General features: G+C 31.7%; 1 pseudogene across 8 annotated transcripts; it reads left to right on the forward strand.

Moving 5' to 3' along the window:
* Positions 1 to 13,967: 13,967 nt before the first annotated feature.
* LOC148603620 (5-hydroxytryptamine receptor pseudogene) lies at positions 13,968 to 47,698 on the forward strand (annotated as a pseudogene). Of its 8 annotated transcripts, none has more exons than XR_015916682.1 (3): positions 13,968 to 14,140; positions 38,798 to 38,851; positions 45,418 to 47,698. The product of XR_015916682.1 is annotated as a 5-hydroxytryptamine receptor pseudogene, transcript variant X4 (transcript). The 8 variants fall into 8 exon arrangements; XR_015916680.1 differs by lacking the exon at positions 13,968 to 14,140 and adding an exon at positions 18,392 to 18,526; XR_015916681.1 differs by lacking the exon at positions 13,968 to 14,140 and adding an exon at positions 25,734 to 25,950.
* Positions 47,699 to 72,089: the final 24,391 nt, after the last annotated feature.

Below are 72,089 nucleotides of genomic sequence, written 5' to 3' on the forward strand. Positions count from 1 at the left end.
TTAACATGTTAATAATTGTGTTAATTGTTCCTTACATAAACTAAGGACTTAATGTAAGGACAAGTTTCAAGTGCTTCGTATTTGATAAAAAATACTTTAAAATGTTACTATTAAATTGAATACATTTACTGCACATTCGTTTTTGCTTTGTACATTGTTAACATTGATGTTAAATTCATTAAAATAAACAATACATATCAGGGTTGAAATGATGACAAGTTTAGTAGATATAAACGACAATCGCAAAATCCATTTGTGGTCACTAATGCACCGTTTATGGACGCAAATTAAACTTATCTGAAACTAAATCGATAAAATGCTCACTGTGAGAGTTGATCAAGAAGTACAAAACATGCTTGAGATATGAAATTAAACAGTTAAAATGATATCTTGAGGTTTAACCAATCATATATATTAGAAAACCGTAAAAAAAAACAAATCGACAAAAAGAAGTGACGTTAACGCATTACATAACCAGAATAAATTATCGAGTCGTTTAATTAGATCTTACTACTTTATATGTTGTATCTAAGGCAAATGTTGTAATACCTAAATATCGATAATAAGTAATGGTGGCAAAATACATGTGAAATGTATTACTCGAGTGCTCGGTCATGATATTCGCTAGTACTCAAGTACTCGGATTAAAAATGTCGATGTTTTTGGGATGCAGTATTATTCATAATACCTCTCATATTAAGTTAAATAAGAGGACATTTTCGCGAAGACAGACATTGGGCCAGAACTCATTTTCCTGGCTGGTGAATCTCACTACATGACAATTGTTTTCACAAATAACCTTTCAAAAGTACATGTACCAAATGAAAGACATGTAAAAAAAATCATCGAAAAGTTTATTAGGTCCAACTTAATAGGTAAGATTTGTATCATGTGTTGATAATTTTGATTGTGACTTTTCCTCCCAGTCCACAACATATTGGAATGAAACTTACGTATATAAAACGAAATTACATCACAAATTATCAAACAACGAATATCTATTTTGTACCAATCACATTGATTTATACTTAAACATAAAATTTTCGCTATAAGCTAATGATCCATGTAAATGTCGATCCGTGAACAAATACCTTTACAAAACTTTACAAAAAGTAACTGTGTGTACGTAGTAAATTGATATTATGTATTACAACAAAGGGGCATTTTGCAAAGGGAACTTTAACAGAGAACTCTATCAAGATATTTTAAAAGAAATTGCGTGTCCGAATAGAAAAATTGTAATAATGTTTATATGCATCAACATGGAATAAAAGAAAAATATGTCAATATCATATTCTTTTAAAAAGAAATTAAACTACATAATTTTGTTGTTCTTTTTCAAGCAGTTTCTTAAAAGATTAGAGCATTCATGTTTCTACTTCAATTTGAAAAAATTCTATTGTAAAAAATCGGCAGTGTTCATGCCACAGTGCATTGCTTAATAAATCGATACTTTATGACTAATAAACTTTTGATGGTAAGACAACTAAATACATTACACATGTTATGAAGAAAAAAAATCATATTTGATTGTTCCCAAATAATCAACCTTAAATACCAACTTGTCGTTTTAGTGTCAGTCTCTGTAAAAATCGGGTAGCGGATGAACATTGTATAAACAAAAACCATCATTTTTATAGTGAAATTCGACTATTTGCACCATCGGAAGGATAATCAAGGAAAAAAAGATAATATTTTCTATATCATTTTTGCTAACGGAGTTACAGTACCTGAACCGTTCCGTGCAATAAAAATTGCGATCGGTCATCGATCACCGATCAGTTTCCGGTCAGTCATCGATCCGTCAAACCGGTCCAATAAACTGGTGATCGGATCACGTGACCACAGAGCAGTCAATGTATTTTACGGTTTTTCTTCTTTTCTTTGTTAATTTTACACATATTTACATAATGTAATAGATTTAAACATCAATTTATACTTTTATTTTATTTTTTTTTATATTTTGAACAGATATTACGTCATTTTATATAACAAAACTGCGATCAGATCGGTCACCGGTAATCGGTCATCGATCCGTAAGCGATCAATCAGTCAACGGTCATCGATCCGTCAAATCGTTGTGCAGATCGGTTCAAGAACTGTATAATGTCATTGAAAGGCACTAAAAATGAACATTTCAAGGCAAATAAATCTGTCAAAAACTTCATTTTTCTAAGATATTATTGATAGCTTATGAGTATAGCCAGTGATGCAGAGATCAAATAATATTTTTTTTAATCTAGAGAAAGTATTCGTGAATGATATTACATTGTCCTATCGGTGGGGATTTGATATGCATGTTTCTGATTGTCCCCATTTCGCCTGCTTCTTACAAATATTTAAACTTGACATCTTATTTGAGATGACTTATCTATTTTTATTGTGTTTACCTTTGGAAAGGTTATTCCTTAATATTGACTATATTATGATATGAAGTTGTCTTACTACTTGACCAGAAAGAGTCCGTTTTCTGTGGACATCTTCAGTAGCGCCCCAGAAATGAACCATGCGAAATGTGATTCATGGTTGGAAAGCTTACATATTTTTTTTTATATTTTGTTTATAATGTTATAGTGAACAGAAATTAACATATATATGTTATTATAATGAGAATGTGACAACTCTATTCACTACTCTGCCTGCTCCATCGGATAAAATTGATACCAGGAAGATATGTATACGTATAGAAGGTCTGAAAAATTCCCAACGATATTAGAACTTTCAAATTTGCGATGCAAATTTTTGGTCGTTCCCTCCGTGGGACTCGAACTCGTACCGCTGTGACATCTTTGGCAACACGGAGGGAACGACCAAAAAAGTTGCATCGCAAATTTGACAGTTCTAGCAGATAACACTTTTTATGACGCTAAAATACAATAGAAACTGTTGGATTTCAGTGTGGGTTTGCAGAAGGACTGGAATGAATAATTATGCACTTCATTATATAGAATTATAAAGCAACTTGATAATAAAAAAAAAATGTGCAGCCTTTTTTGTGGCGTATAACATAATACAGAATTTGCATGATTCTTACATAGACAACTTTAAAAAAGCTAGTCATTGTTTGAACATTAACAAAGAAGTATAAAACAGTTAAAAAGCCTTTAAGATGCTGAATACTAAGTTTGTTTTATATATCCTGATATTCAACCTTCAGTTTTACTGGACAGACTTGATCACGTACACACCGATTCAGTACAGAAAGGTTACTACATTACTTTCATGTCAAGGGTAATGAAAGGAATTCTACCAATACATCTAAATAACACTTGACTTGATTGCACAATTAAATCATTTCAATCGTATATCAAAGGTACATTTATAAAATTGCGAACAAAAACGGCACTGATAAAGATTCAAATTGATTTTAGGTTTCATATTACTCCTCCAACAGGCTGGGTTTTGTTTTACATGGTATATTATTTTGGGGCTTCGGCTGCTGCTGAACGATATCACTTTGGATGGAATATCAATTACTCTAACGTTATAGTGCATACTGATATTAAATATAACGAGGTCAAAAAAGCCTAAAAACAAAACAAAACAAATGGCATGCCGACATAGAGTTTCAGTTTTTGATTCTTTCCTTTTATCACCCTAAATTGTTTTTAATTAAGATTATGTGTCTCTGCGTTTTCAATCAGTCTAGACATGATTTGAATTCATGCGGTTGCATATACAATGGTAAGAGTTATTGCAAAAAGGCATTTGTTCTAATGATATTGTATTTAAAGAATCCAATAATTAATGGAGTGCTTAAAACATTACCCAATGTCATACTGTCACCAACTTCTTAAGCGAAAACAACAGCTAAATATTTGGCAAGCGTTTTCAGCCAGAGGATTTGCATTTATTCTATATAAGTAGAGAAAAAGAAAGAAATATTATGCTACAATGCTCAACACAGACAAAAGGAAGAGAAATCATCACGCATTTGTACTCATCTAGAACGGATAACTTGGATAATTTTCCTCCCATGAAGTTCTTTCTCCATTTACGAAATAATGTTCTTGAATGACACTTTATTTGTAGTTTACGTACGAAGAAGATAGGTTTCGGGAAAAGTTGCATACCACAGACTTGTTCTTTGAAGGCAAATTTACAATGCAGTTCGACGGACAGAGTTTAGTTACATTTTATAGCCAGCATTTTCTTCTTACACGTGCATACTTTTATGATATTTTGATATTTTGTTTAGATTTCCATATATGTGTCTTAGTCTAGCCTTTCTCTGACGTTTGAACACATTGACCTTTTACCGTTATTCATTTAGTTCAATATTCAATAGATAGTGAACTATTTTTTTATTTATTATTTATTCATTTTAATTTTTTGGATATCTTTTAGACTTTCACTGAGCTATTCGCAATTTACATTATTGTTTATTTATATAAGCCTATACAATGTATAGATTATATATTTTCATACAAACAACTTATCTTGGACACATGTGCATCATTGACCACTTTATTGGAATATTCCATTATTCTAGTTAGTAGAAACGTAAAAGGTGATAAATTTGGTACTCAAGTGCTAATAAATCAAGAACAATGGTTATATACAAAAAACGTAGCACAAATCATCAGAATTCTTTCGGTAACGTTGTTGTAAACACGTCATCTATGTTCAAAAAGATTTTGTTATACTTACATTATACTAAGTATTCCCCCTCTTGTATTATAAGTGTTTAAGTATCTTAACACGTGGTTTATGTTGTTATTTAAAAACAGTTAAAGAGTAAAAGTTTGAACAATGTATACTTTTTGGATTTTCACTTCTTTCATATTCCATTCCTCATCATCATAATGAGAGTTAGACATCGTCAAGAGAGTGATCATGGTATATTCTTTCACACTGACCCTCAATCATTGACTTCCAGGACGGCATGCATATTGCTATCGCTCAAGTACCGACTTCTTTTATCTATTAATAACATGTCCTTTTTCGCATTGACCAAGACAAGCATTGCACGTGTACAAAATACCTGTGTACACCTGGTTTTCTGTACATTCTCTGATGTCAAACTTTTAACATCCACGCACATCCGGTAGCAATATCATAGTTCCGTGGAGTCTCCTGAATAGACGTATATTGAATTCTTGCATATTTAATTCAGATCCTAATTACATAATTACTAATATTATTGTTTCATTAATACCTTAACATCTATGGTAACATATATTTTATTGGTGAGGTAACATATAGATATCCAGGAAATGTTTAGAGTCATCAAAGAGATTGGGGTAATAAGGAATCATGGTACAATCTTCGATAATGAAAATGTACGTACATAAATATTCTTTGATACGATCACGTAATGGCAGAGGAAGGCGAGTCTGTTCACAAGAAAAGGTAAAGAGTTTTTGTGGAAGGACGCATTCAACCCAGTATAGGACAGGTTTAACGTGTAAGATGGCAAAGTTATAACCTAAGGAGGAATTGTCGATAATAATGCAACTTGTCGTACGTTTGATGGCTGTGGCCAACTTTGTCGTTAAAATAACTTGTTGCACGTGTTTGAAAAAGACTACAGTTAAAACGTTTATAAACTTTTTTTCATTGAAGGTGCGAAACTAGTCTTTGGCTATACCTAAATTAGGTATTGAAAACCATTATTATTAGTTATTCGATGGTGTCTTCAAGAGCTGAGTTTATTATAAGGACCGATTATTTCGATAATACAGAAATCTGGCAATTATGCATTTTATGCTTGTCGCATAGTTTATAAAATTTATGATCGAACCTTTTAAGGCTTACACAAGTTTTACAAACGTGTCGTACTTGAACGTGCTCTACTATGAAATACAAGAAGGGTGTCTTAAAGTTACATATGAATCGATGGCGATGGCTTTATTAATTTCCTGTCCATTGTTTTATTTCCTTTAACATGATTAAGAAGGACTAGTTTAGAACAGACAATCTAATGAACAAGGACTGACCTCAAATAAACTCCCACATCACCAAAAAGCCATCAATTTCCCTTTAAAGAAAGCTAACAAACATTTAAAGAATTTAATTCAGTTTTTATCAGTCGTCTCCGTATTCTATCGTTTTACTATTCCCTTAATCGGAAGGAAATTTAGTAAATAACAATATGATAATCAATCAAACAGCATGTGTTGGCTTTTGATTTATCAGAATGGTCATCAAAAGGTCATGGTAATGAAGGACAAAGACATCACTAGAGAAGCCACATGTGTTATTATCGTTGCACGTTTGTCTTCAGTAGATTGTTGTAATCAAACAATCTCTTTCTTTTAATTTTATTAGTTACGGTTGCCAAATGAGTATCAGTCTTTTCATTGTTTCAAAATGCCTTCCATTAGATGTCAGAACACCATTTCCTATTATTTTTTTTATGTTTTATATTTTATTGACATGATTGCACTATCAAGTTAGAATTGATTACTGTTAAAGATCTCCACCTTGACACTGCAATACCTCAATATGACTTTCTTATTATATAAAAAAGTCGTATAAGAAATTGCAAACATTCGTTAAAAACACAGTACTAGCTAAAGTAAAATTAAATACAAACGAGTTCTTCATAAACATTCCTTGCGTAGGAGAGGTCCTTAATCCATACACGAAATGAGGTGTGAATAGTTTCTGGAATTCCAAAACAATATCTATTAGCATTATACAAGGTGATGTAACATATCATACCATAACATCCAATAGATATAAACCCATGAACGATATAATCTGTATGAACAGTTTTATGTGTAATATGAACAATGGCATTATACCCCTGAGCAGAATAAATCTGTGTAACACATCGAAAATCAAAGTTATCAGTTCCTGTTTCTTCACTTCTTTAATGTACCAAACATTTGATAGCGTTGTTTGCAATGGGCCTCAACATACAACAATAATCATGATTTCCCATGAGTCCAATGAAAGAGAAAAATGTTTTTATACAGACTGATAGCCTTATATTATACGAGCGAGATATATATCAAAGGGAATAATTTATTAGCTTGGTGTGCACGTCTTTGTACTCTTGTTACAAACAATATATTAAAATATCTTAATGGTAACGCATATTCCTCTTAAGGAAGAATGTTAAATGTAAAGCAAGCCCTTTTATCAATCAGATCAACCGTTATTCTACAAACATGTAACAATCTAAATAAAACACTTTGCAATATGATGATAATACTGATGATGAGAGTACTAATGGTGTAATCCTTACCCCCATTTTGTGTCATTGTTGAAGTAAGTGTTTAGCTGAAAACAAAAAATCAAACAAATCGAATCGAAACAACAGGTGCACAACAACATAGTAAGGAGTACAATCCCCATCTAATGAGAACACTTCCCATCAAGTTTTATCGAAAACCACCGCACTGTAAGGGTGGAGTTTTAGATAGAAATCGGTAACCTGTTTCCCATACTCGATTTTTTTTATCGAGTCAAGTCTTTTTGATCCGAAACGCAAATAGAGAACACACATATTTGTTCTTGAATCAACATGTACAAACACTGAAACCCGTTAAAGTTTTCATGACATAATTTTACAAATGTATAAAGCTGGCAGCAAGACTTTCTTTTCATCGGAAAACATTTAATTACATACAATATACGGCATGTAAGTCTCGTTATGTGACCCCGTGGTTGCACGAGAATGGGTCCTAATCTACCATTCAAATGCATGAAAACTTCGTCATTTGCAGAGCGTTGAATTCAGAATTAAAAGTAAAACATCTTTCTGTGTAATAATATAGATACAAATACCAAATATATATTTCTATATGATAAAAGTGTTAAGAAAAGCAATACATAGAAGATTTTGTATTGTGATGCAGCGTTCTGAGATCCCGGAAATAAACGATAAAATGCAGATCGGTCTTTGGATTTCAATACGTTTTATATCGAAAATCACTGGAAGGAAAATGAAGCTAGAGCGAGACTTACAAACCCTATTGAGACGTTGGTAATAATTTGTGCATTATGTCCTTATCCAGATTTAGGTTTAAAAGATCAAATGTATGAATACATATATACATAAGGAATGCACAACTGAGTATGGAAATTAAATATGTATTAGAGAGTGAAATATTAGGTCAAATTCAATTAAAGTGCTCGACAAATGCCATCTCACAAAAACCTCCAAGGTAAGCTCGTATAATTTGTTCTTATCAAATACAAAACAAAACAAAACAATAAAACATAACAAGAAAGCAAATAAAAAAAGTCTTTTAAGTCTTATTATCTTGATATGTTTCGACACTGGAACAAACTTTCATTTTCACGTCAAATTTGAAATTAAACTTAGATTCATTCGGTTGACAGCGAGTAGAAGAAGTAGCTTTTCTTGTATGGACGATACACCTTAAACACATTTTTTCACGATTGGTTCACGAACTATGCACGTTGCCTTGTCCACAAATTGATGTATTCGAATCAATTCTTTTGTATCATGAAGTTTGATATCTATGAATTCAACTTGTGACGTGACCTCTTAAATATTGATTCAGAGTGCAGATAGGTCAACTCGTCTTTGTCATGGAGGATTGTCTGTAGTTGACTCGTACGCTGTTCCGAAAGAAAACAAGTACTCTCTTTAAAAAGAAAGATTGACGACGCATTAAAATTTGTTCCTTTTACTCATACTTTTCTACATTTCATTCAGGAAATAACATATGGCACGCAATTTTAATTTTCGATACAGTTTTTTTCGAAGTTATCAGTATTTGGCCCATCGGGACACAGAATTGCGATCAGGTGACTGCGCTTCCATGGAAGAGCGTCTTTCAGGTCAAAGAGTAAAAAGCGAAACTATACCGACTGCGTCGGAAAAAAAATGATATTAACAAACCATTGAAATTCTTGGTATGTCTGTTCTGTGTAATTTAAGTAAGAAATGGGTGAAATCTAGGCTACATTAGATCAGTTTATTCAATACATATATAAATAGATACAGAGGTGCGCTGTGTTTATTTATCATTTGTAAAATATGAGTTGTTGACAAGGTTGAAGAAATACCAGATTGATAAACATCTGTCTTACAGCTGTTTTAAGAATTTATTTAAGAATATTTTCGGAAAGTGAATCACACTGTTTCGAATGATTGAAGCTTTTTTCAACATCACACAATGAAACAAAAATATTTTGTAATTCTTCTGACACTTGTTATGACATATTGTGTGTATTTTGAGATATGACATTGAAGAGTTAAACAAATAATTCTTACAAATTGATGTATACAAATAACATCTAAATTTAAAGAAAATATGCAATAAAAAAAGTATTGTGTTAATAAAAAGAAGTATGTTCGACCGTTAAACGGCAAAAATTATCAACCTAGAAATAATGATAAAAAATAAGTATATATTTATGTGGAAAACCTGGTGTTTGGAAATTTACATTTGAATTCAAAACAAAGAATGAAGAAAAAGTTGATGAAAAGCAAATGTAATGGTTATAATCCAAGATGTACTCCTTCTTGACTGCCTTTGGCAATCAATGTAGCTTTGCTCTTTTCGTCGTAAACTAAATTATGAAAATAAACAGAATACAAAAAATCTCGTACAAGTGTTATTTCATTGTCTGTGATTTTCTAATTATGGTCCAATTTTCCCGAAGTAATCTAACATGGCAATCAGAGGGAATAAATCTTAGACAGTTCAAAAATCACCACGTCATATTACCTATATTGGCTTTTCAGTTTATACAGTTTTAGCCATAGACAAATTAAAACGCTATAAAATCACTTTGTTGTTTTCCCTTTGAAATAAGACGTATGTTTGTCATAAATGCTAGGTATCACAGGTGTCATAAGTTGACATAAAAGTATTTTGACATTTTATTTGACATACACGCATCTCCCTTATGGATAATCTAATTCAACATGACAATTCCCCTTAAAGTTGTCTTTGTTCGACTCGGATTTTAGGTACATAAATGATAAAAATGACATGGTTTCTAATTGTAAGCCAAGCTTGAAGTATTCTTATAGCTTTATTCTATTGCATTCAGTTTATAAAGGGTGAGTTGAAGGCTAAATCATATCATTTGCATTAAAAACTGCGGTGTCCTTTATGCATTGACTCGCTAGTAATACACTACACGAATAACCTCACTCAAATTCATTAATTTTAAAATGTTGTGTACGTTTACTTAAATGAAATCATTCAATTCACTAAATCAAACGAATTGAATCAATTCTAGATGTTAGTTTTAAAGTTTTCATCTTGTAAATTCCTGAGAGTTTCCTTGTAAAACGCTATTTTTAAAATTATTTTTTTCATATGCTGAGCTTAAAACGAAATGTACCATTTTCTCTAACTGAACTGTTCAAAACAATTTTAAACTTTTGAATCATTTTTTTGAATTTTTTACTAAACTGCTTCTTTTTTCAGTTTTTGCTAAAAATGTCAAATTTTGAACCGGACTGAAGTTTGAGTACAGTTCACTATTCACTATTCACTATTGAATTATGAATAGTGAACTGTACTCCAACTTCAGTCCGGTAAATTTTGAGAAATAAAAACTGAATTTCTTCGTCAAAGTTTCATCTACACAAATTTTATCTATGGATTCCACTAACGCAATATCAAATTTCAGTTAATTTGAGTTGTTATTTTAATAGATGTATCCAACTGAATCTTATATTCCAGAGATATAAAGATTGACGAGTTTCTTTTTTGTCGAAAATATTTAATTACATATACTTAATTATGCTTCCCCTGATTACTCTTTAAAATAAACTTGCTACATATTATATACATTATTTACATGTCCTTTCATTGTCCAAAACAGTTTCCAGGACATTTGTCAGCAAAACTTTTTTTTTACATGAAAAGCGTATTGGTGGAGACCGACATACAGTTTAAGAAAGGTAATCATTTCCATCATGAAATTTCGTCGATGATTATTTATTTTGAATCCCAATTTACGAGTCTGGAAATACGTATAAAGTAGAAATCAACATCCAAACTCAGTCTGTCCGTTCCAAATCATACTTCCTGTTTCATGTTCGCTCAACCTAAACTCAATGTTTTAGAAATGCAAGTCGGTATGGTCATATACATCAATATAAAAAAAAATTTAGCTTTTTCTTTTACGTCTAACAATGTAAATTTTGTTTGGTATTTTGTGATAATCACTGGAATTTATAGAACGAGCTAAACATGATTTCGCTTGAAATGCAAAGGCTTTAAAATATCACAGGGTAGTATGAATTCTTTGTTACCTCTCAGGAAAAGGTATAGGAACGCTTTTAATGTGAAAATACCAAATAATACCAAATAGTCGTTAAACTGTCAAGTAGTTATTAATATTCTAATTCTTGCCCAATATTAACAGCTACTGTTTCGCCGTTTTATGATATTGACCTTTAAAATCTCCATGAGAAGTGTATTCATTTCTTTCATGTGCATGAATAATTTACTATATTCCTCTTTAATCGACATTTGTACGACATTAAGTGTAAAAAGGTCGCCAGCGTCAATACCATGTCTGACAAATTGATGCATTACGTATTACATAATGCAACTAACAACGAAATATCGTTTTACGCTTACTAGCAGTGCCATGTGAAAGGCTGAGATAAGCAAATACTTCGCAACTGAACGAATGGTGCTCAATAAAACATTAATGGCAAAATTGTATTGATATTACTACAATATGTAAGACTTAAAAGCAATGCATGTTACAAGTATTACGTAATTAAACGGATGAAATAGATCTTTAATTGTCAACCGCTGATAGGACAATTGTAAATCGTATCAATAACTCATTTTTGCTACGCATGCTTATTATACGGGTTTGATTATTGTACTCTTTGGTATTAGTTTTCATCAATTTAAGATCCATGTGAGCGTTAGATATTAATTAGCTCAGAAACTCCATTTGCCAAGTATCTTTTTCAAACCGATTTGATCAGTTTTCAAACTGTGTATACCAATGATTAAGGTACAAACTATAGTTAATTTCTGAAACAAAGCAATGATGCCTGGGATAGGACAGTTGGCGTAGAGCAGGCCACAAAACACTAAAAAGTACACAATGATAAGTGAAAACTATAGACTTAACCTAAAACCGTGGGTGAACTCATTTGGTCGGGAAAATTCTTGTGTTTGAAAGATACCCACTGCGCTGATCATAAAAGATCATTTGAAGTGAAAGGGGCAGAATATATGACAGCTGGATGCCAACAATAGGTTTAACAGCCAAAGTCAAGCCAGTTTCTGATAATTATTTCACATAAAGTTATTGTAATTTTCTCAGATCTAGAGGATGCTATGCCTTAAAATTCGTCAAGATACAGAGTTGTTTGTAGCCAGAGGGGGATTTGTGCTGAATTTTGGGCCATATTTGTCGAAAAGTAATGATGAACCTTAAAATATAGTTGAATGTTGGCAATCAACAATTTAGTTTTTTTTTTGGAATAAGAAATATAAGGAAAAAACAGGTTAGGTGATATTATATGTAGGCGGATCCACACGTGGGTATGCTGTTATCGTCGGTCGACCCTCTTATCCTTAAAAAGTTATTTGTTTATATTAGAACAGAAATGAGAAGATCAGTGACGGTAGTCCCTTAAGCCAGTCAGTGTTACTCCTCTTCAAAATTTCTAGATCTGCAACTGAATATTATAACAAAATGACATCTTTTTTCTTTCCAATTTTTTGTTCAAGTTGAACAAATCCAGGGGTACAAGTGAAATTTATTTTTTATAGTTTAGAATTTATAAAGAAAACCAACAACAAGAAGTAAACTAGATGGGAAAAATAATCAATCTTGTTAAATATATACAAGACGCAGTCGGTACAAAAATTGCCACCAAAGATTGTGCATCGACCGGATTGGTACTACATCACCGCTTACGCAGTTGTATGACTTCATGGATGTCATTTGATTTGTTTCTTAGATAAATAAATCTTCATCTGTCAGGTTATTGATATACCATGCCATAGTTAGAAATCCGTTCTGTTATATTTAAATTTCAATGAAAATAACATATACATTACTTGTATAGGTAAAATTTCCATTTTTGGGTATTTTGGGGATTAGGAAAAGGGAAGAGTAATCACGGGAAACAAGATTCTAGCCAAAATAAGGATGATAGAGTTAATGAACAAGGATTGTGTAAAGGGGATAGGGGAAAGGCTGTTTTGAATGGGAAGATGGAGAAAAAAAGTTTTTTATAGTTTTAAGTTTTAAATGTATATCTAATGCAATTGATTTTTTTTTAAATTTTGAAGTATTTCAAAGTATACAATATCATTTGTCACTGTAAATATTTAAAAATGAAACATGCAAAGGGGATTGTATGAAGGGATGAGGATTTGTCGTTTGGGAATCGGGATAGGGAAAACTTGGAAAGGGGAATGAAGGATGGTATAAGGTGGAGATGAAGAGTTTATACCATTCAAGAGCTGTAAAAAATATTGTAAGTATTAAATGTTGAGAAATAAAGTTTAAAAAAACGTAATTTAGATTTTCAAAAAAAAAAAAAAAACAAAAAAAAACTAAATAATTAAAATAACATTACTTCATTCTGAAAAAAAAAAACCGTTTCGAATGCAAGTAACAAAACAGTGCACTTTGCACAAAACATTAAACAAAGCAGTTTCCGTATACCGTACTAATTGCCTCGGTTTGTTTTTGATGTAGGTTATTTTAATTGTTTTCATATGCTGTTTAAATAATGCTTTTATAATGACACAAAACCACACAGAAAAAACAAAACAAAACAAAAAAATAGTAATAATAATTAAAAAAAACAAAAAAACAACAACAACAACAAAAGTACATGCTATGTGATTTCTATATCTTTGCTACTACACTCTTAAAAAAAAAACAATCTGTCTGCATAATTACTATAAGCAACTTATTAAAGGAGCAGGTAATCGCATTTATGTATGAAAAAACCATGCTGCCGTGCGTAATCACTAAATGTAACTTCCTATTTCCAAACAAATTATCGATCTAACAATCAATGAACTTATCGGTTCAATGCTGAACATGCTAAGGAAACAGATTGTATTCAAATTCAGACTGCATGTTCTATTGTTTTAGTGATAATGTCAAATGCGTGAAGTCTACATGCTTTTTATGTGTACCATTTCACTTTGGCTTTGTAGTTATTGGTAGCTATTGAAACATGGAATGAATGGGATTCTAGAAAAAGGTTAGTTTTGCATGACAAAAACAAAATTATGATAATAATAATAATGATTTATTTACCCTTGTTTAATTTAGGTTTATTTAATCCAGCGATAAAACATTCAATATGCAGTGATTATATTGAAAAATAAAACAGGAAGCGATATGACATTTATTCATGTTCTTGAAAAGGAATGATTTACTAAAAAAAATAGATCATGCTTATTGGTGTATACAAATGGTATTTAAATGACTGGTACAAAAGGAGCACGAATCAATTACATAGAAGAACATGCTATTTTATATACCCTGTTTTGGGCTATACAGCAGCATCATTCAGATGCAAGGTTATTATGTACATTCTTCTTCTAAGCAAGTTGTGGTATATATTTCCGATCGAGGAGAATCTTTAAACACACTGGAACTTGTTAAAAATAAAGGATTTGTTTTTCGAGTGCTTTGCTTTTTTCGAAATAACAGAGACATGCCTTATTTTAAAATAGCTCGTGTTACCTTTAAACAAAAATGATTAATATTGTTTACTACCACCATATCAATCGTTCATTGGATTTGATATGGTCCACTCGATTGGCGATATCTTAAAAAGGAACGTTCATTACAAACAAAGCTATAGCCAAAGTTAGGTTTAAACAGAAGTCCTATTTATCGCTGTTTTTATTGTCGATGTAATTGCCTTTCGAAGATTGTACTTATCAGCTCAATTTGGGTCATTTGCATTCTTTGTCCATTCGATATTAAAAAAATATCAACAATTAGAAAAAAAGGAAAATCACGACAGAATTTAATAATTTTTCTTTATTCTTAAGATGAAGTTTAGATGCAAAACTGAGCTTTTTTGCCATCTACAAAAATGAACCATTGGCTCTAGTGTTGAATATATTTTCCTTTTTATAATTGTATGTATGCGTCCCATATTTTGACTTACAAAAAAGAATACAGGAAATCGCTATGTTTATATTGTTAAAGATATAGGAAGTGAATGGAATAGATTTAACGTCAAAGTTATCAGATTTTATCATGCAAGCTGTCGTGGAGAAAACACTTGTTATTAAGGACTAATACAATATATAGCAAATCTCAATTGTATCTTGAACTAAAGTCTAATGTAAACAATGTTTAAAAAAATTAGGACAACTCCCTCTTTATCGTTAGATCATCTATGTATTCCTTATCTGGCGTAAACGGTCAAGCGTGTGTCTTATCTTTAAACTAATATTTACAAAGACAATAAAAGATTCATAAGACAAACATACTTTCTCATAAAAATCTAAGACAAATAGTTATGAAAGAGATGCGTATTTTTCTTAAGGTTTCAATAACATAAATGAATTAATATGTTTGAGATAATGTAAGAGTTTTTAATATCGTTATGACATTACAATGAATTACTCAAGATTGTTCATTATCAGTGATATATATATATATATATATATTATATTATATAGTAGTTTTTGTATATGAACAACCAAAAAACTTAATATGATTTTTTGGTATATTGAGGTTGTATTAGTTTGCAATCAATTCATTCCTTATATATTCATGTTCTGTGTATTAGAATGATAATAACATAAGTTATTAAGAAAAAAAAAAACCAAAAAAAAAAAAAAAAAACCAAAAAGTTCCATTTTAGATACCCGACGCAGTAAAATCTTGTTATTTATACTTATGGTTTTCTACATTTCATTCAGAAAAAAAATTATATTTTCGCTGCGTATTTTTCCGAACGCCATTTAGTTATCTATGTTTGGCCAATCGGGAAACATAATTACGATCACGTGACTTGCCTTCCCGTAGAAGAGCGTCAAAGAGTAAAAATAAAACTATACCGACTGCGTCGAAAAAAAAATGTTATTAACAAACATGTTAACAAATGATAGGTTTAAGAGTACTCATTCAGAGTATCCGTCTATAGTAGTTCCGAAAGATAAATTCCGCCAAAAACGTTCGTCAAATACATGCAGTAAATACAGAAAAAATAGACGAGAACTTTAAGTTGAATGGGTACTCTTCAACCTTTAATTTGTTAACATGTGCTATGCGTGCCTGTTTATATAGAATTTGGGCATAAGCACTATTGCTACTGTCTTGTAAAAAAATGTTATTGAGTTAGCAAAGTATAACATATGAACATTAAAATTTCTGTTCAATGCAATGAACTTATTCAATCACGATGGTACTGAATTAAATTGTCATTTTTTCGATCGATGGATTTACTTCAACAGTACGTATTGGAAATGTTGATCTTTCCTTACCAGCAGCATTTTCTAATTTTCTAATTTTCTCTACATCAACTGTCGACCACCATAATACAGCTGTCAAAGAATACATCACATGTAGAGATGCCAGCAATCGTTATTCTCATTAACTCATTAATTGTAAAATGCTAATGAGCTGTAGAATTGAAGTGAAGCATTAAAAAGATATATATGTAGACAGATATCTTTTTACTTGAAAATAAACCGACCTTACAAACCATTCTGTTTTGGTCTCATGTTTACATTACTATAGCCCTATCGGTATACAGGTAAGTATACAAGCGGCTCTCTCTTAAAGCATGGAAATCAAGAGTAATTCTTGCAAACTGTCACTTTCCTATACCATCCCTACAAATCTCCTTTTTGAAAGTGGATATCGAAATGACAAATCAAGAATCGTAATTTGGTGTGTAACAGATTTTGGATTAGAGATTAAAATGAAGTATGTGCGCGTGGATTTCGAATACGCATGCATAACTCCTTGTCCTTTATAAACAAAGACATATTGATAAACAGGCAGACCAACATTTCAAACACGAGAATAAACCGTAGGGAAATCAAGGATATTATTACCCGATTAGACATGATAATTGTGCTGAATAATACATTTCAAAGCAGCATGACAAAATATTTGCTGTATCATCGTACAATTATCCACTATACAAGCGAGAAACAGTTTTCAAAAGAAAAAATCAAGTATAATGATTTTACACAAGAGAGATATGGTTCAATAACAAACTATAGCAAGTAACCGGGGCAAAGGAAACTTTATACTGTATCGTATCCCGTTAAGTTGTATTCAGACGCTAATCGTGACAGAGTATTGAAAGTGAAATTATTTCTAAGCTTGTAAAATTATGTAATAAAGACTTTATTGATATAATCCCAAGAAAGATTAGTTCATTTGTACTGAATATTTTAATAATTAATTTGGTTAAAATCAAACTAACACAAAAGAAAAATAAATTACAAAAAAAAAAAAAAAACAAACACAAAAAAACCACAAAAAAAACAACACAAAAACAAAAACAAAAACGTTATGCCTGTATGCCTGATTATGAGTAATTATGCTGTATGAACTATCAACTTACTACCAATTAAACTTAATCCTCTGTTTTTGTAGATACATCAAATGAGGTTGATGTGCAATGGTTTTGATATATGAAAATTGGTAAAAACTACCTTAAGCTTACTAAAATTCTTAAAACTTAAAATATTCCCATTATATTAAATGCAGACTTTTGTAAAATGCAGCTGTTTGCAAATACTAGTATCTCAAAAACCGTTAGGTTTTGACAAACTTTTACATCGGATAAAAGTGACTTATGCTTTGAAATTTTTTTGAAGTGAGTTCGTGGAAATTAATATGAAATTAAAATGATATTTGTCAAAATAAAAGTGTTTCAATAATTTTGTTAATTGTGTGGTTCTAATGCTGCTGATAAGATGTTACTTCTAGTAACACATGAACAGAATATCAAACTTTGCAATATCTATATAATTGGTATGTTTGTATTTGATCATGCATATTAAACTAACTTTCGGTAAAATGCGTTGTTTTGAATTTCTAACCCCTGAAATTAATTTTACATTTATATTCTTTGAATAAAGCATCAAAGTCAAATCTTATATATGCCAAAAACTTATTAATCAGCTAGAATGTGCTAATAACTTCCTTCTATTTTATCTTAGAACGTCAATGTGTATTTTTCATATTTATTTCTATTCTTTTTATTAAAATCTGTTTTAAATCGATATTAGTTCAAAGGCGCAGGTAATAACATTAATGCATGCAGAAAACATAAACCGTATGTAATCACCAGACGTTACTTGTAATATTTAAACGAGGTATTGATTTAGAAACTGTGGGTCTTACTGGGTCATTGCTAATTTAGAACTAAACATGTTGTTTTTAAATTGATTGAACATGTAAAGTAAAAACGATATATTTAAAATCATATGTAACACAATTATACACATAATTACTGTATATCAATGAAAGGGAATGTAATAAATGTAACTAGAACACTGTTTTGTAAAATATTTTTTATCGTTCTGATTTTCGATTAATTGTAATATTGTGATTAGGGTTAACTAATGAAACACAAAGACAAAAAGGGGAGATCGTTGAAAAGGTACGTATATAGTAATTCAGTTTGGATTTATATTTGTATTAGGTTAGTCGATACATTCCAGATATATTTTATTACTTTTTTTCTGCTTTTCATATATCGTAAAACCTTTTAAAACTGAACCTTAATATTTGTCAGGTTTAAACAGATTTCGATTGACACAAAATCTTTTAAATTGATATTAAATTATATTAAAGCGACTTTTTAAAGTTGTGTATGTCTATTTTCCATGTCTGGTCTTTGTCCCTGGATTACATTCGTTTGATTACCGCTATAACCTTGGTTCCCTTGATTACTCTTTGATTACCGCTATAACCTTGGTTCCCTTGATTACTCTTTGATTACCGCTATAATCTTGGTTTCCTTGATTACTCTTTCTATTCTGTCTATCAGAAAGCTTCGTGAAAGTTTCCAAAAATTGTTACTCAAGTATGACTTAGTAAACAGTTAAAAACTATATAATTATCTATCGAATCAACTTCAAACTAAGATGTCTTTTTATCATCTTTATTTAGTTTAAGGTAACTCTTATCAGGGTTTGCAGGCCAATCGATGTTGTGACATTACAGTACCAAAAAAATCGATATAAAATAACAAAAGTTGTTAAAGTGAACTAACATTACATAAGAATATTTGTAAAAACATATATCATGAACGATCAAATTTTCAATAATGATATATACATAGGTTTTTAAAATGAGTCTCAAGCTTGGTTGTAATACACTACGATTTCTGTATAAAGATTCAGTTTTAAAACGTACAAATTACAATGTTGCCAAATCAGAAATGAATATCACTAATAGTTTTTTAAGATCTCACAATCTAAAGACCTTATCTGTAGTTAAACAAATTCTATTACTCTTTGAATTTACCTTGCATTAAGTGGATAGATATTAAAGTTCACAGAATAATAGCTTGCTTAGCCCTCCTTGTGTAAAGATTTATAAGGTCAAGGTTCAATGCGTAGTAGGTCTTTTTCAGTAGTTATTTATCCTGTGTCCCTTTTTGAGAAGAAAAATGAAATAAAACATACATACTTACCTTTAAGCACGTAGAAGACAATGAGATGATTTAGGTCTTTGAGGGTTATTGTTGTTTTCCTTTTCCATGTATGATATAAACAAGGTACTCATACAACACCTAGTTGCTAATACTGTATAAACAATAAGGTTAATATCAATTTGTAGGTGTTTTTGTTTTGTTTTCATCTATCGTTATCGGCAATTCAACGGAAGAATTTACTAGGGAGTGAAGTACTTGGTTTCAAGTATCTAAGTGACTTAATGGTCAATTCAAGTTTTGTTAAGGTGTCTCTTTCCGCTGCCATTGTTTCAATGCAGAAAAGTTATCTTAAATGTAAAATATGGTTTTATAACAATTTCACTGCATTTATAAATAGCGGACATTATTACATATATAATTTGTATGTAAGTATGTAAATTGTTACATAACTTATGAAACAAGATCATCAGAAAATATTTGGTATGATAAATCATTGATTTTGACTTCAAGAACCAGAAGCTATGTTTACATTAATGATCATTTTAGGTAATCGATTTAGTATATATATATATATATATATATATATATATATATATATATACTTTTATTCAATGTTAAGACATTCATAGTTTATATGAACTGGATAACCTGTAACGACTTAAAATTATAATTAAAAATAAAGGTGTAATATTCAAACCTAAAGCATTTTTCATGTTAAGCAATTTGTTGTAATGAAATATTTTACCTCGACATTAAAGTTTCACCAATACACATTCGACGTTTTCGCTACTGTTTGTGAATTTAAAAAAAAAATGGTCAAGCAATTGAATACGCAAATGTTACACGGCGAAAACATCCGAAGAATTTTGATGAATTTGTCAAATTGGTGTTATATAATCTTTCTTCAATTGAATTTTTATAAATGGTACATCATGATTCTTTAACAAATCCATGAAGGATTGTATGGTCTAACATATATTGTAACACTTTGTAACTTACAGACAGTCCTCTTACTGATCCATGAAAGTAAGCAAAGAATGCATGCACACCGTTCGCACACATATTATATAGTACGTTTATCTTTGTATATTACTATTTAATTCTCGAGGGTAACGTTTTGTCATATCAGTTTTAAGAAATGACTTGAAAGTAGACTTTTCATTTATCTGCTCCTGGTTTCTTTAGGTTATTTCTGCCATCATGATACCAATAGTCGATTACTAGGCCATTGTCACATTATAAGTTATCACTAGACTGACGAAAGCAATTAAAATTCAGTTATTGAGTATACCCTTACCCATTTTAGTGAAGTCTGTTTTTTGTGAAAAACTATAACGGCCCTTTTGTTCTGATATTTCCACACTGACAAGTGTATTATCTGAATGTATTGTGAAACATCAACACGATTTTGCCATGAGCAGAGGACGCTTACCCTAACGGTGCACTTGGTCCATGGTCAAAGTATTTACTGGAGTCCGAGTTGATAATTTTCTTTTGTCACTTTGTATGAATTATTTTGGTTATTTTATGTTCTTTGTTGTGTTTGTGTGTCTGTTTGCCATGTCTGTTCTTTGTCCCTGGATTACATTCGTTTAATTTCTGTTAGAATCTTGGTTTCTTGATTACTCTTCCAATAGGGAATGGACAAGTGTAATATCATTTTATGTTATCAATGTACCATAAATGCATATCGTAAATACTATACCGCAACTACATAGTACTGTTCTGCATATATAGTTAACATAATATTCAAACAAGTAAACATAACCAATAATTTGTTTCCCACATAAGTGACATCCTGTTGGATGTTTTTGAAACGATATTTGATTTCTTTAAATTTTTAATTGAGTTTCTGAATCCACAATATTTTCTTCTAACATACTTATATGAACATATACGTACATGGTTATTCGAAATTTCTGTTTAAACGAATTTAAAACTGATTCATGGCCTCTTATCTGATTGGCAAAGCTCGAATATGATGTAACTTATGAACGAATCATTATTTGTATGGCTTGAGAGAACAGGTAAATGCTGCTCAACACTTAAACGGAATATTACATATATTAAGACATAGTGGTTTGTCAAGAATTTAAAATTGCCACCTAACTCATGTTGCAAGTGCGTCAAGATTTTATTATGTTCGAGGACTCACAAAAATGTCAAAAATGCTTGGTGTATTACAATTTCGTGACAACGTTGTATCAATATTATGTAACAATGTTGTTTTTAGATAAGTGGATGTTATCATACCGATCGCGCTTGATAGCACAGCATGTAAATCAAGCTCTCCATTCCTTTTAGGCCCTGTAGTGTTGGATGTTTTAGTGTAAAACTGAATGATTTGTTTCTACATAACTAACATCATTTGGTTGGATAATATAAAACCATTTATTATGATCATAATACTTTCCATGTTAATCGTAAAATGCAACGACAAACTTTTAATCCGTTATGTAAGCAAATGCACTGGCCAGCTAGTTGTATTTAAATTTCATACATTTGTGATATTTATATTTTATGATATGTTACACGTTTGAGGTAGTCCTTTATGAATAGTTTTGCTTTATGATCTTTTGCTTATGATGTTAAGCATATGGCACAGCCTAATTTCTTCGGTTTATGGAATTATTGTTTAAGCCCATTTCAACAAGTTAAATAAAGTATTTCTATTAATACTTGACGCTATTTCTTACTAATGGCCAATAGGACGAGTTAATTATTATAATTATTAGGAAAGGGTGATGCTTAGAGTTTACAGAATAATAGAATGGTCAAGTAATCAAGTAAAATTCGCCTGTAGGAGAAAATGGAGTAATTTGATGTGGTCATATGATCTTGGCATATAAAAGCATGTGAGTAGCATTGAATGTTGAAACTCTGGCTAAGACCACCTAACAGTAAGGTCTTTTGATAGACATTATTGTGAATTTGAAATTATTTGCATAGTTTTGACTTTATAAATTGAATAGAAATATTTGTTCGGAAGCAACGCCAAAACGACAATTAGGCATAAACTGCTGCATGGTTTGCGGAGACCACTTCTGCAGTGCATGTAGTCGGTGACAATAGTTAGGATTTTAGGACTCTTAAAAGGGTTTGCGGCGACCACATTTCACAGTGCGGCAGTGCAACTTGCTGGACATACATTTCTTGTAATATATACTGATGTTGGAAATATTCATAGGATTATGTAGAATATACAGCGGTTTGCGGCGAATTCATATCGCACTGCACCAGTGTGACTTGCCATATCGCGTATCATAGTCACGTTCATAGTCACGTTCATTTTTATATAGGTTTTAATTTGGTTAGTTTTGTTTTTACATGGATGGTCATGCAATTGCTATTACGCCCCATTCCAAACAAATGCAGTTCAACTGGTACGAACCTAGTTTATATATCATGTGTATACGCCTTCACTCGATACATGTTACAGAATTATCATTTTGTTTCCACTATACCTCTTCAATGTCCCTGAACAAAAACCAAACTTTTAAAAGCATGACCATTTCTGTGTGTAAGGGACGGGGGCTGGGGGTGGGACGATTTGGAGGCTGGCTATTTTTTTGTATCTGAACTGGAAGCTGTACGACTATACTAAAAGTTTTTAAAGCATGGTTATGTATTTCAAATAAGTCATTGACAGCATTAGATAATTGGTCATGTTAAATAACAAATATAACACAATACAAAAACACACACCACTAAACATAATGCTACTCCGTATCCATCTGTTGCGGAGCAAAAAACAATACAATGTTTTTATTCATTTGCAAGGCAGAAGTATCGTGTCTTAGTTGGTTAATAAATCATTTATACATTAAAGAAGATCTTGTTCAAAACATGAAAGATATTAAATAAATAGTTCATAGGTAGGTTAATTTTTCGATAATCAAATTTAACATGACTAACATTATATGTTAAAGATGTTAGAGAATTGTCCACCTATTTATATCATTATCAATACCTAGATATACTGATTTATTTATTTCAGTTAATATCGAAAAAAAATATTTATCTTAAACGACGTTTCTAATTGATTTTTCAAAGAATCAAAAACATCTGTTCATTTCAGAAACTTACAATTTGTAAATAATTGTATTTTGATATTGCAGTTTTCAATAAAGCTAATACCTTGATACAGTAAAATATCTCCAATCTTTTAATAAAGATCCGAAAAAAAACATAAAAGGAAAATATCTGCTCAAATAAAAACTCACTTTCAATTAAAGTCGACTTCAATGTAAAAAGGAAAAAAAATAAGTATAGTTCTATCTAAAAGCCAGGCAGGGGGATTCATAATGTCTCCAGATGATCAAAGTGACTTTTCAATTACATTTGTTACGTCCTTGAACAACTCTCCCTATGTTCATTCCCTTGGATCTGTTACATATATCGGGAAATATTTTTGACCGGTTTTAGTGTAAAAAGTCAGGAAGTATTCCCGCACTTTTCTGAAGTAAAACTGAATTTCAAGTATTAATATCCCCAGTTGTCAACTTTTATTTGCACTTTTATTTCTAAATACTGTTTTTAGGAAGTCTACTGAAAGATTTCCAATCAAAGGATATTTAGGCTAAAGAAATACATGAATACTTAATTATAAGCTTTTACCAGGGTTTATGGCAGAGCTGTAATTAAATAGAAAAAAAAGACAATGCTTTGTATGTTTAATAATTTTTGTAACATAATGCATAATTAACTCTTTAAATACCATTCTTGTAATGTTTGCAGTTGTCGAATTTGAGACACAACTGAATTATCTAGTCCTTGTCAATATATTATAATCGACCTGAATAATTTTCCTTGGTTGATTTTTGACATCTTGTCAAAGTTTCCTGAATAGTTGTTCTCGATTGTTTTTAATGTCCTGAAGCTTAACCTTTTTGTACTGGTATTTTAATGGCTTCATCACCTTCACCTTTTAAAATAGTTGCAACATTTGCTTCAATAGCAAATGACAATGTCCCGTATGTTTAATTGAGTAAAACAACATTGTTGTCATTAATATTATCAAACAAATAAGTTATCTATATACAAAATTGAATCCAGTGAGGCACGTAATCAGTTGAAATTTACAGACACATTCCGTAGACACATAACAAATATCATGGGACCAATAGGAAACAGTAATGCATAACTCATTAATAGGCTATGCATACGGAAGTCAAAACAAAATACAGATTGACATGGTTCTAGTTCATAGCAATGATGGAAACCAACGAACTGTTGAATGTGAATTAGGTTATTGGAAGTCAGCAATACTTGAGTGTTAACGTCCCTGTGAAATATGCGGTACATGTACCAAACGCACCAAAGTACAATGGATATTTACTGTCCTGAACAAAGCAAATCGACTACACAGAAAAAAAAAGTAGATAGGATTTTCGAATTTTGTGTCTTTTCCGGGAGTTGTGCAATTGCGCATTTTAAATTGAGGTGTAGGTTTACTTGGTGTTCGAAAGGAAACATGTACATCTTATGGAAATCCATTGCTCGTATACCTATGTAATCGGTGCGAGCAAGTAACATGTTAATAGTCAAATTTTACAAAGTACATTTCTGTCAACGGCAAGCATTTGGTGTCATATCAAGTAGAGACGAGCACACATTATTTCGACTTTTCATTTTGATGACGTTCATTAACCCAAGATGGACATTCTATATCAAACATGCTAAATGCAAACGATTTGTACGTTGTACAAAAGAATCGTCTGGGGGACAATACACACTCAATTATTCATTAATGCAAATAAAAATGAAGTAAAAATATTTTTATCGAGGAAACACTGCGCAATTTAAGTATTCGCAGTTTTTGTATTTGACAAATATGCGCAAAAATTGTACCCACGAAATTGATTTTAAAAAAAAACACCAGGACAAATTTAACAAATTTCAATTCCGCAATAAGATGATTACCCGGATATATTTATTCAACACTATTTAGAAAAATAGAAGACCGTAAATTAAAATATGATTACGGGAGATTATGAAAACTTAACAACATTTGGCAGGAGTCAACGTTTATATTGATGTTTAATTATGACAGTGATATGAATAACTATATTCCTGTTTTAACAATTATTGTAGAATACGTAATAATGTACGTTATCATTAGAATAAAAAAAAATATATGTACAAAGTAATACTAGTCATTAGGTAGTGAGTTTTCCTAACCATTTGTTTCTCAGAAAAAGGTACTTAGATAATTAGGTGTAATTATAAGACGTAACATACCGTTATGGACGATTTAATCGATTGCGCGATCGATGGCCTTACTGGGTCATATCTTAACCTGTAGCGGAAACCGATTGTATAATAACTGAATAAGCATTTGTTTGTATTAGTGGTGGGTTGATATTCATTCAACGCTTGATGCATATGACGAAGATAATTAATTGTGTTACATTCCGATTTTCAAAGTAAGTTATTCATGTTTTATTTTATTTAATCTTTAATTATATATATATATATAGATAGAATCATATTTTACAGTACAGTAGTATCATGATTTGTACCCAGATGCCTCTTTATGATGTATTCTACAACTAGCCTCTTTCTATTTCCCTGTCAAAATACTAACAAAAACTTAATGCTTCCTGCCTAATTTGCTAAGAAATGTTTCTTTTTAAAAGAACGTATGTCGTTTCCGAAATTTGAACAAAATAATTCAATGTAACTCAAGTGTATCACTTGTTTTTCGACGGTATTAAGATGTTGTGTCTTTATCTTATGCGACAGTGGAAAAAACAAGAACAAAGGTTTACGATTTATTATATGTAAATAGATAAATAAATCTTAAATTTATTTAAGATACATTTTGATAAGTAATGAATTAAGCATGACTTATTTTAAAGATAAATCTTTTGAGTTGAAAATTTATTTTGTAAGCTTTTGTAAGAACAAAGCAAAAGCATAACGATACGATGTTTTACTACTATATTAGTATGCTTTTTATATTAGTTAGTAAAAAATGTGGTAATACTACATTTTGCCAATAGATATAATGAAACTTTGAGTTGATAAATGATCCTTAAGAGCAATTCGACGGGCGTTTCCAGAAAAGCAGAGGACGCTTACCCTACCTGTGCACCTGGTCCATGCTCCCAGTTTTTAGTGGAGTCCGAGTTGCTCATTTGCTTTTTTTACTTTGTTTGTATGTTTTTAGTTACTTTATGTTCTTTGTTGGGTATGTCTGTTACCGTGTCTGGTCTTTGTTCCTGGATAACATTCTTTTGATTACCGCTATAACCTTGGTTCCCTTGATTACTCTTTAAGCATGTATCTTATTATTTTCACATTGACATTTTTCTGTTAGACACTTCTAATGATGAAACAAACCAAACATCGCCATAATTTCTCAGTTTGAATATAGAATCGAAGTAAAGCACAACAACGACATTTATCTGCTTTAATGCACCTGGGGACAACACAAACGTCATAAAACAACTCCAGCAAAATCACAAAGAGATAAAGATATGAATGTGAAAATCACAGCCACTAGCAGTCAATTTAACGAAAAATATTCGTGTCAAAATTATCATTTCAGTTGTGTTTCATAGAATGATTCTCAAGAGAAATATGGTTACTTTTAGGACAAAAGAACCTTTGGTTTCTTTGGAAATTGGTTCTTTTTATTTGAAATAGAAAACAAAGATAAATCCTCTATGTAATAAGACATTGGGTAAGATGTTAAAAGTGTGACGATAACAAATTTACAAAATATCCGGATTTTATTCCAAATAATACTTGTTTAAATAGTACTTGTTTCAAGGAATAAATTACACGAATGAGCTGTTAAATAGCAGTTCTTCTAATATTCCAGAAGTATTTAAACTGAGTAAACATCAAATATTTGTTTCGTATTTTACGTATAGCTTTTGACACGTTACTGATAAATATACATTGACTGTATTTATTTTAAAATTATCTCGCTGTAAAAGCAAATGCTATTGCGCCCAATATATTTGTTTTATTTTTTTTGCAACAGAGATGAATTACTTGACACATAAGGTAAGTTCTATACTCTGAAGCATTTTCAAAATTGAGAATGAAAATATGCAATATTTCAATTCATAAATCAAAGCTGTTTGATTCTTATGTGTGTAGCTATACGCTCATTAACATGTAAAAATACGACAGTTGGCACCCGGCATCATTAAACTTAACAAACCTAGTTCAGTGACCGAAAATATAGCAGCATTTATTTTGTTGTTAAACAATCGCAGAAACCTTGAACAGAATGTTGATTTTCTATAGATATAATGAACCATTTTTCGTTTACCTAATTACGAGAGTAATCTATCACGTAAAACAACCCTTGAGATAAGAGCTTACAGAAGCACGTGTAGTAGACTGAGTGTTATCAGATCTATAATTAACCACTTAATTAAAAATTGGCAATTAACTTCTGAACGGTAGTTTAACGTTGATTGGATTCGTTCTAGATAGATAAATTATTACTTCAAATTTGACCTTACTATTTTATTTATTTTTTTTGGGGGGGGGAGGGGGGTGTAAAATACGCTTGAACTGTAGCAATGGACACTCGTTCATTCTTCAATAAGTATCAGTTAAATAATGATGATAAGTTGAAAATGTTTTCGCCAGTTCAATAGTTTCGTTTTTATTTTACAGGAAGCATTTCAGCCTTGTTTACAATAAATCCAAATTACAATGTAATTGAATAATATATGTATTTCATGCCATATTGAGTAAATTTCACGTAAAATATGTGGTTTGTACGTACTTTGTGTGTGTGACCTAAACGTTCTGAGGATAAAATTATTAACTATTAAAGCTTAATTACCAAAAACAAAGACTGATTCAGGGGCGGATCCAGGGCTTGAGTTTAGGAGGGTGAGTTAATTGAATTAAATGCCGTGCAAAGCAAGGCAAAAAATATTATGGGGTGAAACTAGTGGTGAAAGTTTTTTTCTTACCGATTTGGGGGGGGGGGGGGTGCGTACGCCCGGTACGCCAGTCCTTGGATCCGCGCCTGTGATTTGATACACTTTATAGTTAATAATAAAAACATTATATTATTTGAGCTATCTGTTATACGAAATCATTTGAGTATATGTTCTATTACATCTAAACAATAAAAAACTGTAAATAATAATAAAAATAAAATGATAATTACAACAGTGTTTTCCGCAAACGAGTAATTAATTGCAAATATTTAGGTGTACATGCTTTTGTAAATGTTCCTTTGATATATGTAGAAACCTGCTTTAAATAGATCTAGAAATTCGATTATAATATTGACATTAATATTGATTCCCTATCACCATCTGTTGTGTTTATTTAATTCAATTATAATTTATACAATAATTAAAAAAGAAAATAATAATTATTAATCGATAATATTCCCCGTAGATGATTTGTGAGAAGTTATTAAATGATTGCCATATTTTTTACATTCGGTGAATGAAACAGAAAATTGTCGACTAAAACTGATTTCATTTTTTAATACTCATCAATGGATCTAGTTTTACCCACTGGACTGTGCTGAAAAAGTATGATAGAATGACAGAAAATTACCATTTAACGAATATACAATTGTCAAAATGGATCATGAAATCCATTTTTAAGCTTTTGTGTTATGTACATATCTCTTTTAGTCATCATGACTAATCTAGCACTAATTATGTAAATTTGACTTTGACTGGAAATAATAATTCTATATAATTATTAGATTATCGTTCCAAAGTTAACAAGGGTAGCATATGTTGTTTGAGTTTACAAATACTATTATTTTTTTTAGTTTTATAGTTACAACACCTGTGTAAAAATCAGTACTCAGCCTTGACATGTATGTTTGGATGTAAAGTACATATATAAGCCTAGGTTGAACAATTACAGTAAGAAATATAGTACTATGATATCTTAAGTAGTGAGTTTATGAACAACTTTTATTCGTTTAATCTGTAATAAAAAAAAAATACAGAGGTATTGAGAATAATGTTGATGTGGGGACAAACTATAATGCAAACGATCATTCATTTGGTCTGAGTGTCAGCAACTTCTTATATATGTAGACTATGAAGTGCTAAACATATTTTGACGGAAGTGACGAAATTTGTCGACATGGAAGTAGACGTGTGGAGGTGCTTTTTAGAAAATTGAGCTCCGTCCATCATAGGCATGGCCTAAATCATTTTATTGTGCATTAATAAAACCCGTGCTCACATTGTCCCTCTTAACTGGTGTAACTGGTATACTTGTGTATACAATGTACTAAGTACAATGTATAAAGAGCAGTTGCCCCATGCTTTCAACACTGGTAACATGCATTCCTATCAGAGATACTCCGTCTTTAGGACATGTTTTATTGTTTCGTAATTTCTGAATATTGAAACTTTATACAGAAATTGCAATCGTACGTGACTTTCAATCTCTTAATGATATTTTTTCGAACTAAAATTTATAATTGTATTATATTTCCCCATCCCCATCAAAATTCGATCTCCAACAAAATGTAAACTGAAGAATGTAAAGTACAAAGTATTCAAAGAACATGGAGTTCTGGGAGAGGTTAAATTACCTGTTTGTACTATCATAATTGGTATAGATTAACATTGTAAAAATGTAACTCTAACAACTCAAATAAACGATTACCGATAAATCAATAGTGAGTTAAAGAATTACACGGCCAGAGATATTGTATGGAGAAAATAAATTATTTATAACTTGAGAAATTTAGTTAATCACTGGAAAATCGTTCATTAAACTGACGCTCTCATGTTTTACCGTTGTAGGTAATTATTATTTATTTTTGAACATTTCCTCGCCAACCTGTGTACCAACAACAAAATTTGCACTCGATAATTAAGTATCAAAGTATGTGATTGTGGAAAATGTCTCTCTTTATTGACTGAGAAAAAACAGATTTATTCTGAAAATTGTCTTTGCAATAAAGTAGAGTTTTTATTAACTGATACGTGCATTTTTTCCGTTTTGAAAATAAATACTTTATTGCTTTGTTTAACCCGAAAACTAAAGAAGACAAACCGATGGATAATTTTGGTAGAGTAACAAAAGCAATATGAAAGAAGCAATACAGCTTTTTTAAAACCTACCGCCATTACAGCGATTATTAAGACACGACGGTTTTTGTCTGAAACAAAATATCAATTGCATATATAGTTTATACATCTACTACTACAAGTAATTATAAAAAAAACATAATCATAAAAATATATATAATACATAGTCACAAATATTTTTGGAATGGTTTACAATCATCGTCTTTACAAAAACAAAGGCTCAATAGGGTATGTAAGTCTCGTCATGTGATCCTGTGGTTTTACGAGAATGGATCCTAGTCTACCATTCAAAAGCATGGGGTTTTGCCATTTAGAAAGTATCGAGTTCTTTGTTAAGGGCAAAACATCTTTTTGTGTAAAAAATACCGATAAAAAAATGACAAAAATCTATTTCTACATGATAAAGGTATTAAGGAAAAACAGAAAATAGAAGATTTTGTAATGTTATACAGCGTTTCGAGTACCCGGAAGTAAACAATAAAATGCAGGTCAGTCTTCGGTTTTCAAAACGTTCTGCATCGGAAATTCCGGTAAAGAAAATGAAACTAGAACGAGACGTGCATACCCTATAGCAAGAAGTTGAGCTAGGTTTTAAAATTACATGTATTTTGCTCTTCATTTCTCTATGAGTAAAAAATCAGAGAATCTTTGTAGTTCAGATACCTCGTTAATGAGGGTTAATTACGGAGCTGATATGCGAATCTTCGAAACATTGTAATAATTCCGTTTTGTTGTTTCTTATTTCTGTTGGGTACAGAACGTTTGGCAGCTTATCCTTACACTATGATGATTACAGCACGAGTATGATACAAGAGCTATAAGTGCAAATTGAAAAAATATGACAAATAGTTATTACACAGACAAATCTATGAGTGTCTGAAAAAAATGGATCATAAAACTCTCCCAATGATAGAATATTGCAATCTCAACATTTTCCTGCCCGCAAAGAAATTGTCTTATTAAGCAATAAAAGGAAAACGATGTCATTAGATAAATATTAATGGAATATCAACAAATGGGTCATTGTGATCCGTATTATTTAGAAACGACGATGGAAATATCTTAATCGATAGTGTAAATATTTGTACTCACCTTATTTACTTCTACCATCAATTTAACCTGATAGCTATGGTCAATTATCATTTGCTGTTGTAAACTTTAAGCCTTCATTGTTATCCTTTGCCATGAGGGAATTGTATATACGTCTTAGAATGTGACGATTCTATTCGCTACACTGCTCCATCGGATCGAATTGATACAGGGAAGATATGTAAACGTACAGAAAGGTCTGAAAAATTCCCAACGATGTTAGAACTGTCAAATTTGCGATGCAAATTTTTGGTCGTTCCCTCTGCGGGACTCGAACTCATACCGCTGTGACATCTATGGCAACACCGCCTGCACAAAGTCCAGCACCATAGACCACTCGGCCAGCTATGCTATATAAAATATAGCTTTCGCTGGCCGGGTAATTCCTCCTCGTAGGATTAATCTAGGGCTGTAACTTAGTACACGATGTACGGTAGTACGGGACAGTTGTTTATATAGTCTAGCTGGCCGAGTGTTCTAGGTATATATATACTGTCTTGGCTGTTTCTGGAATTGTTAGGTTCTGGCAATGTTATTTAATTGAACCATAGTGCTTTATTTTACTTGGATTTTATAGAATAATAATATCACTCACCACTCCCACGATGTGAAAAAAAAGTGCAAAAAATCATCATTTTCTAACATAAGTGACCCATCTGGGGACCTATGACCTTCTTCTTACGACTGTAATAAACCCTATTGAGGCTTAAATGACCATCAAAGGGTATAAGAGTAATCAAGGGAACCATTGTTATAGCGGTAATCAAAAGAATGTAATCCAGAATCAAAGGCCGGACAAGGAAAGCAGACATACACAACAAAGAACACAAAGTAACTAAAATCATACATACAAAGTAACAAAAGCAAATGAGCAACTCGGACTCCACTAAAAACTGGAAACATGGACCGGGTGCACCGTTAGGGTAAGCGTCCTCTGCTTTTCTAGAAAAACCACCGAGTTCATAAAAAGTCAAGTCCGGGGTAGACGAAAGAGGAAAGGAAAACTATGACACGTCGAACAAATCAGTTTTCATGGCGCATATGGATACACCGTAATGATCCACGAATTCATGACGTCGACCATATAACTTTTGAAGTGATGACATCAATCTTGTAGCAACATTAATCTGCTCCAGAAGCCTATTTGTTAGAATTCTAGCGCGATACAAAAAGTTTGCGTAATCTCGGCAAGCTCTTCATAACGTATGAGTGATATGAACACTCCATATGCAGGTGTTGAAGGGATGAAAGGAAAGTTGACAATTTGAATAAAAAGTCATCATGTTTGTCGTTAAGTTTGGTCGATAATTTTCCTTTACCATCGATTTTTATGTGCAGGTCAAGATATGAGGTTGACTTCACAGTGTCTGTAGTATCCTTTACAAGAATTGAGAAATTTGCAGTTTGGACCTTGTCTTACCCAAGGTGAGCCCCACATCCGGCTATAAATGACAACAACAAAAAAAAAAAAAAACGCCAAAAATGACCATTTTTAGGCAACGGCCCCTTTTCCCCGCGTATGAACACTCACCCTTGTGATACCTCTGATGATATATAAATACCTGTTACACGAAATCTGTTCTAAGTACGAGTTTATAGCCATGAATATTCTAAAGCAAAACAGTGTTGAATTTCTTCTGGGAAACATAAAAAACACTGTTTGATCAGTTTGTACATGAAAGATATCATTCTAAATGGGTTGTGTTCATTTAAAAATTGTCATCATTGTTTTACACGTCACCTAGCAATTTTTACGTTACTGAAAGCTGCACTAGATGTAAAAGTATTGGATGACATCTTGTTAACTGATATCTTGGCTTTATTATGTTTGTCTAGTTATTATGATAATAAGTTTCACACTTGTTTGAAATAAGAGGGATGTAATGCATGAAGGAAATATACAAATATGCACATAAATGGATTTTTGACAAAACAATAATAAATAATAAAAAAAAATAAAGGCTATTCAATTAACTGGATAACGCAATTATTTCGTTATTTATAGACAATAACTAAAATAGAGGCCGCTATTTAGATTTTAATTTTGTCGTTCGTTTGACAAAAGGGTCATTTTATCAATAGATGGTTTTTTTTTATTTTGAATCTATAGGTCTCAGTATCGTATTAATTTTCCCATAGACCTCTATAGTGAAGTGCATATTTTTAGGATTTTTTAAAAAATATGTAAATTGATTCAATAAAACTTTCACTTATGTAGCATTTCTAAGGACATGTGAAAAAATAATTTCCCGCAAAGAAAATAGGGTGAGTCCACGAAGATTGGACAGAAAAGTAGTCTTGAACTATAAATAGCCATTTTCCCTACTTTCACTTTCGTTTTGCACTCACCAAACCAACCTTTTCAGTGGAACATTTTTATGATATTATGTTAGATTTTCTTTTAAAAAAGTTCTTCATCTTACAGTGTGATGTTTGCTCTATTTTTTAAGTCATTGTTCATGTCTTTTGACAAAACATTAGTTTGTAGAGAGGCAAAAAGAAAATGCACTATATTTTTATGGCATCCATGTTTTGACGTACACCCGCTCAGGGATATGCAATACGATACTGGTACCTATAAGCTACACATGTACAAGACAATCACGTTACAATCCTTGACCTAAGAAGAACAACGACTGTTAAAAGGAGATGTCATACATCATAAATTGCAAATCCATGTTTTCATAGCAAATGTTTTCAATGTAAATTAATGACAGTTTGCTTATCTCATAAATTATAATTGAATAGCATCTAACCACGCTTTCCTGTTATTCCAAGGGAGATAATTCCGATCAATGTTAAGATGTTAACACAAAACAATTTGTATTGCATTATAATGGTTTTATATTAACATGTAATAGTTCTAAGATTTAAAAATGAATAAATTCTCTTACAAAAAGGTTTGCAAATTTTCGAACAGAATTTTCCATCCAATCGGAAAAACTCAGAAATAAAAAAAATATATACATACAAAATGTAAATACATATAAACAAGAAAAAAGATTCTTGTACAACAGGAAATTCTTACTAACCGTGATTTATCATTATAATTGTGCGTACCTTACCAATATTTGGATATTTATTTTGAAAGCAAAATTTATACTTTGTCAAATCATATTGTAATATACATGAGGTCTCCTACTTACGGTAAACGTGATAATTATATTCTTAAATTTTGGAATGATTCAAGATCATTCAACATGCTTTAAGCACATGTTCAAAAGCACCATTTGTGGTGTAACTCTTTTTAATAGGATTCTGAGTTAACAAGAGTCATATTGAAAGCGAAAAACATTGCTTCTGAAGAGTACTGACAAGTTTGATTAATTATCCAAACGTCATATAAGATAATAGTATAAAACTAACTAAACAGCATGACACCGTTTTCAATATTTATTAATAACGGCATTTACGTTTACTTTCACTTCCGGGTTTTGGATGATGAAATTTCATAAGTTTTCATAGGTTTTAGTCATATGTTGATCTTGATATTGTTTAATGTAAATGGCACCTAGAAAGATAGCAGTTTCAATATTTATTCCGATATTTCAAACCTTTTGAAGTTACGGCTATGGACTTTTTGTAGTGAGTTTCTCACTACGACATAGCTACATCGTCAATGGAAACACTAGCCGATTAATTTGAGTTTTATAGTAAAACAAAAAGTTCATGGAAGAGAACAACAGGGATCTTTACGTTTGCTTACGAGTAATCATTATCATGAGCCGTGTATGAATAATTTTGAAGGTATAAACACGGAGCAAGTTTGCCGAGCATGACAGATGTAGGATAACCACTAGAAGAATCAAAACCTGACTTTGAATTGAGTGAATACAAGCGGTATTTATGGCAGATAAGAAATAAGAACGGACATTATGATACATGGTTAATATTATGTAGGATCGTTTGATGTGGAAAAGGAATGAACACTTAACTTTAGTTGGTGTATACAAGTGCTGAAAGCCATAAGAAACTGCTATCACTTAGGGTTAATGTATCATTCTGGTATATATCACGCTGAATAGAAAACACATTTATTGTAGTAATTTTGTCGTTCATTTTAAGTTGGTTTGTTCTAGATGTAAATGTCTACAGTATACACAGGAACGTATTATTTAAAACCGAGGGCCAATTTATCCAACGGACCCCGTTTAAAAATATATCCATATCACGTTTGACGTTAGTATTTAAGTTTTTGTGTGGTAATTCTTTGGAAGATTATCACTTTTAGCTAGAAGTAAATATCGACATTATTGATATCTGAACCAAAATACAAATGTCGGAATTTTATACCTTTGTGTAGGTTAATCAGTTGATTAAGGTTTAATTTATTTTGTCAAATATCACATTCAATTCATGTACGAAAATGTTTTTTTTTTTCAATCACACTCATCCATATTTGTGCTAGTCTAAGACACTGAACCTGACTTTTATTGTGCTAACTCACAGAAGTAGCATTATTTATATAGGCTTGCCACATTTATAGGCATGTCACACGCATGACCTCCCAAACACGAGGCGAGCAGGCTACACAAAGTTCATCGAGGTGGTCCTTGGAAAGATATATGATAATAAATGAATCAAACCTTTTCACTATATGCATTTTCTAACAGTTAGATAAAGCATGTTAATAAGACCTAATTCATTTACAAAATCTGTACACTTCATTATTCAAATCATCTCTTACATTGTAAACATGCTTTATTGTATATCCTGATTAACTGCCATGAAGGTTAAACTAACAGAATGTCAATGCAAGGATTGCTTCATTATTTTTTTTTTAATTTCCGACAAATGCTATCTTCCATTAGCACAATGTACTTATTACAGCAACATTAATTTTGCATCTTGTATTTGTTTTATAAACTATTATGATAAACAATACGTTTAACTTAAAATTCAGCTTTAAACTAAAATACGAAAATATTCAATCACGTTACATAATTTATTAATCTTTCATTTCGAAGATGTATTGTATAAATTATAATTAAGGCTTGTTTGCAATTGTTATCCAAATAATGGAAAAAAACAACATAACCAAACTCCATTTAAATAATATTATATTTCGACTCAGTTGAATTGCTGATTGGGGACCAATCGACGTGAATTGTGTCACAATACAAAGACAGGTAATAAACTACAGAAAGTAACCAACCAATCAGTATGCCTCTTATATAACAAATCTCTTTTTGATATAACTATTTCAAAATTCACGTTGCCAGAAAGGATGGCATTGTTACTCATCTCAATTAAATTTCAGACATAGTAATACGACAAAGTGCTCCGCTTTTTTGCGGGGAAAACTTCATGTCGCAATAAACTTTTAAAAGGGTTTTATGCGTTTATAGAAGTTTCCGGTCCAGACATTCATATAACATGTTAGCTGACCCACGAAAACGTTTTTTTTCTTACATATCTTGTGTTAGAATGTTGAATAGATCTGTGGCAACATTCAGTCAGCACCTGCGTTTTGAGTTCTTATCATATTACTCTTACGTTGCGCCAGAGCTTGCCAAAGGTACACATTGACCTTTTGAGTGATACTAGACGCCTTAATATTCGGCTCCATGAACATGGCCATTTTGCCACAAGTTCAAAGTCATCCCTATTAACGTTTTATAGTCATCATTATGAATTCCTTGATCATTATGATGTATCCACCTGCATCATGAAAACTAATGAACCCGAATCTTTATCCCCTTGTTTAATCTAAATCCAAATTTCATAGTTTTTCTTTCCTCTTTCTTCCACCTCGAACATTACATTCTATGAGCAACTCGGCGACTGTTTTCCTGAAAACGAGAACGCTTGCCCTTCCGGTGCGCTTTTTCAATGTTCCAAATTTTTTTTGTAAAGTCTGGGTTGCTCATGTACGATTGTTGCTGTGTACGTGCTATTTTGGTTACTTAATATATTTGTGTTGATATTCCAAGTATTTTTCCTTTGAATGTAGTTTTTCGATTACGGCGTAAATCTGGGTTCCTAATCACTATGGACAAAATATATTTACGAGCAGTTTTTACATGTTAAGGTCAAAGTGACGTTTTAAAATTTTGTGTCAATACAATTTTCATTCATTTCTTACAAGATAATATTTTGTCAAAAGCTATCTTGATGCAAAAGCTTTTTTTCAAATGGCAATATTTATGCTGTCATAGCATCTGAATAATTCCTCCAGCAAAGAAAAATGTTACAAAATCATGTTTTGCCAATTTGGAAGAATTTACATATTTTGGCTCACTTTTGTACTGAGACTTTTATGTTACGAGCAACGATCAACTGCAAAATAAGTTTTGTTTAAAAGGTAAGCACACATTATACTTACTGTTATGCAATATCCATATTGATGTGCCTAACTTTATTTTCAGAGTAGACATTTACATGAACCAAACATTTTCCTTTGAAACTGATCCCCTTTTTTCCGAGCAATGAAATGTAGTTTTATGTTTTACATGCGATAACAAGCATACAGATCTTTACTTCAAATTTGTATTTTTGCAAATTAGCCATGAATTATACATGGTGTAGCTTTGTCCATTTACGGATTACATTTTTCGTGTTTCTCGCAGATGTTGTGTACCTTTATACTGCCTGTTCTTTTTTATTGACTTTTCACGTCCTATGATTTCCGAAATATGTAATAATGACAAACAATGATTCATTTTAAAACTGTTTGATATCATTAACTACAAGTTCATGATAGGGTGTAAAAACTAATTCTGTATTGTACAATAAAATATCCCTCACGTACCCATTTGAATACAACTAACTCTTTAGATTTGTGCGTTGACCAAAGGAATTTCAGATAACCAAACAGATATAAAATTGATAAATATCTTTACATCAAAGGTATACAACTTGTCCTTTTTAATATTGCTATTACACAGCATTTACCCCGCCTCCACTGTGAAAGCGAATAGCTTCTCGTAACCATCAGATAACATTGCATATATTAATTGTATTCACGGGCTATATATTGATAAACACAATGAACTAGACTGGGACAATGTTGTACTCGTAATTAAGACAAAAGTTGATCAATAATTATAGAAGCGATAGAATTCCCTCTCCTTGAACAAGTTGCTGGTGATGGATACAGCTGTATAAAGTATCGATACGCTTTTCGTTTCAGTTAAAGGTTGCGATTGTGAACCACCGGGATTAGTATTGGATAATGGCTTACGAGGTAGGGAGTAATTAAAATTTTCATTTAATAAATTGAGTTCTTTTAATGAAATTTGTTGTGAAATGCTTGAACATATGTAACTTTATTTCATTTAACACGCACATTTTTTAATTGTATTTAAATAGTAACTACGAATGTTTAACAGGATGATTATAAAAACCTCATTTTATTTTTGTTTTATTTCTACTAAAGGAACAGAAAATAAAATTGACTGCGGGACGATTTAAAGGCGAAATATACAAGTACGATACAGCTAACATGCATTTTATATTATATATCAGTAAAAATCATTATTAAACCATAATGTTTAGAACTGTTTTGAGATTATGAAAAACTTAAAATGGTTTATCATGAAGTCATTCATATCGGAAAAAAATAGTTTAGTAAAATCATTTTAAATCATAAACGTTGTACGCCATGCTATTTTCAGCACCAGTGTATATGTTTTGTACTTTATATTAAACCAATCTGATTTGAAAACTATAAACTCAAACAAGGGATGATTTGATTTGGATAAGATATGTTCAAACAAAATCCTGGAAGTACAAAAGTCCTTCTTTTGAAAAAAAAAAAGATTTAAAATTTTAAAGCAATCGGTGTGTTTCTCGTCGTGGTAAGTTTCATATTGGTTTCTGGGTAAGCATAAAAGTGCTAACCAATATGATGGACTTTGTTTCTGTGTTTAACGTCTTATTCCTGTCAAAGTATATGAATATATTTAATCAGTACTTACCTGACGAACAATTTAATTTTACTTTTTATTCTATAAAAATTACGAAAAAAAGGCGACGGTTGAAAATTCCCTATTACAGATTAAATGGCCAGCCGGTAGTTAAAATGGCAGAAATACTTCATAATACGCTCAGAATAGATATAAAATGTGTTATACATCAGAGTAAACTTTGAAAGGTATTCGCATGTTTTGAAAATATTTTCACAGGCAAAAGCTTGTGTATAAGGAAGAAACGAAACTAGATTTATACCTATGTCATTTTAACCAGTCAGATACCAGTCATCCACTTCAATTCACCTATGTTTAGTTCATTGTGGTAAATGGCATATCATATACATCAAATTTCGTTCTACGTTTTTATGGTACGTTTTGGACAAAAATAATTCCTGCTTGAGTTCATCCTGTCAAAGGCCCTGAACATGTATATCATGCGTTTATCATCAGTGAACACGCATTATGAAACTGCTGAATGTAGGAACTACTTCAGACCTACAACAGCTTGGTCATGCACTTAAAAAAATAAAATTCCATCATCAGAAAAAAAATAATGCATCATTTTCACACTTACATCTACATGCAATTTTATATCTAAACCATAACATCAAACGGTTTTTTTATTTTGTTATGGAGTTATTTGTTAACCTATTGATCTTGTTAATGTTGTACATTAGATTTTATTACTATTTAACATGCATTATTTTCTGATATGATTCAGTCACAGTAAGTCACATATGTATGAATAAAAATCATTCAGAAGTGAATAAATACAAAATTCAAAAATATGGATATGTATCAATAGCAGAAAAAAGTTATGTATAAATAAAAAGCAATGTTGAAGTGCAACGAGGAGTATTCGTGAAAAAAAATCGAAAAGACATTTAGTTTTCTAAAGTTGCACCTACATAAAAGTACCAAATACCGTGTCAGTGTCATAATTTAAATCCCGCGACAAGGTTTACTATTATGTGGTCATTATACGTGCGTCAAAGTGTAGAATTCACATGTTTATGGTTTGATATACAATGTATTACACATGTATGTAAATACAGCTACTTTTTAAAGCCACCAAGTTAAAAAATTCAAACAAATGCGGTTTGATACATAAATTCGTACAATTATACTTTGTTGTAGAATTTGAAAATTCCCTTAATGTCATTAAAGAGATGTTTCCCTCCAAAGTTAACTTAGGATGTTTATTTTCGGATGAAACGATATGTGTGTTCCATAGATGGCCTAGTAGCAACTTACCCGATTTTAAAGAAAAGGGCAGACCTTTTAATAGCGAGACAATGCTTTCATCACACATGGTAGAACTTCGCTTCAGTGCGTTTGGTGACGAAATGTTGTACTTATTTTTGAAGCTCAATCTTCCCATGTAATTATTAATAATGCTGTTGATGAAAAGTTACTCCTTTAAAAAGGGTAGAGGCATACCGAAATTAACACAATTTTTGTTAAGTTACTTTCGTAATTATAAACAAAAGATTAGTTTGGTCTATATTTCTGTTATATTTTTTGTTCTAGAACAAGTCTTTAATACGCCACTTTACTTGCTTGATCGTACTCAGATTGGAGGTCATTTTTAAGATTATCTCCACGTTATACGTGTCTCTCTTGACAATCATAGTAATTGCTATGACTATAATCGCATTGTATCCCGGGAAATAACCAATATATATATATTACTTGATATCGAAATTCATTTGATGCATTATCTCTCCATATACTTTAAAATTAGCATGCATTACACAGGTGGGTCATTTTGTTTCTTAAATGACGTTCGATATGTGGATAAATAATTGAAGAAGTAAAATTGCAAATACATGTACGTCATTGCACTTTCAACAATACTACACTCAAAGTAAAGTAAAGTTAATGCAAAGGAAAGAAGACAAAGTCGCTTCAAAATATATTGATTATAAACAAAAACAAAAATACTTGAACAAAAGCGGAATTTGTGTTCCTTCAAATTCCGAACTAGTTGCAAAAGGAGGAAATGCTGATCATTTCAGAGCACCTCTGAATTTGCCTCCTGTCGAAGTAGGGTTCGTTTTTAAATACTGTACATTGTGTTCGCTGTAAATGTTGATGTTGCTAAGGGATTTCTTTACTTTACACCTCAGTCAATCTTCTTTATACCATTTCATTCATGCATATTTATTTATGAACTCCTGTTCTTTGATGATTCTATTGCTCGCCTCGAGCCAAATATGAACGCTGTTTCACATTTGAATGTCAAGAGATATATTTACAAGGTTTGCCCTTCTGAACTCAAAATCTACCAACAAGTAACTAACGAATCATTACTCCATGTGATTTATTGCAAAGAAGATATTTTGTTTTGGTTTATATAAATAAGAAAGGTTGGGCCTATCAAATCCATTCGCATATTGACAACTTTATGACGTTTTTCATGTACATTGTAATTACCAAGCAGATACTATTTCGCTCGGGCAATGTCCACGAGAGACTAAAATATATTGATATGATGAAACAACCTTCACAAAAGGCATTTGTTGTTTATAAACTTATATATATTCACAGTGTTTCTTCAACGCGTTAAAACAAGATAGCTGTATACAGTTATATCATATGACTTAACAGGAGAACATTGCAATGTCACTTAAAAGATATCTATATATTAAGATCCTTCTTGGGAACTTGTCGATTATTATAAAATCACAAAGATTGAATCGTAGAAAGTAAAATCCTTTGCCAAATTTAAAACACAGCAATCTGATATAACATATGTCGTGCGTTTACAATTGTCTTCCCAGAGTATAGTGTAGTTATTTTTTAGTGAACTAACGTTTGTATATCTACAATAATGACCATTGTATTGAAAGTCAAACATCGAATCTTATGCATAATATATAATTATATACTGTAAGCCGGGAAATTTTGGCGCCGTCTTTTTTTGTGATTTCTGCTAAATATCTGCGTTTGCTTTTTTTTACAGTTTTAAATTTGCGATTGTGTTGTAATGCTCTTCGAAGAAAATAATCGCGATTGTTAAATTTTCGCGTTACGAATCTTGTCGCGCAAATAGCGAAAATAAAACTGCCTCGAAAATTTCACGGTTTACAATTGTCATCACATGTAACAATATAACGCAAAAGATACATGTTACTAGAAGAGTACCATACAGAAATATTACCTATTTGACTTGACCTTCAACGAGTAGCAAGGCAGAAATAGTAACTGATTCCCATATCGGGGCAGCCAAGTACACCAACTATGTTAGTGCCTTCTTTGCGTTTAATTTTATAGCTAAAATTTTTATTTTTTTCTCGTCCGGCAAATGTGCTTGAGTTGCGTAACTAATAAACACATCAATTTCTACAGATGCATACATAAAATGTGTAGTTAAAAACAATTTTTTTACGAGTCTGAATTGTTTGTTAATTTTAGGTATTTTAGTAAATGTCTGTGTATCAATATCTGTTCAATGGACTGTTTTCATTTGTATTCAGTTCATCTTTATGCTTTACGTTCCAATATGTACCGAACGTTTAGTGGAGCTTGTTTTTCTGTATGTCCATTTGTTTGTTCTTATGCGTTTGCTCTTTGTATGTTTCCGGTATTGTTTTGTCAAAATATCCTTTCCACTTTCATTTTATAATTTGTCCACTCGCAATGGGATATGCAGGTGACTTATATCAATTCTGGGTGTAATATTATTATTAGAGATAATTCAATATAACTATATTATTGTGTTTAATAATTTAGTGAATACAAATAGGTTGCTGAAGTTCTAAGCAATGTTTTGTGGTTTGGAATTGGCGATGTTATGACAAGTGAAATGATTCAAAAGAAATTGCGAAACAACTTCTTACTCCGTGTCAAATATACAACCTTTGCGTACCCTTATAAACATGGATTAATTTAATAAATGTCATTGACATTGTATTGTCGTATCGCAGTTCTATATTAGAGGCAGTAAATCAAAGTCTTTGTCTCCGATCCTCTACAGAAAGACAGTACTTCAATTTATTATCTTCTGCATGTAACTGTATTTATTCATATGGCTTGTTCACTGATACAAATAATTGATGCTTTCTTCCATGTATTTATTCAGATTGTGATATAATTGTTAAGGGACGGTATAATCTTTATAATGTTCTATGCCATTATGGAAAAGGCTGTAATGGTAGACATATTTGTAATAAACTACTCATGTCGTAAGACTTATAATGTTGTAAAATGTATTTGGTGCTTCGTATTGACTCGATGTTTTTTCTTTGATCAGATTTGATATATAAAGATCAAAAGTTTGTTTACGCCTTTAAAGCTGAATTGAACTATAAGAGGTTATTACGAACGATATATATATGTATTTCAACTTAAAGCAAAATAAATTCCAATTTGATTTATTTATTATAACATAAGGAATTGCGTACTTTAAACATTAAAAATGTTTAGATACTTTCCATACTAGCTATTACTGTGACTTGTATGTTTGTTTCGGCTTGGATATCAATCTGACTAATTTGAAGGCAGGTCAAAAGGTCAATGACAACGATAACAAAATAGAAACAATTGATTTGACTGCATAGGTATCAATGATTTTTTTTTCGCACAGAAAATATATTTATCTAACGTAAATACCTATAGGGAATAACAATATCTCATCAAAATAATTGATAACTGGCGGAAAGACAAAGAAGATTTATGAGTATAACTTCGCCAAATTATCATTGACGAAGGACATGCTTCTTCCTGATATCATAACAGCACAATTCAGTAATAAGGTTTAAGTGAAACAATCTTCTCAGAGCTCCAATATTAGTAACCGCTGTGTTATTTAACAAATATAGCATTCCGCTAGCTTAAATGTTCATTGAAAAGTTTGACATCCTGATTAAGAGAACTTAAAAAATAATTATAATACTACTCATTACAAATTAATGAAGTGGTAGAGGTGTTAGAACTTTGGAATCGTCAATATATCTTTGGTTTAGCAGATTTGTGGTAAATTCCACATCAGTTATGTGTACCTATATCTGGGTTTGGGAAATACAGAATCAATGATCTACATTTCTAATTTTTCATTTAAACTTCGCTTATATAATGACAATGTAATATTTTCATTATGTACGATTTCGAATTATTAAATTGGCTGCATAAACTATGTAATTTAAAGAGCAAACACAGAATGAAATACAAGTAAATGGTCAACATATATAATATCCCACACTGAGGGCATGCTCATCTTCAGTGTTAGTGCTCAGCCCGAAGTTGGTGCTCAGCTTCAGTATTGATACTCAGCCTCGATGTTGGTGCACATGCTCAATGCTGGTGCTAACCTTCAGCTTTAGTAACCGAATTAAAAGCCCTGATAGAAAGAAAAAAAAACTAGTTTTGAAACGATGTAATAAGTACAAAAATATCATTTTTTCAGCAATGGTTGTCGAAATTCTTTGCTTAATCGTTTTTTTTTTCATAATAATTTGTTTTTTGTATGTTAGTTTTCGACTATTCAGTACTATTTTACATACTATTTTTTCTTGTTTAACAATTTTATTTTTTTTTCAAATACACATATTTAACCGATCAAATTAGGTATAACTTTTTCCAAGAGTTGAAGTTTGCATTTACTCCTTATTTGAGATGTCTGTTTGCATGTTTAGTAATGGAACCTTTTGTTGAACCCATCATCAAAGTTGTTATCAGTCTTACACCAATATGGTATTATTAATGTAATATTAAATTTACACAGAATTTGCAAGTAGAATTAATACCACTGAGTAAAACCAATGAAGTTAAATAGTACTGTAATTAGACGTTGTAGCTATTTAATTCCAATTTGACCTTTCCTTGTTTTGTTTTACAGAATATGGACGACTATGATGCTGATGTAGTACCCGGATGTCAATAAACAACAACTCACTGTCGTCTCTTGATCAAGGTACCAATTTAGCCAAACCGAATTATTGGCAATTCCTGAGATGGCGTTGCGTTGGTGTGTAAATCATGGAATCTGAATGACAAATATTCCTTATATAACCAACAACAGTGACACATTTTGCAACAAGTATCAGAATGACAAATATTGTTAATATTTCTGAAGGAATGTATGAAATTGAAAACTTGACAAACCGATTGAGCACTTACGCTCCTTCTCCTGAAAGTACTTTAGACTGGAACACAACGGAAGTAACAATACAAACATATGTGTATGTCCCTCGTTACGACATTGGGTCTATGATTGTTATCATTATAGTTCTTGGATGTATAGTACTATCCACTATACTGGGAAACGTTTTTGTGATTGCAGCCATAGTTTTGGAGAAAAGTTTACAAGGCGTTTCAAACTATTTGATATTATCACTTGCGGTGACTGACTTGATGGTCGCTGTCTTAGTTATGCCTATTAGCGTTGTAAACCAAGTCAGTGTATTCTGGTACCTCGGAGCCGAACTCTGTGATATGTGGATCTCATTTGATGTGCTTTGTTGTACAGCATCCATTTTGCATCTTGTTGCAATATCTCTAGATCGTTATTGGGCTGTATCAAACATTGACTATATACGAAGACGTTGTGCAAGACAAATCATAATCATGATTGTGATTGTTTGGATTGTATCTGTTTTGATTTCAATAACTCCATTATTTGGATGGAAAGAAAAGGAAAACAATCCAGAATCAATAGGATATTGTATAATAAGTCAAGATCGCGTTTATACTGTATTTTCTACAGTTGGGGCGTTTTATTTTCCAATGGCACTTATGTTGATATTAAATTACAAAATTTACACAGCAGCGCGCTCTCGAATTAGAAAGAAACATTTTAGTAGTAATAATGCAAGAGCACTTCCATGTCAGACAATTACAAACGCAGACGTAACTACCCATCATCACTCCTCTGGAAGTGACGTAAGCCAAGATGGATTCACTGTATACAACGGGTCATGTGCGAACGGTCCAGAGTTTGAACATAATGACGATGCTGTTCCCGAGGACTACCAATTAAACAATGGGACAACAGTGAGTGATTCTCAGTTGAAATATTTGTCAGTGCCGTCAAATGTTTATTCGTTTAACAAACAATTAAATCCAAAGACGTCGTCAGAAAACAATAACTGTAAACTTTTAAAATCAAAAGAGAACAAAGAAAAAATGAGGAAAGCAAAATTAGAAATGAAACGAGAGCGAAAAGCTGCTCGTGTTCTTGGAATTATAACAGGAGCGTTTGTCGCATGTTGGCTTCCATTTTTTATTCTGGCGTTTACCTCACCATTCTGTGGTAGAAACTGTAATATTCCAGATGCAGTGTGGAGTTTGTTTTTATGGCTTGGTTATTTCAATTCATTGTTAAACCCAATAATATACACAATATTTAACCCATCATTCCGAAATGCATTTAATAAATTATTTTTCAAAAGAAGACGACGGTTACGTTAACGTTACCATGTATTTATGTAATGCCTTATTTTACATTTGTTTAATGTATATACTATATTAAACACTCGATATATGTTTGATGGGAAGTTTGAATAATAATTTTAAAATTATTTTTCAATACTTTGATTTTCCGGTTTGGTATGCATTTATGTATACAAATTAAATAGTATATCGTGGTATCACGTCTATTTCGGGCTAATGATTTTACTGCTTTAACGATATTCGTTAAAACAATGAAGAGATTCGCTTCTTTAATAACAAAAATCTTCGAATGATTCACTTTACTCATACGAACTTCACCAAATTATCATTGATTCGGCTGAGCACACACCATTCTTACTTTTGGCAAATATGGTTCAGTATAAACAAAAGTGAATCATTTGAAAAGTGATTTACATTATTATCTGTGAGTTATTATTATTAATGAGTAATTATTAGTGATTTTGGTTCATGTTACAATCCAGTGTTAAGAACTGTTTTACTCTAGTAAAGACAGTTTTTAGTAATCTAAAATGGCTGAGCACACAAAATATTACGAAATCTAAACGCTTTACGAGAGTAAAATAGAACTATATTTTTCTATCATGAAAAATGAAAAATCAAATATTAAATTTCGCAAGAAATCAAAATCATTTTGTTAGCAAATTTATATCACTGTGTATAACGCAGATATTACAATGTGTTAAAATGCACTCAAAGTGAATAAAATACTTAACAATGTATTTGTTTGTCATTATTGGGTTATAGAAAGCTTCCGATCCAAACGACTTTTGATATTTGCGTTCATACCGGGTTGTCTCGTTTTCTTATGTTTGATCATTGGGGAAAGTCAAGTCTGACTGTTCTGTCACGTTACATCATTATACTTCCAAATTCATGAATATCATAAACTGTTTATTCCATTAAAAAATGATATTCTGATGCATGCAGAAGTGTACATTTTAAAATAACGTTATCATTGATGGCAGCAGTGTTCTTTCTACATAAAAGACGAGAAAATAATAAAATGAAAATAAAACACAAATACAAACTGCAAAATTACTACCAAAAACCCATCCAAAAACTTTTAAAGCCAAACTAAAATTAAAGCTTTCATTAAAATTTTACGGCGATATTTTCCGTAATTCTTTGTGGATACGGTTTTGCAAATAAAATATTATTCACTTTCTTAATTACTAGTGTCGTCATAAAGTTTTTAATTGCATTTTAACACTCAAATAACATGTGATAAATTATTGTATAAAAAATAACAGTTCACACATAAGAAAATACAGAAGGACCATGACAACAACTGAGGAATTACTATCAGGAAAATAAAAAAAGAAAAAAGAAATATTTCACTAGGTAAAACAGAATCTATTCTACCACTTCTGCTTTCATTTTTCGGAATATAGCATTTTAGTTGTCATTGAACGTTCCTTTTATATATAATATGGATTATACCTTTTTTCGGGGACTTTTGGAATAAGTATCAAGATCGAAACAGTAGTTAAATGTCGCTCTCTTTGTTGCTGATGTCGTCTGTATTTCAGCAGTAATCTATTAACGACACCCACTAGATAAATACAATCTGTATTTAAATATGATATTCTAAACGGAAAAAATATTTCCTGTAGCATTGTAGGTGCTCACAGCTGTGTTTTGGAAACTAATTTCTCAGGCAATAAATTTCTGTTTCCTTTGGCCACGTGAACTGAATGACTGCTGGGATTTGAGTGTTTGTATCACCGGTAAAGACAAATGTGTCAATACCCGTAACTAGCAAAAATGACAACAAATGAATATACGTTGACAAATTAGGATTTACTTTGACTTTGAGACGTCAGATCGCATTTCAAGCCTTGAACTGTCTTCAATAAAAATATATGCAAAGAGCGTAACATATAGAAATCACAACCATAATAACAGTTATTATACCCGACCGCATGAATTGGCGAGGTATGCCTAAAAGTTGCTTGTACGTCCGTCCGTCTGTCAGCTCCCCACGATTCCTAGGTGATAACGGATTAATGCACTTTCTTACAACTTGTCATATTCTTAGTACTAGAAAGAAAACTGCTTCAGTTTATTTTTCAGCGAAATCCAAATTGAAGGTTTCGAGACAAGCCATTTTGAATATTTTGCCATCCCCTTTCTTATCATTACGTGGCGGTGTATCACTTAATGTTGCTTTATGCCCTTTTAATCACGAAAATATTATCCGCTGAAAAACACATAAGCTAAGAAAAACGCCTTAATTTATGTCTTTCCTAATACTAGTCAAACAAACTTTTGCAAGAAAGCTATTCGAAATGCATTGTTATTCATGATAACACGTTACAAATTTAAAGTTTAATATATGAAACATTGTGTCGATTTTTCGAAGTCTGAAAAGTGTGACGTTGCTTGAAAACTGCTGTTATATAGTTTGCTCTACTGCGGGGTTGAATTTCCTAACATGTATTCTGTAGTCTATATAGTATTTATAGTTTCACACAATCGAAAAAAAAAAGTTTTATATAATAAATCAATTAGTAGGGTAAGAAAACATCAGACATGATTAAAAAATTCACCTCCATCATGACAAAAGGTAGACACGTTGTACCACAGGTTGGGTACAAACAAGTACTACCTTAATTTATGATATTGATTTTGTAAATCAGATTTCTCCAGAAATCAGTTAAAAAAGTAGTTGAGAAAAAAGTACTGAGAAATAAAATTTATGAGGCATACACTTTTCTTCTACTTTTGCCTTTTAATGCGAGTGTAACTTTACTGAAGAGCAATGGTGCAATTTTATGATACAAATTGTAATTACTTTTTCCACTTGTGACGCTAATCGGCTCTAAGAGAGTTTATTACGCATTAATGGCACGATTTCTTCAAAGAAGCAAATGTTACGTTCTTGGAGATGGTACATGGAACGAGAAATGCACTGGAATAGCATGATCTAGAGATTGGATACCGCAGTGAAAATGATAAAAACCGAAATGTCAGAGAAGCCGTTGGTTGCTTAAATGAGGAGGGATAAATAAAGAATTAAATAATGATTTAGAACATTAACTTCAATGTACTCAATTTCGGAACAATACTCTAAATAATGAAAAGTGTTTCTCGACTATTACAACTTTCTTACTACAATGGGTCGGGGCCTTTTGCAGTTGTCACCAGAATATTGCTGTTTGTTCATAAGTATGGTTTAAAGCATTAAGTTTTAGTTACTGTAAGAATCAGGCAGTCGTTAAAGCATGGTATGAAAAACCTACCGTTTTGAAAATGTAATTTGTCTATTTATAAAAGTAAATTTGTATCAAGGTAAAAAAGTTTTTTTTCATATCATTTTGGTAAATTAAGTTATAATTTAACTGCAATGCATATAACATGAATATTTCAAGGGCAGGAAACTCTTTCAAAAATCTATTTTTTTTAACATTCTATCAAAACAAAATTGAACAAATATAGTAATATAGGGATCAAATAGTAATATGTCTAAATAGAGAAATAGATTTGCTTTCATTTGTTGTTCAGAGACAGCAACAGTAAACATTGCTTTTATACAGTTGTTGCTCTTTTTCGATTATATCTATGTGGATAGTACTTGAAGGTGGCACTTTGAAAGAGTAATATCATTCTTCATTTAACTGATTTAATCGGGAGGAGATACAGATGAAACATACAGATCTGTATGCATAAATGACTATAATTACACAATTATATGGCGTTCATTTAAATAAAAAAGCAATACTTATTCTGTGGGTTTTCTTCACCACGAATCGTCTGTACATCTGTACCATTGTCAGTGCCTGTACTTTACATGGATTGGTACTTGGATGCTGAAGTAGCACAAAAGCTGAAACTCGTGCAAAATGTGATTCATGGGTAAAAAGCCTACATATTTTTATTTTTGATATTTTTTTTGAATTGCCATTGTAGATAGATATTAACACTGGGATTTCATACAACCCTTGTTCTTAGGAGATAAAAATTGTATAGGATGCACTGTAGATTTCAAAATTAAGGGAGATGACTCTGTAAATGACACTCAAATACAACAGAATCTATTGGATTTTCAATGTTGATTATCTTCTCAGAGCAGACAGATTGGAATGAATAATCACAAGTTTCATAATATAGATCCATAAAGCAACTTAACTGTCCTCTTTCGACTACCCTGACTTGACTTTTTATGAGCAACTCGGCGGTTTTTTTCTAGAAACGGAGAGGACGCTTACTCGATCGGTGCACCTGGTCCATGCGCCCAGTGGAGTCCGAGTTGTTCATTTGCTTTTGATACTTTGTATGTATTATTTTCGTTACTTTATGTTCTTTGTAGTGTATGTCTGTTTTCCGTGTCTGGTCTTTGTCCCTGGATTACTTTATTTTGATTACAGCTAAATCCTTGGTTCCTTGATTACACTTACAAAAATATGTAGCCTTTTTGGGGTGTATCGCATTTTTCAGATTTTGCATGATTCTTACAGTCTTACAAAGACTACTACTTAATAACAATATTAGAATAGACGATAAAGAAACAAGGGGAATGGTAAATTAATGCTAAAAACTTATGAGCATCTGGAACTTGTACACCATAGGCGAATCAAAAGCAATCATTAATTGATTGACAAAGTATTTAAAAAAATAGAACTGTGTTACAATATTTTACATGCCTTCAGACATATGCACCATATTGTAGGAGAGTAATGGGGTACTTTAGTTTAGTTTGATGCGTCAGTACGTCTGTATCATCGTACAAACGATTACGATATTGCTTACAGCATAACTGATGCATACAGAAAAATGATCAAATATCTAAAAATTGAAGAATGGTAACAGTTATTGTTAAGAATACAAAACGCATTTCTTTAAAGCCGTTATATACGTAAATAGTACCGTTATATCAGTTACATCTTGCACAGTCGTGTAGTATCAAAAATGATATAGATTAATCAAGGGAACCAAGGCTATAGCGGTAATCAAAAGAATGCAATCCAGGGACAAAGACCAGACATGGAAAACAGACATACCCAACAAAGAACATAAAGTAACTAAAATCATACATACAAAGTAACAAAAGCAAATGAGCAACTCATACTCCACTAAAACCTGGGAGCATGGACCAGGTGCAAATACATAAATAAACATGTAAAACCACTCTTTGGAGCATAACTTATTCCGAGTTTGGAAACTGGGACATTTGTAAAATGTAAATGTACATATTTATAGAAGGTATTGTTGTTTATAAAACATGTGGAAATCAATTATCATTGTTTGGTTAGTTTTGGTTTTGTTTTATTTTAATTTAACTTAGTCTGTGTTTGTGTGTATATTTCAAACACACAGAAAATTTAATTATCTTTAATAATTTTGTTTGTTTTTGTCCGCTAGCATTGCTTTTATTGATTCATGTTGTTTATTTCTAATCAAGGAAACTACGAATTAAGTGGTAATTAAAAGAATATATTTCAAGAAAAACATATATCACTATGCCTTATTGTTTTTTAATCGTTGACGGAAATATGTAAAAGAGACAACAACCCCACCGGGATGAAAAATGACAGTTCAAGGCTTTTCATGTGTCTTCAGTGAATAATGAGGAAGCCCTCACACTACCGGACAGATTGTAGCTGACCCAAAACAACATTATTCACAAGTAAAGCGAAATATTTTTCCCAAATACTCCAGTAACACAAAATTTGAATTGAAACAAAACAATACACACAGAAGCCAGAAATTCTTGACTTTGAACAGGCAAAAAAAAACTGAGGCTGAGTTAAAGAACTCTGGCGTGACCACAACTTCTGTCCAGTGTGGAAAAAATATAATACAATTAAACGCACCTACAAATAATTTCAAAAAAGTCCGAGTCCCTTGTTTCAACTCCATACAAATGTGATACATGGTTTGGTAGCCTACATATTTTGTTTTTGATATATTTTTTAAAATACTATTCAGATTTTCATAGAACCCATGTTCATAAGAGATATATATCATATAGAATGTACTGTAGAATTCAAAATAAAGGATGACATCTCTGTAACGACACTAAGATACAATAAAACCATTGGATTTTCATTGTGAATTATCTCCTAACAAATTGGAATGAATGATTATATATTTCATCATGCAGACAAATAAAACAAATTAATAACAAAAATAAAAATGTGTAACCTTTTGGGGCATAGTACATATTACAGAAAATGCACGATTCTTACAAAGACTGATACATAAAACAGGAGTAAAATCAAATTGCTTGTTTGTTCCTTTTACAATACGTTTTAAGACATTTTCCAGCAACAGAAGTCGAATGTACGTTTCTTTAACGTGATACCAAATCAGACTTGACTAATGGTCTGATAGAATAAGCGTCAAATTAATGGTCATTTAGTCGATTTAGGACATAAAATGGGACTAATGAACTAGTGTATATAGTTAATAATACAACTAGACGAATAAAGGATTTTGGTTTGTAGCCTCATCAACACGACACGGCAGATCAAGAGCTAGAACTGTCCAAAAATCAATCAATTAGTTTTAAGTCTTTTACGATCCAAACTTACAGTGTTGGATCTTTTATTCATCTTTTATACATTGTATTTGATATGATAACTTGAACGTAATTGTAATTTTATAGGTTAGCATTGTGCATCAATGGCGTCAAGGCGTCAAAATTCGTTATATGAAAAGTTCCTAAAATACTAGAATTATAAAATATTCAAAATGTAGGAAAAAAGGAAGGATATTGCGACAAGCATCAATAAGCAGCTTTCTAAAACTAAAACAAAAGACATATGTTTAAAACATGCTATATATATTTACATGAGTATACTGTTCGGTAATTGTATTTCAGCTATTCCCAGGAGATGAACCTGAAATGGATGATAAAATGAACATAAAATGATAATGAAATGACAAATGGGATATGACAGAAGGATAAATAGGGCGGACGGGTTTCTATTGCCACTGTAAATAGGGAGAGGTATGTAGGATGGTTCTTTAATGTGCAAGGAACGTTGCATCTTTCCCAACACATTGCACTAATATTATTTGCGGTCAGGTTTTCTGTATAATGGCATGACGACCCCAGCATGTAGCATGACAGTGGTACCCCATTCCACCACCTGGGGCACACAACCCAGTTACTCTGTGGGCAGAGCGCCCTGGCCCCCATCCAGGGTCCTGAGCACTATTTAGTCTCCTTTTGAGACAAGCTTAGCGTTGCTCCGGGCTTCTTCTTTTGATGCCTGGACCCGCACGGGGCCAGGAATAAACTGAATGGGACAATGTTTTCTTATTGAACTGTTGTTTGTATCAGATATACGGCTTGATATATTGTCTTATAAAATAATTTTTGACATGTAGACTTATTATATTTAATTGCACATTTTGTTTATGCCGAACATTACTTAGAACTATATATTATTAGAGATATTTTTTTGCAAAATAATAGAAAGAAACAGGAGCACATAGTATCAAAATAGTAGAAATCTGCTATAAACGCTAAAAAGACGACAGAAAAAAACAGAAACTGGGAAAATAAGCACAAAAAAAATGCTCAGGAGAAGTAAGCAGTTATAGTTTCTCACAAGACACCTCCATTGCTTCATATTGAAGATCTTGTTAGTTAGAATATTGAGGGCTGTCCTATCGTTGGAAACTAACACGTTATATTTTTCTCTCAAATATGGTGACAAACAATTACGAATACACAAAATTCATTGGTAACTTCCTTTACCTAAAATATTTTGTAATCTACGTATTCTGTCCTTGTACAGTAAGTTTTTAAAAGATTGTTCATACTAGTACTTTTGTTAGCAAAAATCGGAACTCCTCAACTTTCTCGTTATACAAAAGAAAATAAAGAAATAACTCGAGGGTACTAGGCGGAAGACTTTGTCCGGAATTTGACCAATCTGATTTTAAAATTTAAATAGTTAAAATTACAGTTATTTTAGCCCATCGCTTCGCGTCACAATTCTTGAAAAGGATATTGTTCTTTATTTCTAGTGATATCTAGCATATTATTTTTTCGCCATCTGGTGAATAGATCTATTTTGATTGGTGTATGACTTCAATTCTCTTTTCTGCAGCCGAGTTTATGTTTTAGTGAATCGAAAATGGCCGAAAAGTTCCAATTGCTTTCATTACCTTATTTCACCATTTTCTAATCCACCATATACTATAACACGTAACTATAAACCATAAACCAAAAACCAAGTCTGAACCTCGTCGTATATTTTCATATTTACTATTTATGCTTAAAGTTTCTTTGATCATAAAACAAATCTCTTACCACAGAAATTGATATTTCCAAATGACTAGTTTGTTCTTCCTAAATGTGTACTTGCATGTGGAATCTGTAGGTTTGTTGTCATATTTTGTCATTTGATAGTCAACACTGTGTCATTCTAGACATAGTACGTACAAACTAGAATTAAACGATATTGAGAAGGAACTAATGTAGTATTTAGCATAGACATTTGGTTCGTGAACCAGAGAAGCTGGTGTGTTTGTTTTGATAGTTTAAAGAACAATTTCTTTTTACAGTATTATTTTATGGGTGGCCTTGAGCAGTCATTTTTCATCCCAGTGGGGTTACTGTCTCTTTGACATATTCACCATATAAATTCAAGTTATTTTATTTTTTTTTATTGTTTTGTAAACAAAAAAAAAATATTTCTTAAAACTGTAATGTATTTTGAATTCTTCAAGACACCTAAGTTTATTTTACAATGGTTGTCATCAGAAAAGGTTTCTTCCGATCAGTATATTACAGAACATTATTAGACAAAAATAAAAAAAATAAAAAAAAATAAAAAATAAAAATAAGTTTCATTTGCTTTTGTTACTTTGTATGTATTATTTTAGCTACTTTATTTTCTTTGTTGTGTGTCTTTTTCCATGTCTGGTCTTTGTCCCTGGATTGCATTCTTTTGATTACCGCTATAACCTTGGTTCACTTGATTACTCTCTCTAAAACAAGTAGTATGGAATAGATTCAACGGTTTTGTAAATACCTCTGATTTTAGACAAAAACCGCCGTGTAATTTATCACGTCAAGGGTAGACGGTGAAACAATAGGTTATCACAATCGGAACTCCTCAGCTTTTATCGTTACACAAAAGAAAAACCTCGGAGGCACTAGACGGAAGAATCTGTTCAAAATTCGACCGACCAGACTCTATAAATATAATGACTGAATTATTTATAATTATTTTTTGTTCTTAGCTCCTCGCTTCGCGCCAAGATTCTTGGAAGTGTTATAGCTCTCTATTTCTAGTAATATTTACATTAATGTTTAGTGCTACCTGAAGAAGAAATTATCCTGTCTGCAGTCGAGGTTATTTTTAAGTGCAGCGGAAACGACCGAGTATTTCCGATAATAGGTTCTCTTGTGCAGATAGATACACTACAAGGATCAAAGAGTTCGTGATGACAACAATTTAACCTCTTTATTACATGAACAGTTTTTTTTCTGTTTTCTGACAACTACAAAGTCATGCTAAATCTTGTCAGTGGTTCAATTTTGCTCAATACGATTACTCATTTCCGCTTGAACGGTTACGCTAAAAAATAGATCAACAGCGGTCATGCGGAAATAGCGTAGGGTTTTCACCTAAATATAGAATTCGAAAGTAGTCTCAAAGCGCATTAATTCATGTAATAAGACAATTATTGACTTTGATATTAGTCGCTTTCATGAGTTATCAACCCTAAAAAATGTTATATTTATCTCGCCTACGGCTTGGTGAATATAGCATTTTCTGGGGTTGGTAAATCAAAATAGCGACTTATATGAAAGTCGTTAATTGTATATAATATTAATCATGAAGCATTATTACACAATACTTCGAATGAAACAAGAAATATAATTTAAACTTGTATGAGCATACGGAAATATACTTTAAAAAAAAATAATGTTAATACAAATATGAAGAATGGGACATTTAACACAAGAAACACTTCAAATATATATTTATATGTTGTATTAATTATATAAAAGTATATATATATTATATTAGAAGTTATTCAAATTGGGAGCGAGCTACCGGACAATTTTGTTGACAAAATAATACATTGTTGTTTCATTGCGCTGTGTATGTAGATTGTCACTGTTTCCGGTTTTCATGGCTCAACCATGTATTTGGATATTGATATTCTTTTTTGTTTGAGGCTGCAATATATTTGCCGATACTATGTCCATTGTTTACAGTGTAAACTCCATTTATTTCACGAGAATGGGTCCATTTAAAGCATTGGGAGTGCTTATTTATGAAGGACAGACCGTAGTCTTGTCATCCAAAACCATATATGTAAAACTATAATACAAATATGACGCTTAGCTATAATTACCTTCGTAATATCACAAAATAAAAAAAAATCCAACAACTACACTTATAACCAATGTACACCATGCAAGTGGCAAATTTCATACAAATCAATCTTTTGTTTTTACATCTTTCAAAAGTGGAAGCATCGGAACAATCATCAATCGAGAACGAGGCTCATAATCCTTTTTTTACTGTAATATACTATAAACAATCCGACTAAACAAATACCGCCAGCTCAAGTAAACCGTTACAAAAATATTATAGCAGCCCGGTTTGCTCGACTATTTTCTCAAAATACTGACAAAAGGTCAATCAATCCACTGGAAGTTCATCGGAAACAAAATTAATCTGTTTGATATAGACTCTTCAATAATACATTAATCATACTACAATCAAAGATTGAATCTGACTTCGATATTTATTTCTATTTATGGTAACATCGCAAGTTTAAAATAATCAAATATACATTTTTTTTCTTGCAGAAGTGGCATGACGCGACACTTTTGACATTACGTTCGTTAGAATTGTAAATTAGATGAAATATTATAATAGGAACGTTCTATCACACGAGGTTTCAGTACTGTTTCGGTAAAGGTTTGTCAACTATGGGTCTTAGTTTTAAAATATGTAGATGAAATCTGAAATCTGAGTAACAAAACATTTTCTGAAGTCAGTTTATATACGTTTCAACTTTTTGAACATGTTTAAATCGGACTTTTGCATTAGTTTAACTGATCTCTCAGTTCAAAAGTAAAGACATGTTTCATTGTAGTTTGTTAAATAAAACGTTTTTTTTAGTTGTTGTTTTTTGTGGCGTATTTGTTTATTCGTTTTTTAGTTAGCCTTGAGCTCACATTGATCATCGCAGTGGAATTGTTGTCCATTTTACATATTCACCATATCCATTTTCCATATGTTTTTCATTCATCATTTTGTCATTAACTGCCTAAATATTTCTGAATAAATATAAAACTGTACTTTTCGATCATGAACGTACCATGAACGCCCTTAATGGTCAGTATTCACTTTCAATTAGTTAGTTGTATATAACATTAGGAAAAATGAAAATATAATAATGAAAATAAATACCACAATATCAATTCTATTGTTTGTGGCCTTTTTTATATATGCTTTTGATTATCAAAGCACACCTCAGAGATTGCTAGACCGAGAGATTCCAAAAATATATTGTGTACCGGATGTCGAGACAATATATCCTGATTCCTATTTAATTGGTTAAAACATTGACGTCACGTGTGACAAATGGTTTTTAAAGTATCGTTGCATATCACTTATTGTATCCGATAGACAATTTCCTCTGCCGTTATCGACAATGTTAAAGAGCTCTGAACTGAAGAGAAAACCATCATAGTTGGTAATGTAAATTGGGATTCGCTTTGACTTTTCTGTAAATCGCCAAAGTGTTCGTGACAGACGCTACCGGATATTAAAACATTAAATGTAGCACAATAATTCTTTATTGTTATTTTTTAACTATATTTAACTGATCATAGCCTTATATCAATACCGATGAAGGTCACTTTCATTCTGTTTTTATTTTTTTTTTTTGTTCTGAAAGTTTTTTTAAATATTCGAACTATTACATCTTTCTTATAAACTGATATTACATGTGGAAACAATAATAAAGAGTAATCATGGGAACCAATGTTATAGCGGTAATCAAAATAATGTAATCCAGGGACAAAGACCAGACATTAAAAAAAGATATATACAACAAAGAACATAAAGTAACTACAATCATACATACAAAGTAACAAAAACAAATGAGCAACTCGGACTCCACTAAAAACTGGGAGCATGGACCAGGTGCACCGGTAGGGTAAGCGTCCTCTGCTTTTCTAGAAACCCCTGCCGAGTTGCTCATAAAAAGTCAAGTCCGGGGTAGACAAACGAGGAAAGGAAAACTATGACCCGTTGAATAAATCAGTTTTCATGGTACAGATGGATACACCATAACGATCCACGAGTTCATGATGACGACCATAAAACTTCTGTAGTGATGACTTCAATCTTGTAGCAACATAACCCTATCCCAAAAGCCTATTTGTTAGAGTTCTAGCGCGATACAAAAAATCAGCATAGTGTCGGCAAGCTCTTGCATAACGTATGAGTTGTGATATGAACACTCCATACGCAGGTGATGAAAGGATGTTGCCACAGATTAAAGGAAAGTTGACAATTCTGAATGAAAAGTCTTCACCTTTGTCGTAAAGTTTAGTCAATAGTTTTCCTTTACCATCTATTTCTAAGTGTAGGTCAAGATATGAGGCTGACTCCACAGTGTCTGTAGTATCCTTTATCTCAACTTCTTTGGGGTAGATGCGATGTATCAAATCCCCGATTTATTAGGACAGTTTTAAAGATAATACGTCATCTATATAGCAGAAACTGAGATCTAGCCAAACGATATTCTTTCTTTCGGATCAGATCAGTTATAAAGTCGGCCTCATAAGAGTGAAGGAATAGGTCAGCAAGTAAAGGAGCACCATTTTTTGCTATTGGAATGCCGACCGTTTTGTTGAAAAACACGCCCACCACACTGGACAAATATGCTGTCGATTAAAATTCCAGCATTTTGTAAACATCTTTCTCTGTATGTTTGGATGATGATTTGGAATTATTTCTTACAAAGTATGAGGAATCTCTACCAAGAACTATATATTTGTATCTAGGTGTACCATCTTTTTTGGAAAAACAACGATGCATAATGTTTTAATTCGGGATTCTAACTGAGTGTGGGGATTAAAACAACATTGTTCCGAATAGCCAAAAAACAACACGCTTAAACGTTATGCAAGTGTAAGTCCTTGTAAACATAACATAAGATTAAGAAAAAAGTAAGGAGAACGGATAAGATTAGAGTTATTCCTAAATTCCCCATGCTTCCAATTTTTAGTGGAGTCCGAGTTGCTCATTTGCTTTTGTTACTTTGTATGTATGATTTTAGTTACTCTGTTCGTTGCTGTGTATGTCTGTTTTCCATGTCTGGTCTTTGTCCCTGGATTACATTCTTTTGATTACTGCTATAACCTTGGTTCCCTTGATTACTCCTTTAAAACACATTTAAGGGACAAAGATAAAACCAAGACAATAAACATACACAAGAATAAGATAATATTACCAAAATAACACGCACACAGACACAAAAAGTAAATGAGTAACCCGAATTTCACTAAAAAGTTGTCAAATACATATAGTCAAAGTATTAATTTAGATATATAATTCAATTTCTTCATTTTTACCTAAAAGTATTCAATTTGTTCTACCTAGAAAGGAATCAAAATAGCAAGATCAACTTACGCGTCTTTTTATCTAGTTGAAATCTCAAAAACGGACAGAAAGTGTAATAAATGGAACCATGATTCTGGAAACAATACAAATGATTTAGACAAAAATAATTTTCACCGAAGGACGTTCATTTTCTCATACAATATGTCCATATGTCGTAAAGATAAATGACTGTTATCTTAACTTTGATAAAATGTCCATTGAAATTTAAAGGCTTATAACGTTTTGTCTATTCTAACTTTATAGAAACATATAATGAAAACGAAAGTATAATACTCGAGCAATAAAAAATTAAGTGAATGACAAACAACTGTCCATCTTTGTCGTTCACGTATAATATTGTACGAAATTGATTTAAAGCCCTTGAGACTAAAACATAAACTAATCTTCCTAAATTAATAAAGTAAACTGTCTTTCCTACGAATGGTTGTAAATGGTGCCATATATCATTGGTTTCTTCGGGGAGGATATTGTAAATATCTATGCATCAAAGTCAAGATCGGACATGCACGGGAAACAAATTAAATCCTAAAGCTTTTCATTGATTTTCAAATAAATTGTCATTCACTTATTTTAAGCACTTTCAAATCAGAGAATAGTTAACGAATAATCTAGAAATATCAATCAGACTATCTGATGGTAATAGAAAACTATTATTACGCATTTAATCGAAAGTTGTTTTTATGCTGAGAAAGAAATGACAAGATCTTACTCTTAACAAGAACTTTAAGATTTAAATGCTGCTCTACCTTGTCCATTGAAAGAGTAATCAAGAGAAACAAGATTCTAGCGGAAATTAATGAAATACAGGGATAGCGACCAAACATGGGAAACAGACAAACACAACAAAGAACATAAAATAACCAAATAGTACGTACAAAGCAACATGAGCAATTCACATTCCACCAAAAGCTGGATGCATGGATAAAGTGCAAAGATAGGGAAAGCGTCCTTTGCTTTTCTAAAAACACTCGCAAGTTACTCATAAAAAGTCATATCCGGGTAGACGAAGGAGAAAAAAAGCTTTACTTTTTCTGTGTTTGTAATTGAAATGTATCGAATTCAAGATTTCTATTCTTGTATTTTTTTCCTGTTTATTGTATATGTCAGTCCAAAAGGGGCTTATCTTTGTTTCATTTACCGCAGTATACATCATATACATAATACGTAATACTTAATCTTGACAAAGAGAATTTTGCGTAAATGTGTGTATTGCATAATAACATCATTATGAACATAAATGTACATTTTCATGTGGAAAAATAGCACTGACTTCTGTATCATTATAAATAGACATACATACATGTAAATATTGATAATTTATTTTGTCTAAACTGTATATGCCTAACATCAAACTATTTTGAACAGAATATAACTTGTTTCCATGTTTTCCTGCTGTACAAACTGAAAGCATTTAACTGAAAAGTGTATTTACACGTATTGAAGACATTTTGGTGATCCCTGAAAGTATTTACCTCTTTTGTATTTAGATTATACTCTGGTGTATTTGTTACGTTTCAGCAATATCTTTTCATAAAATACGGATCATGCAAACATATACAATAAGTGATTCATGCATATTATATTCACTATAAGTATTGACTTAAAATCCTTCAGAAGACCTTGTTTTAGCAAAGAAAGCATAGATGAAAATTCTTTTAAGTAGGTATTCAAAGCTTATTCATAAAGCTTTTTTAAAGAAACACACATTGAAGGTACTTTTTGATAAGTCTTTTGGGTACATCAGGAGTAAAATGAAGTTGAGTTTCAAATTATTTAATACAACCTAAATAGAAATTCAGATTATAGGAAATATTTTTACGAGTACAATATTCTAAATACTAAATGTTTATACATAAGTGATTGCGGTCCGTTCTAAGTCCCCACTGAATAACAGCGAGATTATACCAGTCATCAAAGCACCATTAAGTTAAATATATGTCATTAAGTCAAGATCTCTGAAAATATCTTAGTTAAAATTATCTTATACTTTAAGGTAGTTCTGTAAATCAAAGAAAACTACCAGACCACTTGACATAGGTTTGTATATATAAAAAAATTCTAATGTATTAATGTACCGTAGGGATTGACTGTACCATCTTATGTTATATCAATTATTGATGAATTATGTTGACAAAGTTCTAGTAATTGCAAAGTAAATTGCTATATTGTATTTTATCTTTGGACTCCCTGTCAGCATGTCGTTTAATCAAATATCTTATGTACATATTTGTTTTCTAATGTTTTAATAGATATTTGGATTTCGTAGAATGGCTAACTGTACAGTGAATGCTGGCTTAATCTTGCCTTTTAGAACTATAGTACAACCTTACAAGTTCGGTACGGCTTGGACAGGGAATATTACACCTGTTTGAAAGATCGACGAAATTTTCATATTGAAAAAAAAAGAAAGAACAGAAGGATTTGTTGACCAAATAATACAAAATTCTTGAAAAATCTGGCAATCAAATGAAGTCAGTTTCTACTGTACATTTATTTTACCTGTGTAATATTGTGAAATCGTTCATTGAAAACCCAACAATGGGTGGCCTTGAACTGACACATTTCATTTCGGTGGGGTTATTGTCTCTGAAATATTTGCCATATCCATTCTCCTTGTATATAACCAATAATCATTTATTTTGGACAATGGTTTAGTATATACTTGAACTCGTACCGCTGTGACATCTATGGCAACACCGCCTGCACTAAGTCCAGTACTACCATACATCGTGTACTAAGTTACAGCCCTAGATTAATCCTACGAGGAGGAATCACCCGGCCAGCGAAAGCTATATTTTATATACCTAGCTGGCCGAGTGGTCTAGGGCGCTGGACTTAGTGCAGGCGGTGTTGCCATAGATGTCACAGCGGTACGAGTTCGAGTCCCGCGGAGGGAACGACAAAAATTTGCTTCGCAAATTTGACAGTTCTAACATCGTTGGGAATTTTTCAGACCATTCTGTAAGTTTACGTTATCTTCCCTGTATCAATTTGATCCGATGGAGCAGTGTAGAGAATAGAGTCGTCACATTCTGAGACGTTGTATAATATTGATTTGTTGTGACATGCATCATTAATTTGATCCTCTATTCTACATAATAACACCTAGATGAACTGTCCCGTACTACCATACATCGTGTACTAAGTTACAGCCCTAGATTAATCCTACGAGAAGGAATGACCCGGCCAGCGAAAGCTATATTTTTATATAGCCTAGCTGGCCGAGTGGTCTAGGGCGCTGGATTTAGTGCAGGCGGTGTTGCCATAGATGTCACAGCGGTACGAGTTCGAGACCCGCGGAGGAACGACCAAAAATTTGCATCGCAAATTTGACAGTTCTAACATCCTTGGGAATTTTTTTTCAGACCCTTCTATATATATATATATTATTAACCGAGATATGCAATATAACACATTTCGAAACCCTGTATCCACACCGGGCTCATTCATTGATTGTACTTAGCATGGTAGTTTCTATCATGTAACCTCTAATAGGGGAAGAACTTATCGGTCCTTAATTTTTATTCCTATTTCAAGGTATACATTTGTTTGAGTACTTATTGTATAATGATTATTGAATTTCCTTAGTCATTGGTTTAAATGTTGATGATAGGGTAATCCTTGAATACCAAAATGTGCATTTTTAATTGGATTAGAATTTTTGTATTTACACAGCAATTAATAGACACATATTGTCTTGGTTAATATATATTAGCTTAAACCACTTGGGAAAAACGTTTGAAAGGGACTGGATGTCTGTTATACATAACTTTTGGACTATTTAATGTGATGTACATTGTGTTTCGTCCCAGTCCAGTAGCGCATTCGTAAGTATGAAATTAGTTAAGAATTTTGACGTCATAACACAATTAATTCATAATGAAATCATAACTTACGACAAACATTTTGTGGTTTCGGCCGATGTTCAAAACAAACTTGCATTTTCGCTGTTAGGCTATTCGAAGTAAAGATAATAAGTCGAACGTAAAAGAAAAAGCAAACGGAAATGTGATGCCAGCAATTCCCAGAATTCCTATGGAAACGGAAAAAATACGGTCATCAGGAGCACATCTCTTTTTCATTTTGTACATTGTCGTCTCCTCTCTGTTTATTTGAATTATCTCTCTCAAACGTTGGGTATCTTCCTTTATAATTTTCATTTTCTCTATCATTGTAATATTTTCATTAGTTTTATTCAGCGTAGATTTGCAAAGACAAAGACATTGCCCTGTACCATTTGGCAATGACCATGATGATGCAACGGTAGAATAAAGTACTGTTTCAACACTTTTAGTGCTGACAGATGTTGATTCGAAGGTTTGTCCATCTACAATAAATATATTTTCAGATGTGAAATATGAATATTGCCATCATTGATAACTTGTAGCAGTTTTTATTTATATTTCGTAAATTTTCATATGAAGAATGCACTATAAAATATCTTGTTTCATATAATGTCATACGATGCAATGCTTAATATTGAAGCAAATATTCATTTTTTTTATCGATTCTGCAAAACAATACGGTTTTTCTATATTTATTTTGATATACATCTTGCATTTACTTTGTGATCTCGAAGATCTAGAATTACAGTTAAACAAAATTTACAAGTATGATGAAATACTGTCATTTGTGAAGTTCAATTTTTAAGGTTAATGCCTGAGAAAGATAATAATTTCATTCCAAACCAATTTTCAAATGTTCAATCAATACATTAACGATTAAATCAAAGAAATCCACGAACGTAGAAGTTTTTGACAAATCACGAAATTGTCATTGAGAAATGAAGCATTTTACAGATGATTACCTGTTGATATACAGTCATATGTCACAGAGAGCGCTTTTAATCTGCCATAACAAGGGTCACCAAACTGTTTGTTAGAAATATGTAGTGAACATTGGCTTTGGTTTTTGCAATTATCTCGAACGATATTAGTAACGTCGTGAAAACAGGTATAATTTGGAATAACCGATACATATGGAGATTTACAATCGAATGGTCTGATTCTTCCATAAAGCGCCTCTTTGATAATTAGTATATCTTGAAGATTATTACAATTCAATGTTCCTCGGCGATATTCACAGATATCATTTGTGTAACCTAGAAATAATATTGAAATAATATATTTCAAACGTGAAATTAATGTTATGAAAGTAGCGACAGTTTAAATGCCAAGCGTTTCCCTGTAACATTGCCTTATTGCTACAAGATAAATTTCAATACTACAAAATGTGGTTGGCATCATACATTGTTATAGCATAACGACCTGCCCCACTAAACCGGGTGTATTCACCGTGTCATGGTTTTTCTTTTCTGTCTACCTAAAACATGACATTTAATTAGCAGTTCAGCGTGTATTCATAGAGGGCACTCACCGAACAGATGCATCCTTTCCATTTTTCTTAATTTGTGAAAATTTGAGTCCATTTTATTTTGGCTGTTGCGTGTTGTACGTGTCTATTTTCTTTGTTTTGTCTTTGGATAATATAGTTTTTGATATTTCCTAAAACCTGGATCCCTTGCTTTCATTTCTATCATTTTTAAACATAAAAATATAAGACATTAAAATAAGACTTTCAACCAAAATTAAGTTTTAGTAAAACATGTCAGCGTTATAACCGCATGCTGTGCAGATGAACAAGTAATATGAGACTTCTTTTTTCACGAGGTGTCACATGTATTAAAAGTTAAAATTATAGATAACATAAAAAAGCAGCGAGGCAACTGGTTAAAAGAGCTAGAAGAATTTATTTGAACGACGTATCTTAAACGATGCACATATATAATGTTCACTTTATATGATTTAATAGGGGAAACTAAATTTAATGCATGTATATTGTCAGAAATCAAATGTCCACTGTCTGTTTTATTTATTTTTTGTGACGTCGTATAGAAGTTCAAATGATGGTTTTGGTTATTGTTGAAAGGTGTTCTCTTGATTAAAACTAAAAACCGTAAAAAAGAAGGTAGACCTAGGGTAAAGGACATAACTCTTGAAATCAAATTTAAACCAAAGATTATTAAACGTTTGTTTGAACAAGAATGAAATCAATCCAAGTCACTCTGATGCTTACATGAGATTGATGTCAAATACGGAAGGCAAACGTTCCATTGATTTGTAAGAGTTGTGTCCTTTACATTACTCAAATTCACCTCAGCTTGCTTTCAGTTTTTTTTTTTCAATTATCTTGTAAATTACTCATAAGTTTCTTTAAAAAAATGCTATTTTATTCATGTCGTTCTGTACTACAACTCTCATACAATTATTTCTCGTTCTTACCTCCGAGATCGAAATATTTCCATATTTATTTTTTCGACGAAAATTTTGCATTGAACGTATTGTTTATCCGCCATCTTGTTTCTATGGATATTTTGAAATGTTCCCTATTATCTCACAATTGCAGAGCAGAAATACCATAATTTCCCGCCATATTTCTGGTTTATATACTATATGTGGTAAGTCTCATATTAGGTACCAGGTGTATCATTTTCATTCGGAACTTAAGGTAAAGAGCAGAAATATGGCAGGAAAGATAGTTGAAAAATACACTGAAAACAGGCTGAGGTGAATTTGAGTATAAGGGTACACTTCTTCGTCCCTTCAGCACCTGTGTATGGAGTGCCCATATCACAAATCATACGTTATGCGTTATGACTTTTCGTATCGCGCTAGAATTCTAACAAATAGGCCTTTGGAACAGGGTTATATTGCTACGAGATTGAAGTCATCACTACAAAAGTTTTATGGTCATCATCATGAACTCGTGGATTGCTACAGTGTGTCCATCTTCGCCATGAAAACTGATTTGTTCAACGTGTCATAGTTTTCCTTTCCTCTTTCGTCTATCCTGGACTTGACTTTTTATGAGCTACTCAGCGGGAGTTTCAAGCAAAGCTGAAGACGTTTACCCTACCGGTGCACCTGGTCCAGATTTTAGTGAAACAACATGTGCATTAAGATGCAGTATCGATCATATGGGTGCATATTAGTTCCCATAATATATATATATATATATATATGATTTCCTATTTCTACAGGAAATCATTGTTTTAAATTTCAATTTTAATTAGATTAACAATAGTGCAATTTGAAAATTTCTTGTAGATTTGATAAAGGTCTTTAAAACACCATATATGAAAAGGTGCAAATTATATAACAAACTTCGAATATGTTTTAGACTCTTAAACAGAGTGAAAATTGACTAAATGAAAATACAAACTAAAGAATGAACGAACCTGCAAATGAAATAGCCATATCAAGAACAACTATCAATAGGTTGTTGGTACAGCAGTAAGCCATTATTAGTTTCTGCAAAGTTGCTACTGCTCTAAAAAAAAGTATCGTATACAATATTGAAAAATAAAGATTTTTAATGTTCTTAGCAAGATCATACAAATATTATGATTTCATGAATTATTCAGGACCAATGTGAACATCAATTGAATTGATGACAAAGGTAACTTATATACCTATTCGAGGAATTCATTGAGAAGTGAAATTCTTTATCTTGTTCAGTTAAATCTTTTTGCTAATTTTTTAGGTTGTCCGAGTAGGTAAAAATTACGATCCAGGAAATATTCAATGAGTTTGAAGAAAATCCGTTTCTTCCAAACAAGCACAGCGGCACCAGTGGCGAAATTTTGCGATCAGTTTAATATATATATTCCAGAATACAAAACAATATTTGTGTTTACCGGTATTTTAGATTTAAACATTTTAAAAATTTTAAACAATTTTCCAACGGTGTGATAACGTTATGTTTAACCTAAAAAGAATATTCCACTTTTAAATAATCTGTATTATCTAGGTTAAAAAAAATTTATCAGGCATGCGCACTACTCTGTGAAGCTCTATCGGGTGGACTGTCATCGTTAACATCACGTTGTGGGGTACGATAGCGGGTACGGCAATTGTGGGGTACGATAGCGGGTACGGCAATTGTGTGGGTACTTTTTAAAAATGTCATTGCGCAGTGAAATAGGAAGACTTGTGATGTAACTTTTGTGATATAAAATATTATGGTAGAGCCGTTTGTGTTATGATATAAGCTTACATGTAAAAAAGTTTGGTCAGATTTAGAAATAAATGCATGTTTCTCTATCAATAACTGAAAATCCTGAAAATTGTGGAAAATTGTAGAACTTGTTTAGTTTACGTTGATGTATGGTTCCATCAAATTTAAAGAATTAAAATTGACACAAACGATTACAAATGTTGTAGACAAGTTTTCATATTATTCAGGTTTAAGTGTTGACTCGATTTATACAGATTCGCTGGTTATTCAGGCTTCAGTATTGACAGGTTGTAGACAGACTTGCTGGTTATTCAGGATTAAGTGTTGACACGTTTTGTACAGACTAGCTTGTTATTCCGGCTTCAGTGTTGACACGTTTTATACAGACTCGCTGGTTGTGTAGGCGTCAGGGTTGACACGTTTTATACAGACTCGCTGGTTATTCAGGCTTTAGTATTTACAGGTTATAGACAGACGTGTTGGTTATTCAGGATTCAGTAGACAAATTTGCTGATTTTTCAGTGTTCAACGTTCACATGTTTTACTGTATTAATTGATTTGATGAATGATACACACTAAAACATTTTCCGTCATCGATTTGAGAAGTTTTTTTTTGGGAAGTAAATTGATATGCAAAGAATATCATTTTTCCAAAGAGACTCCTAATATGAGATTAATTCAAAATAATTTTCTTATTGATTTTCCTTTTTCAAAATTTTGATTTTGAGAAAGTAGCTGTAGACGACTGTTATTTTTTGTTAGTAAAAGACGTTTAAGAGTAATCAAGGGAACCAAGGTTTTAGCGGTAATCAAAAGAACGTATTCCAGGGACAACGACCAGACATGGAAAACAGACACACACAACAAAGAACATAAAGTAACTAAATCATACATACAAAGTAACAAAAGTAAATGAGAAACTCGGACTTCACTAAAAACTAGGAGCATGGACCAGGTGCACCGGTAGGGTAAGCGTCCTCTGCTTTTCTAGAAACACCCCCCGAGATAGGTATATACATGTGTGTGTAAATTAAACGATATAGCAAAAGGTAACAATTTTAAAACAAACGCGTTCAGGACCGATCTAAAATATCAAAATTGTATGAGGCAGTAAACGTATATGCTTTTCACTATTACACTTTTTTACAACGTAGGAACTTTAAAATAAGAATAATTAAATACGGAAGATTGTTTTAGACAAGTCCACATGTTTACTTATGATATTCGCAAATTTAACTCTTGGTTTTGGTGCATGTATCTGAAACAGTTGTCGGTAAATGTATTGGGTTGTGTTCTGACTTTGTTTATATATCATTTATGATTTCACTATATACGAAATAAAATTCAGTTCTATATGTAATAGGTAATGTATTACTATACCAGTACCTGGTTCATTTCTCCATGGTCCTGAATTTCAATTTTCATTTTTGATTTGAAACTTCAAGAAACGTTACACGATTATGTTTTCCTTTGGAAATATTTGACGGAATATATAAATGTTTTAGTGAAAATGGTTTTTCGGAACATAATTTGTTATCTTTTAAAATAAATTTTGAATTAGTTCTAATCCTGTTAAATGTGAAGAGATTTAATTTGTAAAGAATAAAAAGGGGCGTTCTTAATTACAGCATACAAATTACCAAATGAATCACTTAAATAAGACTTGATTGAATTTTAGAATGACAAATAATTTTAGAGCCCTTGGTTTGCCCTAAGGAACTGTTTCAAATTAGATAAACAGAATGCTTCATCAAAAAAAAAAAAGACATATGATTAAATTAGCCAAACTGTCTTTCATGATGCATTACATTGCATCAAATAGCCCCGCACACATGCATTTTTGTGTAACACTTCACAATGAAAATTTAGCCATGGTTAACGCTACTACTAATCAATGATTATCCCTAACTCAAGTGCGTTTTTATAAGAATGATAGAGATTTTTTTGTATATATATTTCCGTTTTTTTTATTAGGAAAACGTTGACTGAAATCAAGAGAATCAAAATTCTGGCGGAAATCCAGAATCACACACAACAAAATACATAAAATAACCAAAAAAATACATACAAAACAACAAAAGTAAATACCGAGAGTATGGACCAGGTGCACCGGTAGGGTAAGCGTCTTCTGCTTTTCTAGTAATACCCGCTGAGTTATTCATGAAAGGCCAAGTTGGTGTAGACGAAAGAAGAAAGAAAACTATGACACATTCAACTAACCGAAAACTTGTCTAAACCGAAAACTTGTCTAAACCGAACACTTGTCTAAACCGATCACTTGTCTAAACCGATCACTTGAATAAACCGAACACTGGTCTAAACCAAATCAATCTAATTGAAACGTGTCCCACATAATTCGGTATCCATTGTCGTCTTAGTTGAAAATGTTTCCTATGTTGATATTCTCATTTAAAAACATTTAATTGATATTTTTTTAAAAGAATTACAGGTCGACATAAACAGAAAAAAATAGTTCAAAACGTCAAACAGTTACGGTGAAACACAGAATTATCAGTATACGGTAAAAGTTGTAGCGACTGTGTATGTACACGTTAGCTCATAGTTGGTATTTCACAAACGTAAAATGTTGTTTTGTATATAAGAGGAAAGAAAATATAATAGTTCATTCACGGTTGAAATATTTGGAATATATCAAAGTTAAAATTAAATTATTCACTTGAATTTCAATTCTTATTGAACATGTCAACATAATAAATGTTTGAGTGAATGTTTGAAGTTTGTACATTATTAAGAATTAGATAACACTATAGCATATTGGGTCGCGAAATATAATACAATGTTGGATAATAGATGACGTAAGGAGACAAGACAGAACAAATATGACGTCGGAAAGGGGAAAAATGCATTTTTTATTTGTTACACGTAGGCACTGTTTTCATTTTTATGGCGCTTTAAAATTGTTTAAAGTTTGGCAATGCATTTTGGTATCAATTAATTGATTAGTGAAAATAACTAAATCTCCAAAAGTGATTATCAGGAATATATTTTATTTCTTAAATTTATACAATTAGTAATGACATTTTTTTAATGCCAGACAGAGAAAACAGGAGATAGGATAAAGAAAAATATCGAACCAATACAATTGAAATCTGCAATGCAGAATCGGGTATGTTTGTTTTAATCTGGCAGAAGTGTGAAAGTGCCACTACAACCTTATCATCATATGATTGATTTGACCCAGTTTTACGAAAATTGTGGTAAACATATAGTACGATTAGGGTTTAGGCATTTCCTCATTAATGGACAATTACACACAATATTTGCACACGACTCTTCATCATAAAAATCCCGCAAGCGATTTCTTGCTATTTTATTTTACTTCATTTTTCAATTTGTTATAACATACCGATTCTCCCAAGCCGCGACTTGTTATAAAATATGTATCCACTCTTGTTAGTAAAAATTAGATTTCAATATGTTTGCTCTATCTCCTATAATGAAAAGT

The sequence above is a fragment of the Perna viridis genome, chromosome 11 (assembly GCF_037379345.1).
Source record: "Perna viridis isolate PV_CMFRI_1.1 ecotype Kerala chromosome 11, ASM3737934v1, whole genome shotgun sequence".
NCBI lineage: Eukaryota > Metazoa > Mollusca > Bivalvia > Mytilida > Mytilidae > Perna > Perna viridis.